At 36.4% G+C, this 72,089-nt stretch overlaps 1 protein-coding gene across 1 annotated transcript; it reads right to left on the bottom strand.

Moving 5' to 3' along the window:
- Positions 1 to 15,028: 15,028 nt before the first annotated feature.
- LOC109701948 (26S proteasome complex subunit SEM1) lies at positions 15,029 to 36,238 on the bottom strand. The gene is made up of 3 exons (XM_074064700.1): positions 36,040 to 36,238; positions 20,690 to 20,783; positions 15,029 to 15,227 (listed from the first exon to the last, which is right to left on the bottom strand). The coding sequence occupies exons 1-3, from the start codon at positions 36,113 to 36,115 to the stop codon at positions 15,185 to 15,187; spliced, it is 213 nt and encodes a 70-aa protein (XP_073920801.1). The 5' UTR covers positions 36,116 to 36,238; the 3' UTR covers positions 15,029 to 15,184.
- Positions 36,239 to 72,089: the final 35,851 nt, after the last annotated feature.

The raw sequence follows: 72,089 nt of genomic DNA, 5'->3' as shown, positions 1-72,089 counted from the left end.
TTTAAATGGTTTTCCTCATAACTTATGATTACATATTTAGTATCTACTTCTTTCTTTTTTGACTCTAGCACCAGTCTATAAGATCCACACAGACTCTATAAGATAATCTAGGTTTTACTTACCAATTAATATATTGGTCAACCATGGCTTAGAATAGTGTTCAGATATTTATTTTAATGAACAAACATCAATCCACCAAAAGAGGTACACATACACCAACAGGAAATTTGTGTCTTCAGAATATGGACAATGAGGAAAGACAAAATTTACTGCTGAATCTGAAATTTTGTACACAGAGGAAGTGTTCAAGGACATGAAAAACACCACAACCAAGAGGAAAATCAGCACTGTTTGGGGAAAGAACAAGACCAGACTTCTTGTCCTATGTTCTCCCTCTGTGAAGACCTGTGCAAGACTCCAGCATCCTCTGCGGCAGGGGCAGGGCCACGACAAAGGCTCTGGATCTTATAGTCAGCCTGGAAACACAGTACCTCATCTCACCCTGCAGATAACATCGTTGATTGTGAGAAACACTTCTTTGCTATTTCGTGCCTAGCACGAAAATAAGCAAACAAACGAATAAGAAAAAGCAGACGATATAGTACATTTCCATCTCTGAAATAAGATATAAAATATGAAAACTTCCCTTCTTTCTCTGAAGAAAACTGTCTTCTGCATTCACAACAAATGGGTTATAGAGAATAATGAATTTATAAAATACTTTTTGAGTAGTTTATGAGGAAAGTTCCACTGAGATTCCTCTTTTCCATTTCTGCATCACTTCTACGTACAGAGAAAAGGATGTGAACTAAAACACTGGGTCGGGAAACCTGGCTGTTGAAGGAAGGGACTTCAGTTCTAACACTTTTATGCCTGTCTTTAAAGCAGTCTTGTATGAATGCTACAACACTAGATAATTCCTTTAGCACATGTTAACATGTAAGACCTATAAATAGTCATTTATGACATTATAATTATCAGCACCCAACTCTTTCCACACCTATACAACTTCCTAACAGCACCCCTGTCTCTCCTTAGGGATAACACAACTGGTGTTTGGTTTAGTGGGAGGCACTAGATCAATCCCTGCCATTCTCCATTCTAGAAGGTAGGAGCCTACTCCTTTGTCCACCACCTCCCTGTTACAGCCAGGGACCAGATAATCCTGAGGCTATAAACCCTGAGCAAGTGATGCAAAGGAACCCCGAGGGCTAAGGAAAAGGTCAAATTCATCACAGTTACCCTTGGGGCCTCAGGACCAGCCAACACCTGAGTTGAAACCTTGGTTAACTAAGGTCCTGATGCCAGAGATGCTTAAGCTCCTGTACTTTCTCAGCTTTCTGTTGACTTAAGGATCATAATATTCTGCCATTAAATTCTTCTTTGGTTTAAAATATTTAGGGTTTGTCTCTGTTATAGGAAACCAAGAATTTGTACCAGAGCTGGTGTATACAGCTATGTAGTTTGTACTCTGAATAAGAAAATACAGCAAAAAACATCAAAACCAAAAAATATTTATACATATAAATGGTTGGAACTGAAATCTAGCCTGAATTTAATTTGTCAAGTTTCTGAGGCTATGCTCTCCTGGGGAAAGGAGTATCATTTTCCAATTCACACACAGCATTGTACAGGCTGACAGTGGTCTTGCCTCTGACTTACACATCCCCATTTCAAGTTGTGAAACAGAAATTGAAAGATTAATCATTGATGCTCAAACTGTGGTACAATAATGCAATGATACAGCAAGCTGTTCTGTTGCCAATTTTTCTGCCTATTGATTGAGTGATCAAACCATCTGTATATTCCTGCAAGGAAAATATGAATGAAGGAAGGATATTTTTGCAATAGTTCATCCTCCTATGATGGGGCCCAGCACAATGTCAAGTACCAATAATTTACCTTCAATTATTAAAAGGGTTGGAAATCAAATTTAAAAGATACTTCTGAACATATAATACTTTGTGCAATGCTATACTTTTTAACAGCTTACCCTTTAGATTCATCAACCCTGATAGATTAAAAAAAGTAATTCAAAAGAAGTTGAGAACTTTCCTTTAATTTCTTACAAGCTACATTTCCTCTGATTTTATAAAGAGACATCATGGAAAGGTAAAGATCTCAAATTAACTCCCCAGTGCTCTATCCCAACCTCTTCCATTTATCCATGATTGTTTTACATTTCCTTCTTGTCTTTTTCTCCTAATTTAAATTACAAATTTATCCAGAGGCAATGCATGCTAGTATATGCCACGCCTTGTATATGAACACATTTATTGCTAAAAAGGAAATTAGAGAGTAACCACTCATTCCATTAGGAATCTAACAGTTGTGTTTCCCTTCCTTTATAAAGTTTCCTTTTACCACATTAAACTTTCCAGTCTTCCTTTCATGTTACTTTAAGACACTGATCAAAATCTTTTGTTCCCTACTTCCCTTCCCCATAAAAGAAAATTAGATTTGTTTTTAGGCTTTAATCCTGCTAAGATAAGGTGAATCAGCTCTGTTTTCATTACTGTCCAGTCAGTTCCATCAATCACTGAAGGAAATCACTAAAAGCAATCAGCGAACAAGGTCAACAGCACTCAGCAGAGGGCCAGCACAATGGTACTTTAGCAGATCAAAATGAACACTGGGAACAGGATGACAGTGCTTCACAGCCTAAGAGGACCAGGATGGCTTCTTAGGATGCCATCTCTAAATGGGGAGAAGGGAATTATCTTTATTGGGTAACAGGTCTCTGATACCAAGCTTGTTAATGTAACAAAAAGCTAAAGTTTCACTCAGGGGTTATCTTTTTTTGGTAGAGTGATTCAGGTTTTGGACTTTGAGACAAAAAGCCTAAACTTTCATAGATCTTATTTTCTAGCAGTTTGTGCTTTCACTTTTGAAAAAAGGTTATAGAATTCTTCATAGACATAGGTTATCAAGTGGGCTTAACTGTTTGTGAGCAACATGAACAAATTCTGATTAACTTAAGAAAAGGGGGATTTATTGAAAGGCAGAGAGTTATGAGAATCTATGATGAAACTGAAGAACCAGGCTGGAAAAGGATAGAACCCAAGATGCACTGGTGGAGAAAGAGTCCCAGAAACTATTCAGTGGTCTGGGCTGAATGGAATAGTTTTTCCCTTTTGAATATCTCTGCTGAAGGTAAAAAATCCCAAGAAAAGAGCTTAGTTGGCCAAGTATTAGCCATGGGCCTTCGCCCTTTAGGTAGGGTTGGACAGAGGACCTTGATATTGAGCCACATCAAAACTATAGAAAATGAAGAAGTTGTAAAGTAGAATAGGGAAGGGAAATGGTAGCATTAATTACCCACAAGGAAATCCTGGTGATATTGTCAACATAAGGGACAATGTGTCTCTGGTAGCCCAGATGAAACCAGTGTCCACTATGGTATTAAAACTAATTGTTTCAACCCAAGGGCCAGGAGTAGTCATCTACTTCACTTGCATTAACAAATGTTTCAAAAAGCACATGTAGATTTTCATCTGCAAGCTCTCAGATGAACTTCAGTAAGTCAACAGTACTTGATTCATGGTAGCTACTCAATAAATATTTGTTCAGTGGATGTCATTTGTTCTCATTCTTTCCTTTTGTCATTTATATTTCCTAATATCTGGCAAATATTCTATACTCAATGTGGATAAAATACAGTCTCTAAAAGAGAAGGTACAATGTAGTGGCAAGAATTTTATATTAGAATCTAAGAAAGCTTCTGCCCAATGTGACCTTGGGGATGGGTCACAACCACTTTGGCTTTATTTCTTCATCTATAAAATGAAGTGGTAGAGGTAGATGCTCTTTAAGAATATGTCCAATCCTATAAAACTAGCATCATGGTCACAAATACACAGATGACAGAGACTCAGCAAACTTAGAAAAAATGTTTATAATTTTCACAGTATGAAGTGTCTCTACCCTGAATCTGGACAGAAAGTAAAACCTAACTTACTCGGTAGCATTTAGGAGAAATTGCTCACATTGTAGAAAATCTAGATCACTGTTATCAAACTTTAAAAGAAGAGCCATGGAATCAATTTTTAAAATAAAATCTTACATTGAATTCCAATGTCTAAAACAAGTAAAGGTCAAACTTCTCTGACTGAAACAAAGAAAGGTGCCTGGAGACCCATCCTGGCATCTTCTCCCATGCGTTTCTCGGCAATATTCTGTGGCATCACTGATTTAATTCCTACTGACTATTCCTAGACTTTTCAGTGCCTTGAAGTGGTTTTATAATGAGATTATCAATTTCATTCAGATGAGAAAAATTAAATAAAAAGCCTTCCTTGGAAAAATAGAGTCAACTGACATAAAGAAAATTTTGTGTCTATCAACTATTAATTTTAACTTGAAAAAAATCTAAGCCAGGTGCTGTTGGCTCATGGCCATAATTCTAGCTACTTGGGAAGCTGAGATTGGGAAGATCATAGTTCAAGCCTAGCCCAGGGGGAAAAAACATTCATGAGTCCCCCATCTCAAAGGAAAAAGCTGGGTGTGGTGATGTGCATCTGTCATCTCAGTTACAATGAGAAGTATAAAGTAGCAGGATTTCAATCCAGGCCAGCCTGGGCAAAAGGCAAGACCCTATCTCAAAAATAACCAGAGCAGAAAGGGCTGAAGGCTTAGGTCAAATGGTAGAGCAACTGCCTAGCAAGCGTGAAACACTGAGCTCAAACCCCAGTCCCACCAAAAAAATAAAACAAAACAAACAACCCCCCAGTACCACAAAACAAAAATAACAACACAAATGAACAAACAAAAACTAGCAATTAATTCATTTCACTTCCTACATTGCTGAGTACTAATGTGTAGACTAAGGCAGTTATGTTAAACAGTGAAAGTTCAGGTTCCCAAATGTTCTACTAGTCTTATTTAACAAATTAAATTATAAAATATGAAGAAACCATTACAACCTATAAATCATAGCTTTTAAATTTTGCTTTTAATGTTAATAAATTCTAATTATCTTTCTTCTATATAAATTGCCATCTATGCAGCTAATGATAATGACCTTCTTAGCCTAAGCACAGAGAAGAAATTGCTCTGCTTATAAAAATCAGTGTCCTGTCTATTTGTCTACATGGAAATATTGTCACCAAAATTATTAAGACACATACTATTAACTTGAACCTTGGGTTTCATACATAAAATGCTAACCATGACTATGAGCTTTGAAAAGTCCTCATTAAAGTCATCTTTATTCATTTACAAACACTAATATAGATAAAAAGCACATTGTTTTACCTTGAATAAGGAACTAATCTTAAAGATATAAACAAGATCCATGTGGTCAACTTGTTTAATAGTTATTGAGCTTTAATGGTGCTGTATTTTGGTTAAAGTAAAAAGCTATGAAAATTTTTTTGAAAGACATTTCACCACAGGCAGCAACAACAACAAAAAAGTATACTTCAGAGTCATTAGAAATCCTACTAGAGTCTTTTGGCAGGACATGAGGTTTGAATTGTCTAGGTAAAACCCATTAGATATGAATGATGTTTTTATGGATATGTGTTTCACAAAAAGGCAAAAGCCATCTGTCTACTATAGGTTTCTACTATTTCCTGGTAATGCTGATTCTGCCAAACTTTCCTAATCTCCTGATCAATGGTTTCAAGATTCACTTTATATTTAAGATACACCACATATAACCCAGGGATTGTCACAGATGATATTGGTGTCCTGCCCTTAGCACCACCTCATTTGTCATTTCCAAATAGAATAGCTCTGCTCCAATTGCTAATCATAATTAGCAATTATGATTCTTCCTGAACACTTTTTCTGGTAATTAGAACCTATACTACTTGTACATGAGCCACCCCAGAAGATGCCAGGGAATGTCTCTCTTGAGTAACCAATAACTGACTGAAGTGGGTAAACACTCTGGCTCACTTACCTCTTGAGAAGAATAACTCCAAGGCATATTATATATAAGCCTCCTGTGAAACTGAGGCAGGAGGCTTAGGAGCTCAAGACCATCCTAGGCTACATAACAAGACCCTGTTCCAAAAAAAAAGAGAGAGAGAAAAGAAAAGAAAAAAAAATCAAAAAAGAAAGCCATATGTCATGGAGCAACCAACTAAATACCTTAGACTGGATGGTGAGGAGAGACCTGACTTGTGAAGATCACAGCAAACATTCCAGGAACAAAGACTTGGGTCAAGCAACTGCATGATCAAGTAACTCCATGCACTTTAATCACTTTCTGCTTAGGTGATTTTTTTATTCATGTTTCAAACTATGACAATATTGCAAATCAAGTGGCTTGGTCAATGAGATAGGCAGAAGTCAGATCACTTTGGGCTTTATAAAATAGATCAGATTTTATGCTGCTTAAAGAAGCACAGATGGTGTTGCGGGAAGAATGTCTAACCAGCAAGAACAAGACTCAAACCCAGGTGGTTGGAGGAAAGAATGATTTATTACAATAGCGGGCCATCACCCTGGATCTCCTCAAAAATGGCACTGACTCGCAGCTCAAGGCTGCAGGGTTTTTATGCCTCAGAATGTGGAAGTAAGCAAGCCAGAAGAACAAAAGCAAATGTGGCAGTTAGCTTCTGCCTAGGAGGTTACAACATATCATACTAGCACAAGGTTACACTTACCATACTAGCACAAGGTTACAGTATACCTTGTATACTGTACAAGTGGGGGGGAGCCTGGCGGCGGGGGGGGGGGGGAGGGGGGGGGGAGAGGAGCTTGCCCTCAGATCTTTCCCTGGGTTATCAATGGCAGTTAAAAAAAAAAAAAGGGTGTGTGTGTGTGTTAGATTATCTAAATTTTAATGTATGTTTTTTCTCCAAATTGATTGTACAGCAGAAAAAGCAGAGATCAGTGATGTGATTATTGCATTAGAACCTAGTCAGTGATTATGAGTAGAGTAGGATAATGTAGGGAGAGTAGATTCTGGTACACCAGTTAAAAGATTGCTGGGTACAAAAACCCAAATACGTGACCTAAGGTTTCTCCCATCCAAGTACTGATCAGGTCTCACCCTCTCTCTTCTGAGATCAGATGAGATATAGGCAGTGTTTAGGGTGGTATGGCTGTAGACAAAGTTTCTTTCTTTCTTTTTTTTATTGTTGTGCTGGATGGGGATACATTGCAACATTTACAAAGGTTCTTATAATGTATCAAATATATCATACTTGAATTCACTACCTCCACTGCTCTCTTTCATCCCCCCTCCCCTGATTCCTGGAACAGTTTCAACAGGTATCATTTTTGCATTTATATACATGTTATATCCATTGTATACATTATTTGCACCTTATTCATCCTCCCACCCCTTTCCCCACCGCCTCTTCCTTCCCACTGATGCCAACCCCCACCTCAGGGCAGAACCTGTGCTGCCCTCTTGTTCTCCAGTTTTGTAGAAGAAAAAACATAAAAGATAAAAAGAGAAGCATGAAATTTTTGCCAGTTTGAGATAAAGATAGTTACACAGGGAGATTCCTTATGTTGTTTTCATGCATATATGTATTACCAAATTGGTTCATTTCTACCAGTACTCTTCACTACTCCCTAATCCCCTTCCCATGATGGCCTCGGCCAGTTTAAGATTTCTATATTCATTCTTGTACTGTGACCAAGCATAACAACCACATTCACAGTTTTGTTTTCCTTCCCTTGTCTTCTCCTGTGGACGGCCTCCCATAGTGTGACCAGTTTCCCATAATATTGCTGCATTTGTTTTAGGTCTATAGTCTGCATATAAGGGAGAACATGCAGCTTTTGGTCTTCTGAGTCTAATTTCACTTAAGATGACATTCTCCAGTTCCATCCATTTAACTGTGAATGACAAAATTTCATTCTTCTTTGTGGCTAAGTAAAATTCCATTGTGTATAAATACATTTTCTTAATCCATTTGTCAGTAGTGGGGCATCTTGGCTGTTTCCGTAAATTTAGCTATTATGAATAGTGCTGCAATAAGCATGGGTGTACAGGTACCTTTGTTGTAACCCAACTGACATTCCTTCTGATATATCCCTAGGAGTGGTATTGCTGGATCATATGGCAGATCTGTTTTTATTTAAGGAGCTTCCATATTGCTTTCCATAGTTGTACTAGCTTACATTCCCTCAAGCAGTGTATGTGGGATCCTTTTCCCCCACATTCTCGCCAACATTTGTTGTTGCTGGCCTTCTTGATGGCAGCTATTCTAACAGGAGTAAGGTGCAATTTTAGTGTGGATTTGATTTACATTTCCTTTTTGGCCAGGGATGGTGAGTGTTTTTTCATGTGTTTTTTAGCCATTGGACCTCTTCCTTTTAGAAAGCTCTGTTCAGTTCATTGATTTTTTGGGAGTTTAGTTTTTTGAGCTCCCTGAATATTCTGGTTATCAGTCCCTTAACTGATATGTAGCAAGCAAAGATTTTCTCCCACTCAGTGGGTGGTCTCTTCAGTTTAAGAGACCATTTCTTTTGTTGTGCAGAAGCTTTTTAATTTCATGTAGTCCCATTTGTCAGTCCTTTCTCTTAGGTGCTGAGCTGCTTGAGTGCTACTGAGGAAGTCCTTGCCTATGTCTATTTTTCCACTGTATTCCCTGCTCTTTCCTGTACTAGCTTCAAGGTTTCAGGTCTTATATTAAGGTCATTAATGCACTTTGTGTTGATAATTGTACAGGGTGAAAAATATGGATCTAGTATCAGTTTTCTGCATGCAGATATCCAGTTTTCCCAGCAACATTTGTTGAAGAGGCTGTCTTTTCTTCATAGTTCATCGTATGTTTTTGGCACCTTTGTCAAAAATTAGGTAGGTGTAGCTGCATGGATTCATATATGGGTCTCTATTCTGTTCTACGGGTCTTTATATCTGTTTTTGTGCCAGTACCATGCTGTTTTTATTGCTATTGCTTTGTAATATAGTTTGAAGTTGGGTATTGTGATATCTCCAGCATTGCTATTTTTGCTCAGTATTGCCTTCACTATTTGTGGTCTTTTGTGCTTCCAGATAAACTTTAGTGTTGATTTTTCAATCTCTGTGATGCATGTCTTTGGGATTTTGATGGGAATTGCATTGAACATGTAGATTGCCTTTGGTAGTATAGCCATAAATGTTGATTCTGCCAATCCATGAGAATGGGAGATTTTTTCATCTTCTATTGTCTTCTTTGATTTTTTTCTTCAGTGGTTTGTAGTTTTCCTTGTAGAAAAGGAAAACTTTTCTAAGTTTGTTAAGTTTATTAAGTTTATTTAAGTTTATTAAGCTTATTCCTAGGTATTTGATTTCTTTTTTTTAGGCTATTGTAAATGGAATTGTTTTCCTATATTCTTTCCCAGTGTGTTCATTGTTGGTGTATAGAAAGGCTACTGATTTTTATAAGTTGATTTGTATCCTGTTATTTTGCTGAAGTTGTTTATAGTGTGTAATTTTTGGTGTAGTTTTTCACATTTTTTTAAGGTATAGGATCATGTCATCTACAAATTGGGAGAGTTTGACTACTTTTTCACCTATTTGTATTCTTTTTATTTCTTTTTCGTGCCTAATTGCTCTGCCTAGGAATTCCAAGACTAAGTTGAATAGAAGTGGGCAGAGTGGGCACCCTTGTCTCATTCCTGACCTTTGGGGAAATGGTTTCAGTTTTGCCCCATTAAGTATGTTGGCTGTAAGTTTTGATGCAAAAATCCTCAATAAAATAATGGCAAACTGAATCCAACAACATATCGATAAGATCATACACCTTGACCAAGTTGGGTTTCATCCCTGGGGTGCAGGGATGGGTCAACATATGCAAATCATTAAATGTAGTACAGCACATTAACAGAAACAAAGACAAAAACCACTTGATCATCTCACTAGTTACAGAAAAAGCTTTCAATAAGATTCAACACTATTTCATGATAAGAAGCTCTGATAAAACTAGGAATAGAAAGAATGTATCTCAACATAATAAAGGCTATATATGACAGTTTCTTAAAAAAGGTAACGGATAGGCTTATTTTACAGGAAGCGTAGTCTTAAAGCAGGCTCAATGATGTCATCAAAGAATCCTGTCCGCCTAAACTTCATAATCATCATTACTCTCAACCTGAAAGAGTTGTTAGATGATTCTCACTAGCAACTAAGACTCTTGCTAAAAAAAAAAAAAAAAAAAAAAAAGACGCATGCTCTTATATTCCAATATGCTGACTTCATGTGGCTATTTTAAAGGCAAGACTCTTCTTTGCCAGATGGCCTCAGTTCCTTTAGTTTTATTGGCCCAAAGTTATTTAAATCTGTCCATCCCTTATTTGTCTAACCATTTGCAAAGGAGATAGAGTTCCCAGATTGGCTAAAGATTAAACAGAGCCCACCCTAACCTGGGAGTGGTGTCAGTGTTGCTTGCATGGAGGCAAATGACCTAAGTGAAGGAAGGATGAATGGATACCTGAGGTGAGAAAATCAAGATTAAGAAAGGGGAAGGGATGCTGAGTAGGCAAGCAGTAGTATCAGCCTGTGGAGGTAAGAACTGACAGGGCTTGTCAATGAATTGGATACTTAAAAGAACAGAGGATTAAAAAATAGTTGTATATTTTGAGTTTCAACAGTTGGGCAGAAAATGTGAAAGGGTAGGCTGGAGGACCGATTAGGTTTGAGGATTATCAAGGCTTCTGTTTTCATCAAGTTAACTTTAAGATACTCATTATGTTATAGGGGCTAGGCAGGGAGTTAGGAAACCTGAAAGCTGAGAACCATGACTTGGGAGGTTGATTAAGGAATCACATCCTTGATGGCTGATGTGAAGGAAATGACTTGTGATGTATAGCAGGGTCTTGCTGACCCATAGGTCCTGGAGCGCACAAAAAATAACAGTCCCAATTTGACTATCCAAAGCCAACAGTATCCCTCCCACCCCTGAAATATGTGAGGAGTTGACACATAGCCCAGACTCTGAAAGTTAATGAATGACACATTACCCCGTTTTCCAGAACTGACCATCTCATGTCAACAGACCCCAATAAAAGTTTGATGTCTTTGGAACCCCCAGAACAGCACACCTTCTTGAGCATTCCCACTCTCTGATCTGTACAGTGGATTTTTACTTTGCATTAATGAATCTGCCCAGCTTGTCTCCTCCATATCCATCCTTAATTTTTTTTCTCTGATGAAACCAGGATTTTTCTGGCCCCTGGTTTGGTTATCCAAATCTGGTATTTGGCAAGCCAACCCAGGAAACCCCTACTCAGGGGCCAGTAACCTTATTTTTCCCTGCTTCTGATAAGCTGACATGATTCCTTATTGGTGTGAGGGGAACCATCTTTTTACTCTTATTCTGGACTATTATCTTGCAAAACTGAACACAACTGTGAAGATTTACTTCTCTTCTCAATTGTTTTTAAAAACAAGCAAATAATTACTTATCAACTTGCCTTTTATATCCTAAACTGTAACTACAGTATTAACATGTACAGTTTGGGCTTTGTGTATTCTCTCTCTTCTGTCTTGCTTGTACTACTAATAGTTTGTTGTTAAAGTTTGGATGTTTTATCACCTTAGCCAACCTTAATTGGAATGTGACATTCTGTAACTCATAAGACTCACATAAGACCAAAGGGAAAAAAATGTGCTAAGACACCCTTCAAACAATTCATGCAGCAACTGTGTGTATGACCTGCAGCCATGTGTGCACAGGTAATGTTTCATTCTGTCATACTGTTGGGGTTAAAAAACAAGGTAAAAAGGATGCAGTAAGTAGGAGAGGAAGAGGTGTAAAGGTTATAAAGAGCATTTTTTAATATGAAAGGATTTTGTGTGTAAATAAATTTTGTCATAAAGGATTGTTCCAAAATGGAAACAGACAAGGGCAAAAAGCAGAAGGCAAAAAGCATGTCCCAGAAGGCTTGTGTCAAGGTTTATGAGATACAATCAATGGAAAATGGTAGGGCATGAAGAGGTGTAAGAGTTACAAGAGGACATTTTCTGGATAAAAAGATTTTTACATGGTAAAATAAGGATTTGTCTTAAAGGATTGTTCCAAAATGGGAATGAACAGATAAAGACAAAAGCAGGATAAAGTGTGTCACAGAAGGATTATGGTAGGGTTTATGAGATAAAATAAATAAAAAAAAAAAACAATGCTGTCTTGATAAATTGATGATTCTCAAAAACTTCCCCTTAAGCCCTAATAAAGCTAGGACCTAACGTGTGTTGTCAATCTCCGATCTGAAATGAACCTGTTCTCCTTTATTCTTTTATCTCTGTAACTCCTCTGTACCTTTACCATTCTTAATAAACTTTGCTATTACTTTCACTACATTTCTCATCTTGCTTGAAATCTCTCATGAGAATGTAGGGACCAAGAACCCTAACTGAAACTCCCAGTAACAATTAGACCTTGCAGAGGCAATTATTAGCTGGGTATGAGTTTGTTTCACAGACAGACCAAAACTGTGAACAGAGATTTGAAATCATACATAATTTTTTTAAGCAACTGAGATTACTAGAGAATGTATGGCTACAACTGCAGGGCAGTCTTGATACAAGCCAAGATTTAGAAGTGGAGTAAAACAGGAGACATAAGGTCTCTAGAAAACCAAAGGCCAATCCTGTTATGTCATGTGTGAGTGACTAATTGTCAGCTGTTTGTCAAAAGGGTATAACTGCCCCTTTCAACTTGAGAAAGAATATAGATGTCTTTTAGAAGTACGGTGTGGATCAAGACATGTCATAAAAAGGAATGCATTTTTAGTATATTATTTACTTTTTCAAAAGGGAGGCGGCTCGTTGTGGTAGTACTCTACAGTAAACATTCATTGGGAATTGGATGAGGAACATGGTATCACACCGCAATTCTATGCCAAGACCTAATGAAAAACGATCATTTTTACACCTACAACTCCATTTCAAATGGAACTGAAATAGAATGCGAAGCAATTATGAAACACTACAAGGGAAAAAGGGAGTCACCCTATGTCAGTATCAATAAAAACTACACTGGAGCAAATTTACAACATTTTTTCATCTATCCTCTCAAGTAAGATTTAAGGAGCACTTGTGTCAAAGAGACTATATTAGGTGCTGTTGAAAGATAAATTCAAAGTTTACAGAATAGTTCTTTATCCCTGGGGAATTCTTTACCATTTCCTAGCTGAGTGATTATGGGAAAATTACTCCGCCTCTTGGCACTTCAATTTCTTTGAGAAATGCAGATGACAACATTATCTCAGGGTTGTTGTGAAAATTAAAGATATATAAATAGCTTTGAAACAACACCTGGTATACTGTAGGCACCATAAAAGCATTAGTTATTAAGGGGGAGATAAGAAAACTTCCATCTAAGCAGTAGCATGCCTAAGAAAAAAATTCAAAGCACTTATTGATCACTACTATATTGATCATTACCTGTATATTTAACCTTTGTTTAACCCTGTAGGTTATTCTTTACAGAACAGAAAAACTGTAACCAGGAAATTTTGAAACTTGCTTAAGAGAACACACAGCTAGTAAGTGGCTTAATTATTTATCAAATCTTGATGTAACACCAGAGTTCACATACCTGCCAAAATATGCAGGAAACCTAACAATCAAGAAACTGGATACTAGTTCTGTTATCTGCCACCTGCTAGTTAGGAAATCCTGGCCCTTTTACTGCCTAACTGTGAAATGTTTTACCCTAACTTACTGAGACATTTCTAATTGATAACATGGTTCCTGTTCCCCGTGTCATAGGATAATTGTGAAGACCAAAAGTTAAAGAAGAACATAAAATGTAAAATCCTGTAATTTTTTCAGATACCTGACTAGTTTCACTTCCTACCTCTGAGGTCATCCTGATACTAAATACCAATTTCCAGGTACCAAATCTTTAAAGAAAACCACCAAAACTAAATTTTGATATATAATTGAAGACAAAAACACTTTGGATTCATATAGATGACCATTCAGACCTCTGCCCAATTCCTATAAGGTTTCAAACCTGTACTCACCAATTTAATTCAAGTCACATGAAATGACCATCACTACGGGCATGACCTGACATTGTCATGGTGACCACTGTTATGATGTTTAATGGTAACTCTGGAACCAGTAACCAGAATTTTGCAAAAATATACATCAAAATATTTCTTAGCATGTTACAACAGAACATGGCTGCCCAGGCTTCACTATTTTTACAAAAACACCACTTATATGTAAAGGGCTTTTATACACAAAAGTTCTTTTGTGTTCCTTATTCCATTTGATCATCTAGTATTTCTATCAGGATGGCAAAGCATGTTGCTCTTAGGAAAAAAACATTTATGCTCATAATAATTTTGAGGCATATCTCAGATCACTAACTCCTGTTTCAATGTCTATGTACTGTATTATATGAATTTTACATCAGAAACTGCTCAGTAGTGATTTTATTTTTTAATAAGTAACACATTAAGTTGAAAAATATTCCTAAAACCCCCCTGCATATTAATTCCATTCGAAGTCCTACCAGAAAGAATCCTTTATAAACCAAATCAACCCTCCCCATACAACTGTAGGTATAGCAACAGTAAACACCTTGTAGAAACTTACTGTACTAAACCAATCTTCTATATAGTATCTGAGAGTGTCACACATTGATAAAATACTTTGTGTTCACTTCCCCAATTTTAACAGAAGAAACTATACTTAGACCTGTGATCAAACATCCAATGGACTTTAAGTACTAAGAACACTCAATCAATCATTAATAACATTATTAATGGCTCAAGAATGAAGTAAATTAGAGAAATTTAAAATATTTTAAAAATGTAGGTTTTGAAGGGTCACCTTATAAATGTCAGAAAATGATGCCTAATTTAGCAAAACACAAATAACATTAAGATTTAATGTGATACAAAAGAAGTACCTCATAAAATCTGACTAATATTTAATTGATGTAGCTTAAGAAAAGCACAAAATTGGAAAGCAGATGAATTCTGGCCCCAGATTATTTAATGTGAGCCTCAGATAACACTAAAAATAGTTTTGTAATATGGGATTTTACTATCTCAATATAAGTTTCTTGAAAACATGAATATAAAATCAATGAGTAGTCAAAAGATCAAGACATCTGAAAAAAGATTAGATCAAAACATTTATTTTTTGTTACAAAAACAAAAATAAATCCAAGCAGATAATGAAATAAACATATGTTTTAAAGTATCCCATCCTGGTCTCTTTGTCTTAGTATTTCATATACAGTTCAAGTTTAGGCTACTTCAATGCTTCTTCTGGATGCTATGAAGTCTCCATCTTATAACCATGTTTCTCTAGTTCAGCTCTATAATAAAACACAAAGAACGATATCATTAAGCATTCTTTATGCTAAAAGAAACAGATGCTTTAAAGAAATAATACAATGAATCAATATTAAATAAACTAAGCCTGAGGGACCAGTTTAAAATATCAAATAAGTTTATTGTAGCTCCTAAAAATACCTGCAACAAGGAAACTGGATATGAATCAATATAACACTAACAAAATTTTGCTTTTCCCTTTAAGTTAATTTTATTTTCCTACAAATCTCTTTTTTATTTTTGTTTTGGTAGTTCTAAGGACTCAACTCAGGGCCTCACACATGCTAAGCAGGTACTGTAGCACAGAGCCACCCCTCTTAAACATAAATTTGGAGAATAATTAACCTTTTGGCTAAATACACATGAATGTCAAATTTTCAGATTTTATAATGACCAGAGTATTACTGTCGAATACACAGAAAGAATGGATCGCTTTCCACTGACATATATCTATTATTATAACAAAGAAAAATTGTTAATAAAATTTAAAGGTATGTGAGAATTTTCTGTTTTAACTACATGTAGTCAAATTAAATATAATATCATAAAATATTAAAACTTTACTTTCCTAATTTTAAATGTGGATGAAAATATCAAAGATTTACACTAGTATAAATAACTACACATTGAAAAACCACTTTTTATCAATTTAAATAATTTATCCAACTTGACATTTCATATTCTGAGAATGCCAACTGCAACTGGTGATCTGCTTTACATAAAACATTTGCACAAAGTAAATTAACTATGTAATCAATTTCAGCTATTTAAATAACCATTCCAAACATTACCAGTAAGTTATCTATCACAACTCAGATTTTATCAGAATTCATGACAATTAGAGGGCCAAATTATGATAAAACGCTGTATAAGTCTGCGTCATTATACCCAATAACATGTTCTCAAATATAATTTGTTTTAGATACCCTTACACTATCCAACATAACTTCAATGTAAAAAACACGATAGGAATGATATATAATATTATTCATATTCCCAAATTCCTTAGCTTTCTTAAATTTTTTAGCTACTTGTATTACAAATACCGAGCTAACTTTCATGAATTCCAGAGATTATTCAGATGATTCATCCTGCCTTGTAGTTGAGTATAGAACCCACATTATTTGTGGGCTGGTAGTATAAACACTGGATTATAGGCCAAAGAGCCCAGTGCAAATCTCTGGCCCTTCTTTTGCTAAGTTTAACTAAACTGCTTCATTTGCCTTTCGCCCTCAGGAAAATGAAAATTGTATCTGTCCTTCATATACAACAACTTAGTCCTCTTTGTTTTGGGGACTAAATGAAATAAAGTGACATGAACATAATGTAACATTAACATAAAGAACTAAGATTGAAGAGAAAAGCAAAAAGCTTCTTATTTTTGTTGATAGAAAGCAGCTCAAATGTTTCCTACAAAAACTGTTGTTACCAATCTCAGGGAGTGTGGTAATTATCTTTGAATTTTATCTCATGCTAAAATTTTATACTTTTCCTATTTAAAATGGACAGAATTTTAAAGCGTTCTTAAACATCAGTTTTCTGCTCCCTTTTATAAAATCTCTATAGATTAACTTTCTCTTATTGAACAGTCACAAAAAAATCCCCAAGAAGTTCAACCTAAGATCTAAATAATAAGTTTTGTATGTATTTACCTTCCTCATGGGAGGTGGTCACCAATTAATTACATTTACAAATTGTTTATGAACACAAAGGAGATGATGAAATGCAATCAAGTAAATTCTTAGGGAAGATGAAAAGTTCTTTATTAGAACTTAAAAGTATAAGAAACTAAAAGAAAAATAAATTAAGGCTACTAAGTACAAAAAAAACCACTATGGAAAAATCCAACAAAGAGAAGAAAGAGGGAAGAAACCCAGCATAACCAGATTATTATAGGACATACACAGTGAATGTAGACTATTTGAAATAAAAGCAGCAGCATTCATTTTGCAATTAAGAAAAAAAGACTAATACCAACTGGCAGTTTCTCAGCTTTGTTACAGGGTCTTTGTCTGACATAGTAAATCAGGAACTACACTGGCTTCTTGGATTTTTTTATGTAAGGTGTGATATAGGGTAGGAGAAAACCTCATAATGTTACCTATTTTTACTGATATACAGAGAAATAAATGATGTCAGGAGCAGAAAAAAATGGAATGACTCTTAGTTACCTGGAGACACAGACAGTTTCATTCTATATGTATTTGTAAATTACACTGAAAAAGTAATATGGAATGGCCAGGATAATACATTGAGGGCTTTTGTCTAACACACACCACATATTCACTCATTTAATCTTTACAACAATCCTATGAGTAAAGTACTAATTATTATCTGCATTTTATGTGAGAAAAGTTAGTCACAGGAAGGTTAAATGATGGCTTGCTCCAAGTCCTTATAGCTATGTAAGAGGCAGATCCAAGGTTGGAACCTAGGCAGTTTGACTCACCAGACTCTTGAGCTGCATCTCCAGAGTTATGATACCATAGTAAAGGCCTTCCTGAATTTTATACAGACCATAAAGACATCATTTCAAGAGACTTGTGAACCTTTACAAATGTCTTTAGACAAGGACTGACTGAGGCTGTATTGTTCAATATGGTCATCATGTGACTATTGAAATGAAATAAAATAAAAAATTCAGTTCCTTTTCTGCACTAGCCATTTGATGTACTCAATAGCCATGTGACTACTGACTTCTATACTGGATTGTGTAGTTTAAAGAACATTTCCATTAATGCAGCAGGTTCTGCTTGACAACGCTAGTGATTTATCAATAACCTAAATGGAAAAACCTCATGACTCAAACAGAGAATTAAGAAGGAAACACTTTATCATTAATGGCATTATCACAACTTAGATACTTATGGAAATCCAGAAACCAATGGACACACCACAATTTATACAGTTATGATAACCCAGAAACTGAAAGGCAGAAACACAACAGATAAAATAAAAACACTTGGAGGTGTATTATAAAAACAGTAAGTCACAAAGAATGTATGGAATATTCTCTAATCAGTAAAAAAAAGCAAAAGATAGTAGTGATGAGAAATCCAATTATTAGTACACTTACTAGTATAAGTCCCCTGATAAAAATCGTAATATTTAATAATATCTTAAATAATTAAGAGAAAAGTACTATTACATGATTAATGAAAGAAACAAATGATACAAAAACTCCAGAGAAATCTGACATTTTTGAATGGCAAAGAAAGAAAAACTCATTTAGTTTCAATTTTAAAAATTCCAAGATAGCAGAAAAAAAGAAAAACTGACTCTGCATTAAAAACATAGAATAAGGCTCAATAGCACTAGAAGGCCTGAATCAAAATTCTAACAGCATAATGACTCTGATGAGGAAGAAAGGAGGATGCATATTTTAAAGGAAGGTGGCAAGGCATTCTTCTCCGAGGTAGCTCAGAATAAAGCAAAGGCTGATTAAGGAAAATGAGAAAGGATAGGTCCAATGCTTAGTACAGCTGGTGTGCTACAAACAGATTGCAGAGAAAAGGCAGGATTACTGTTCAACAGTTACCATTCTCCTATCTTGTTCAAAATACTGTAAAAGGAAAAACACCATTAAGACAAAATTGAACACTAAGATAGGTGAGGCAACTCCAAACTGCATTAAAGTAATTTAAAGACCCTGAATAATTTTATCTCAGGACATTAGAATAACCAAAAAATACAATGAAGAATCTGAGTTAGCAATCTATAAGTATTACCAACTTAGTAAATTATAAGATTACAACAGACCTATATTTTGATTTGAGTAAAGCATGGGGTAAAGACAGGTTGAATTATAAAAATCTAAGGAAAGTAGTGTTTGTTCAACAAACGGTGCTGGGACAACTGGATATCAAATTGCAAAAGAATGCAAAAAAAAAAAAAAGTCAGACCCCATTTCACACTGCTTACAAAAATTAACTCAAAATGTATTGAAGATCTAAACGTAAGAGCTAAAAAAAACCATAGGGATGAATTTTCATTATCTTCAATATGGGAATTAATTCTTAAATATATTACCAAAAGCACAAGTAATAAAAGAAAAAGAAAAAAACAAAGATAAATCAGATTTCATCAGAATTAAAAATTTTGTGCAAAGGACAGTCTAAAGTAAAAAGGATGAAAACATATTTGCAAATTACATTTGATACAGTTTTGGGATGAAGAATATGTAAAGAAATCTTATGATTCAACAATAAAAAAGACAACACAATATTTGTTTATTTGTAAATAAATTTTTGGGGTTTTGAGATAGGTCTCTTAAACCCAGGTTGGTCTGTAACTAACAATCTTCTTGCCTCTACCTCCTGAGTGTGGGAAGGAGGTATATACCACCTCTCCTAGTGACAACCCGATTTCGAAATGAGAAAAGGACTCGAATAGATTTATTTTCCTTGAGGAAGCTTAATGGTCAAGAAGCATATGAAAAGTTTAGTCACAAGGGAAATTAAAATCAAGACCACGAGATAGTGCTTCACAGCTTTTGCTCTCAGGATGGCTGTAATTTCTTTAAAAACGAAAAATAAGTTCTGGTGAGTATGTATACATTGCTGGTAGGAAAGTAAAATTTTTTAAGACACTGTAGAAAACAGTTTGGCAGTTCTTCAAAAAATTAAACATGGGGCTGGTGGAGTGACTCAAGTGGTAGAGCGCCTGCCTAGTGAGTGTGAAGCTCTGGGTTCCATCAAAAAAAAAAAAAAGTTATCAAACATAGGATAACCCCAAAACCCAGCAATTATATATATATATATATATATATATATATATCCCCCAAACTTGGTAACAGGTACTCAAATATACGTATTGCATGTTCATAGTGGAAGACAACTCATAACAGCCAGAGTGGAAATGTCTAACACGTTATGAGTAAGTACAACATATATCTCTATAATAAAGTGCTATTCAGTCATATAAAAGAATAAAGTACTGAACATGCTGCCATGTGGATGACCCTTGAATACATAGTGCATTAATTCCATTTATATGAGATGTTCAAAGTAGGCAAATTGTGTATATTTGTACATGAATATAAAAGTGTACACTCCAACAATTCTGATCTCCAAATCTGGGAATCACCAATCTATAGTATCTACTGGGTACCCCCAGTACTCTATGATTCTAACTTCTGGTAAATAATTGAATATTGGTAGAAAATTAACACTGACAGAATTAAGCTCACGAAGACAAAAAAAACAAAAAATAGCAAATAGGCTTCTATTTAACTACCTTTGAAAACAAAGACTGTACAGAACAAAAGTTGCATAAATTACACAAAGTATATTTTAGAACCTAGGAGGTGAAGGTAAGGTGTTATTTTGCATAATTCAAAATCTATTTCAAAGATGAAGTGTCTTTCTAAGAGGACATTTATTTAAGTTACACGTTCCAGGCTTACAATTAACACTGAGCTATACCAACAATCCAGCTTAAAACCTACCTTAACTGGTTGGAGAAGTCATCCTCTACATTGTCATCATCCCAATTATCCTCCCAGACATGTGCATCTTCATCTTCATCTAAACCAGCCCAGTCTAAAAATAGAAACACATGTCTAAATATTTCTTATTCATTATATCCACAAACATAAAAACTTCAGAAAATTTACCACTCAACACTCTCACAATTCAAAAATAGTTATCTGTGAGAAACTGTAATCCTCCTTAAATCTCAAAGTTTTTTGCTGTCTTGTTCTCTCAGTTCTTGAATTTTCAGATAACCTAAAATAGAAGTCAATAAAAAAAATTCTATGTGCCATTAAAACTTGTAACTTCAGGAGGATATTTACTTCACTGATTTTTCTTTCTTTTTTTTTTTTTTTATAAAAAACTCATTTTTATAAGGTCTATTTCACATTCTTTCAAACATATACCAACAACCTTAAAACAAGTTGAGTAACAGGAAGATAACACTGTAAATTGTTAAACATCAAAAGGAACAGTAACTCATATACAGATATTAAAAAGGAGAATAAATTATAAGCCACAACTAGTTTTTGAGTAATGACATCAATATAAAAGCTAAGATTCTTTTTTTGGGGGGAGGGACAGAGAACAGGACAGTACTGAGGTTTGAATTCCAGGTCTTTAGCTTGCTCAAATGAGTTCTATAACTTGAGCCAGGATTAAAGAAGGAAAAATGTAAATATGCATAAGGAGGACTGTGGCAGTTTTGAGTTTTCTAAATTTTCTTCTTTCTTCCTTTTCTTGTGGATGTAGAAGGAAGGTTTAGGTTAAGATTCTAGCTTTTGTTAGAATAATCAGAAAATACATTATGTAAGCGAACATCTTCAGGCATTTAGTACTGGAATAAGGAATTTCTACTGAGAAAATAATACTAAGAACACGGAACTTCCAGACCACTAGGTATACAAGTAGAAAGAAACTACCAATAAAATGGCCTTTCTAAAACCAAACCTCTAGTTATTACTTCTATTTCAGAAATCAAGGGGCCATACAGTGAAATATAAATTGTCTTCAAATATCCCTTCCCTTTGCCTAAATTAGGAATGTAAACCTGGTCTGTACTTCTTAAGAGCCTACCTGAATGATACAGTTTGGTAATACAGTGCTGACTTCCACATCTGTCTCCAATGTAGAACTCTCCCTTGAATTGTACATATATATCTTGCTAGGCTCTCTACCACTTGAGCCACTCTGTGACGGCCCTTTTTGCTTTGGTTATTTTTGTGATAGGTTCTTGCTTTATGCCAGGGCCAAGACCCTTCTAAGTTTCCCCTTATAGTTGGGATGGTAGATGTGCCCTACCACTCCTAGCTATTGATTGAGATGAGGTCTGGTAAACTTTTTGCTTGGGTTGGCCTCACACTGTAATCCTCTGGATCTCTACCTCCTGAGTAGCTAGAATCATAGACTGAGCCACCATGCCCATCTTTTCTTGAGACAGGGTCTTGCTATGTAGCTCTGTCTTGCATCTGCCTCCTGAGTCCCTCAATTATCATAATGTCTTTTCCATCTCAACTCCCAGGTATCTCCAAAGATCCCCACCTCCTCTTGTTCTTATTACCACTATATTAATTCTGGAAAAATTATTCCTTTCACTTTATGGAGGTCTTTTTTCCTGTCCTCTTAATACATATATGAGGAACATAAAGTAAAGGTGTATGGGGTACTGAGTAAGATCAAATTTTAAATTAAAAAGGAGCCTCATTTCAGATAGAAGATATGTTTCTCTTATAACCCAATCTCCAAAACTCAACAAGATAAATATTTCAAGTAATATTAAACTTATCTTTTGTAAAGTCCAGATTCTTTTATGTCAAACTTATAATAGAACAAGTGAACTGAATATCCTTTTATAGCAAATGAATATTCACAATGCTCTTATTCCTCTCCACATTCCCTCCAACCTTACTCTAATCTATAGTTCTGTAGCCATTTAATAATCTTACGGGACAACTTACAATTTATTATTTTCAGCTTTTAATAACACTAAAGCCTTCCTGCATTAAGAAAAAAAAAAAGTACATGAAACTACTTCATTGAACTGCATTACAGCAAGGTTTGGCTTTATAAACTTCAAGTTTTTATAAAATGCCCAAGACATGATTGCTTAAAGATCACTCTACATTATGCCCCCTCTTTATTTGAAAATCATCACCAAGACCACAATCAAAAAAACAGATAAACCCTCTCTGAACATTGAAGATATACTTAAAAAATTAAGGACAGGATTGTAAAACAGGTGCTGTTGGGAGAGGGAGTAGGCATTAGTGGGAATGGGAGGGTAAACAGAGGGGGTAAAGAGGGAGAATATGGTTGATGTACTTTATATATACTTACATAAAATAGAAATCCGTTGACATCATTTTTACGAGGGGGAGAAGGAGATGAAGTAATGGTGGGGTGAACTTGAAATCAAGGTACTTTGTAAGCATATATAGACATGGCACAATGAAACCCCTGGTACAACTAATATATGCTAATAAAAATGTTAAGTAAAAAACTGAACCAGGCACAAGTGGCTCCCGCCTGTAATCCTAGCTATTCAGGAGGCAGAGATCAGGAGGATCACAATTTAAAGCCAGCCACAAATTATTCAAGAGACCCTATCTTGAAAAACATTACAAAAAAGAGCTGGTGGAGTAGCTCAAGGTATAGGCTCTAAATTCAAGCCCAGTACCAAAAAAACAAACAAACTGCCCCCCGAAATATAAAAAAAGATGAAGTGAAAACTACCTTACAAGAAAGTATTTTACTAATTTTTTGCTACCATTGTTCCTCAATTTCAAGACCCAGTCTTTAAATACACTATTTGGATTGAGCCTAGAAACAGGAATTGTCCAAGTATCGGTTTTGCAGGTATTTTAAGATGTCATTATGAAGATATGGAGGCTTCATGTTCTAAAAATAATTTGATAAAGACTAGACACATGATCTTGAGAAGAGGGGAAATATACGTTGGTCAAGTCATAATGGAAGTGTTTTAACGTTCTGAGACACCAAACCTCCACTCAGTCTAAATCATTTTCAACCAAACATCTTCCTCACAGTTAACTAGGTAGTTTTCATCATTTCCTAAAAAGGAAATGAATATGTGCCAAAAGATGCAAGTTAGAAACATAAAATAAGAATATTTGACACTTTTCTGCTAAACCTTATGTCTTTGAAAACCACTGCAGAACTTTGTCTTTTAGAGTAATTGTCTTTTCAGAAAGGCAAAAATTATAGCGCCCCAGAAACTTTTAATCTAATTATTTTTAGATTCAAAATGTTGATGTCAATATTGTTGTTACCTGATGTCATTCAAATGTCTCCATGCTGGCTTTACTTCTTTAAACTTTGTTAAAGTAATAAAACGTACATTTGGCCCATGATCATTTGGCATAAAGATAAAGCATCTCTCCCTGCTTTAACAACCATCTCCTGCTAATTTGTTCGACTCCTGCATCTACATATTAAAAGAAATGGACAAGATAAAGCTAAAGTTCTAAAGAAAAGAAAATGGCTTATGGGGAAAAGAGGGAATACAGGAGTAAAGGTTTTAAGAAGAACGCAAAAAGATTCATGGAAAAAGTCTTGTACTTCTTTGGTATGAATAGAGAACTTCATAATAATGATATTGTTTATACGAAGATAAAGTTGGATCAAATTTTTTATTAATTACCTTATAAATATGAATATATTTTAAAATTTTAATACCTACCTTATTCTAGGAGTAAGATGTACTAAAATGTGTATCATACCAACTTTTCAATTATTATAAATAAGGAATCTGAAAAATCACTTCTTTTGAGTTATAATTTATTAAGCATTAGAAATTAACAAGAGTATCATTAAGAAAATTAATACTCACACTGACAAATCAGACTCTGCCATCTGGGGGAAACTAAAGATTATGCTTATTAAAAAGAATTATGCAAAAAACTTAAGTTACAGTTTAATACCGCAAAATAATATTTCCAAAACTTATAAATTATTGTACATACGTTAAAATATATGTTAAGTTGCAACACATGCAACTCTATTGAGTATATAATATAAAAATATCTGACATTTTTTGGGTTTAGCTGACATCTCTTGCATCTCTGAATTGTTTTGATTTTCAATTATAATATAATACTGATAATCAAGCAATTTTATTTAGTCACTCATTTTTAAGTTCAGAAATAGCTTATTTTAAAAGGGCAAAATAAAACCAAACAAGGATACCTGATTTACGTCTAATGCCATTCTGCAATATGTAGATAGTCTTATAAAGCATATATTTTATCTTCAACAGTAAATGCATTGCTAGAATTGTGAATTAATCATTTAAATAAGCACAGCTGCATTTACTTCAATGTTTGGGCCTCCAGATGTACACTCATTAAAAAAAAAAAAAACATACTTTTAAAAGTCAGAATTAGAAATCAGCAACAGATGCCTAATACATAAGTATCTAGCAACTCTAAACTATTTAAGATTTTGCCCCAAAGTTAGCTTTCTTTACATTTGCCCATTGAGAATTATAGTTGTGGTTAGCTTTAAATTTAAAAAACTGGAGCTACTGAAGATCTCACATACTTCATCTAAGTATCACCTTGACGTGTAAGTATCAAACAGGTTTTCTCTCATCTTAGAAAATGTTTTTAATACTCTTCCATCTTCCGGCAAACATTCCCAAATTTCTTAAAGAAATGAAGTATATCACTTTGGAGAAAAGTAAGGAAGAAATTCTATTTAACTTAAATAGGGCTAAAACTTTTCAGGAGCATTAAATTCTCACTCTATAATAGTAAAGATATTCTGAATATAAACAAACTAAACTTCTTCAAATAAAAAATGTGCATATATATACAGAACATTATGACAAGAAATATAAATAAACTCTGTACTTATCATCAAAGGTATGAAAGAAAAAAACACAGTTGCAAAGAGCACTATTATACTCATGATCATGAAAATGAAGCCACACCAACTCTAGTCAACTTACATGTGTTCTTGCTTAGACCATATAAAACAGATGATTTTTTTCCTAAAATTTCATTTCTGCAGATCATCTGCATGCAAGTGCAAACACACCTATCCCAGACCCTACACATCTAATGCCTATTCAGTAGCCAAGAAATCAATACCTAGTACAGCACCAACAGTATTACTATATATTTCTCTAACAAGGACAGTTTTGGTCCTTGTTAGAGCTAACAAGCAAAAGTAAGTCACAAATGGGCCAGGCATGGTAGCACATGCCTGTAATCCCAGTATTCAGAAGGCAGGATGTTCAGGAGTTCAAGGCCATCCTAGCCTACACAGTGAGCTCCAGATCAGTATGGGACACATATCCAGATTTTGTGGTTCAAAGCCAGCCTGGGCAAATAGTTCATGAGAACCTATCTCAAAAAACCCATCACAAAAAAAGGGCTGGTGAAGTGGCTCATGGTATAGGTCCCGAGTTTAAGTCCCAGTACCACACACACACACACATACACACAAAGTCATAAATGATATTGGTGAGTTTTCAGTTATTTGTGGCAAGAATTCTGAAACTGAGGTTCAAAATACCCTCGTAACCATTTATAATTAATCTTACATTTAAAAAAGGAAGGAAATTCAAACCCATTCTTTTCATCAATTGAAAACATTTGAAAAAAGTTTTCACTTTATTGGTTCTCTTTACTGATTAGTACTTTTATTTTTTTCTAATTCAAAAATTATCAACCATTATTACTTTCATCTTTTCCATGCCCTCATACCCTGAGCTCATCTCAGTTGCCTCATTTTGACCCAGCTTCTTCACATGACTAAGGCAATGGTATCCAATTTGAACTCTTCATCCATAATCCCAGACATGCAAGTGTAAAATCACAACCTCTTGGATTTCTTATTCTGAACATCCAATATGAAACTAGTTACTCAAAGTCATGATATTCTTGCATCACTCTCTGAACTTCATTCCTCATTATTAATAACCTATTTTAGCTCTCACCTTAGTTATTTCAGTAATTGCTAGTTAGCTTATATGACTTTGGTCTCTACCTTTTCAAAAGAATTCTGATGGATTAATGTATCCTAAACAGTCTACTGCCTAAAGGAAACTCATATATCACTGTCATCTGAAAACAAGGAAACAAACAGAAAATAAAAACTCCACTTCTCATGTACTTAAGAAAAGCTTGCTATGATTATGCACCTAACTCCCTCCAACTACTATTTCCCAGATAAATAAAAAGCACATATTCATTTTCCACCTGTAAGCATCTACTTTTCCCTTCTAGCGGAAACTCCTTTCCTACATTTCTATGTTTTGAAAGCCTCTATTCCAAATGGTGCTCTCTCACATTTTAAATAACTAGAAATAACTGCCCCTTCTTTTGAACTGCTGTTGGTCTTTACAATCAGTTGTTCAATTCCCTACCTCCTCTTCTTACACACCACACACAGAGACCAGGAAACCAATGGAAATCTTACCCAAAAGCCTAACAGATAAAACAGTCAAAAGTTGCTCTGGTTCAACTGCAGGGGCAGGAATAGGGAGGCCATGAATAATGATGTTCCACCTTAAAATAAACGTTTCCAAAATTCTCAAGAATTCCACTTGTGGTGTGAAAGTCACTATCCTTGACTCTTCTGTTATGTACTAAATTCAAAGGCAAATTTCTGTGACTTGGGTAAGTTATTTTTTGCCGAACCCCAGGTATAAAACCTACACCTCATACGGCTGCTATGAGGATTAAATGAGACTAGTATGTAAAGAAAGCACTTTAAGACTGGTACATGGCAACTAATATTCACGCCTCAGTACCATACTTTAGGAAATAGCAAACATATAGCAAATGAATAAATCATTTATTACATGCTAATCGCGACAGAGACATTTGAGGGGTCAGAGAGGTGAGTAGAGAAATACTTTCCAGAATAAAGACGATATAATTTCCTACCAAACACTGAATATACAATGAATCACACAACTAGAAAAAGATATTTGGTGAATTTTAAGTACTTCACAGATTAGACAGTTTCTGAAATTTTTATTTTCCTCTTAATGTTTCCACAATTTATCAGATCTTTCAAAAATCAGTCTTTAATACAGTAGCAATATTAAACATTATTTAAATGACAATTGCTTATTGCTTGCTCGTTCCACAGAAACACAGAAATAACTAATTAAGTAGTTTCCCAAAGAATTTTTTTTTTTTTTACTCTTTAGCATCCTGGTTCATTACTCCCCTCCTAAGCACCAGAATCTGTATTTGGGGTTTCTTCATTTTGATTTGTATGTATCCCTAAATAATATACGCTATATACATACATCTCTTATATGGCTCTGCTTTTTGAAAAACATTTAATAACACCTTATTTTTTATTTTGAAGCTTTTAATGCTAATAAATAATCAAATAACCTGGAAATGTAACAAGTTAAATTTGGATATAAGCCAAATTATTAATTGAAAAATTTATCAGAAATAGGTCAAATTCTAAATAAGTACCAAATACCCAAAATCTAAACTCTTAAGTACATTAGGTGGGGAGAGAAAAAAGAGGCCTAGTGTTTATTGAATATAAACTTCCTGCCATACTCTTTATTGGACACTTTCTAAAAATACATTTTGAAGCCCTTAGCCTCACTGTGACAGTATTTGGAGATGGGGATTTTGGGAAGTAATTAGAATTTAATGAGGCTACAAAGGTGGGAGTCCTCATAATAGAATTAGTAAACTTGTAAGAGATACAAAAGAAGTTATTCTCTCTCTCCATGAGAAGGCATCCTTCCGGAAGGAAGAGAGACTTCACCAGGAACTGACTCTGCCAACACCACCTCGATGTTCAACTTTCCAGCCTTCAGACTGGGTGAGAAAAATAAATTTTTGTTGTGTAAGCCATCCAGTCTACAGCATTTGTTACAGCAGCCCAAGCAGACAAATACAATCAGGTAAACCTTTTATAACTCTAATACAAACATCATTATCCATAAATTTCAGATGAAAGAAAGTAGGAGTGAAAAGATTAACAACAAAATGAAAAACATAATGGTCAATCTCACTCAAATCAATCTGTATTAATAATGGAATTATATTTTTCATCCATCAGGTTTACAATGACTAAAATGTTTAATATCTACTGCAAGCCGGTTTATGAAAGGTTAACTGTAGATGCAAATATAAATCAGTATAGCCCTCTCAAAGGCAATTTGAAAATGTAACTATCCAAATTTAAAATGTGCCTGGTTCCAGACAATGCATCAATGCCCAACCTAATCAAAGAGTGCATTCATGTGGATAGGCACTACGGTGTGGTTGGTTTGAAAGAGCCAGCACAGTATAAAGTCATCCTCACCAAAGTGAAAAGGGGAGAGGTAGCCTAGCATAGAATATTGAGCTGAAGTGAAGTGAGAAAGGCCCCTGTCATGGGAGGGGGTGGAAAAGATTGGGCAGAGAAGATGAGCATCTTTAATCTATTATATGGTAGCCAGAGTTCTCACTACTAGAGAAGCACAAGATTGAAAAGGAAGATACTAGAATGAATTTTTGGTACTGAACTGCAATCAAAGATAGCTGCGTAAACGCAATGATTTCATACATATACACATACATTTACATATATAGTCTGTAGTTCTTTCTACTTAGAGGAGTTTCTGGGAGCAGGAATATCCTGAAAATTTTGAACATAACTGGAATCATGATCTTGCCTTCTAAATACTATTCTCTACTAAAAGGTAATCACCTTGAAGAAATGTCTGATTCCAGGGCTGAAGCAGGGAAATTACAAGATTAGCTTGGCACATGAGTGCATATATTAAAAAGATTGAAAGATCCCAAATCAATGACCTAATGATACATCTCAAACTCCTAGAAAAACAAGAACAAGCAAATCCCAAAACAAATAGAAGGAGAGAAATAATAAAAATAAGAGCTGAAATCAACGAAATAGAAACCAAAAAAACCATACAAAGAATTAATGAAACAAAAAGTTGGTTCTTTGAAAAAATAAACAAGATCGATAGACCCCTGGCAAACCTGACTAAAATGAGGAGAGAAAAAACCCAAATTAGTAGAATCAGGAATGCAAAAGGGGAGAGAACAACAAACACCATGGAAGTCCAGGAAATCATCAGAGACTACTTTGAGAACCTATATTCAAATAAATTTGAAAATCTAAAAGAAATGGACAGATTTCTAGATACATATGATCATCCAAAACTGAACCAAGAGGATATTAATCACCTGAATAGACCTATAACACAAAATGAAATTGAAGCAGCAATCAAGAGTCTCCCCAAAAAGAAAAGTCCAGGACCTAATGGATTCTCTGCTGAATTCTATCAGACCTTTAAAGAAGAACTGATACCAACCCTCCTTAAACTGTTCCATGAAATAGAAAGGGAAGGAAAACTGCCAAACACATTTTATGAAGCCAGTATTACACTTATCCCAAAACCAGGCAAAGACACCTCCAAAAAGGAGAACTATAGGCCAATCTCCTTAATGAACATTGATGCAAAAATCCTCAACAAAATAATGGCAAATCGAATTCAGCAACACATCAAAAAGATTATTCACCACGACCAGGTAGGCTTCATCCCAGGGATGCAGGGGTGGTTCAACATACGAAAATCAATAAACGTAATAAACCACATTAACAGAAGCAAAGACAAAAACCACTTGATCATCTCAATAGATGCAGAAAAAGCTTTTGATAAGATCCAACATCATTTCATGATAAAAGCTCTAAGAAAACTAGGAATAGAAGGAAAGTTCCTCAACATTATAAAAGCTATATATGACAAACCTACAGCCAGCATTATACTTAACGGAGAGAAATTAAAACCATTCCCTCTAAAATCAGGAACCAGACAAGGATGCCCACTATCTCCACTCCTATTCAACATAGTACTGGAATTCCTAGCCAGAGCAATTAGGCAAGAAGAAGGAATAAAAGGAATACAAATAGGTAAAGAAACTGTCAAAATATCCCTATTTGCAGACGACATGATCCTATACCTTAAAGACCCAAAAAACTCTACTCAGAAGCTCCTAGACATCATCAATAGCTATAGCAAGGTAGCAGGATATAAAATCAACATAGAAAAATCATTAGCATTTCTATACACTAACAATGAGCAAACGGAAAAAGAATGTATGAAAACAATTCCATTTACAATAGCCTCAAAAAAAAATCAAATACCTAGGTGTAAACCTAACAAAAGATGTGAAAGACCTCTACAAGGAAAACTATACACTTCTGAAGAAAGAGATTGAGGAAGACTATAGAAAGTGGAGAGATCTCCCATGCTCATGGATTGGTAGAATCAACATAGTAAAAATGTCTATACTCCCAAAAGTAATCTACATGTTTAATGCAATTCCCATCAAAATTCCAATGACATTCATCAAAGAGATTGAAAAATCTACTGTTAAATTTATATGGAAACACAAGAGGCCACGAATAGCCAAGGCAATACTCAGTCAAAAGAACAATGCAGGAGGTATCACAATACCTGACTTCAAACTATATTACAAAGCAATAATAATAAAAACAGCATGGTACTGGCACAAAAACAGACATGAAGACCAGTGGAACAGAATAGAGGATCCAGATATGAAGCCACACAACTATAAGCAACTTATCTTTGACAAAGGAGCTAAAAATATACGATGGAGAAATAGCAGCCTCTTCAACAAAAACTGCCAGGAAAACTGGTTAGCAGTCTGCAAAAAACTGAAACTAGATCCATGTATATCACCCTATACCAAGATTAACTCAAAATGGATCAAGGATCTTAATATCAGACCCCAAACTCTTAAGTTGATACAAGAAAGAGTAGGAAATACACTGGAGTTAGTAGGTATAGGTAAGAACTTTCTCAATGAAACCCCAGCAGCACAGCAACTAAGAGATAGCATAGATAAATGGGACCTCATAAAACTAAAAAGCTTCTGTTCATCAAAAGAAATGGTCTCTAAACTGAAGAGAACACCCACAGAGTGGGAGAAAATATTTGCCAATTATACATCAGACAAAGGACTGATAACCAGAATATACAGGGAACTTAAAAAACTAAATTCTCCCAAAACTAATGAACCAATAAAGAAATGGGCATGTGAACTAAACAGAACTTTCTCAAAAGAAGAAATTCAAATGGCCAGAAAACACATGAAAAAATGCTCACCATCTCTAGCAATAAAGGAAATGCAAATTAAAACCACACTAAGATTCCACCTCACCCCTGTTAGAATAGCCATCATCAGCAACACCACCAACAACAGGTGTTGGCGAGGATGCGGGGGAAAAAGGAACCCTCTTACACTGTTGGTGGGAATGTAGACTAGTACAACCACTCTGGAAAAAAATTTGGAGGCTACTTAAAAAGCTGGACATCGATCTACCATTTGATCCAGCAATACCACTCTTGGGGATATACCCAAAAGACTGTTACTCCAGAGGCACCTGCACATCCATGTTTATTGCGGCACTATTCACAATAGCCAAGTTATGGAAACAGCCAAGATGCCCCAGCACTGACGAATGGATTAAGAAAATGTGGTATCTATACACAATGGAATTTTATGCAGCCATGAAGAAGAACGAAATGTTATCATTCGCTGGTAAATGGATGGAATTGGAGAACATCATTCTGAGTGAGGTTAGCCTGGCTCAAAAGACCAAAAATCGTATGTTCTCCCTCATATGTGGACATTAGATCAAGGGCAAACACAACAAGGGGATTGGACTATGAGCACATGATAAAAGCGAGAGCACACAAGGGAGGGGTGAGGATAGGTAAGACACCTAAAAAACTAGCTAGCATTTGTTGCCCTTAATGCAGAGAAACTAAAGCAGATACCTTAAAGCAACTGAGGCCAATAGGAAAAGGGGACCAGGAACTAGAGAAAAGGTTAGATTAAAAAGAATTAACCTAGAAGGTAACACCCATGCACAGGAAATCAATGTGAGTCAATGCCCTGTATAGCTATCCTTATCTCAACCAGCAAAACCCCTTGTTCCTTCCTATTATTGCTTATACTCTCTCTTCAACAAAATTAGAGATAAGGGCAAAATAGTTTCTGCTGGGTATTGAGGGGGGGAGCGGGAGGGGGTGGAGTGGGTGGTAAGGGAGGGGGTGGGGGCAGGGGGGAGAAATAAACCAAGCCTTGTATGCACATATGAATAATAAAAGAAAAATGAAAAAAAAAAAAAAAAAAAAAGATTAGCTTGGCACATCTTGTGTCAGAATGCTAGTGGATGCCCAGCGAATGATGGGGACATATCAAAAGAAAATAGAAGACAGCTTGAAGGAGCTGTCCACATTCAAATATGGGACAATCTGAGGATCAAAGTAAATGATAGTAACAAATTATAACTCACTGAATCAGAATCTATGAACAAAGGAAAAAAATAAGGTTTGATGATGATTAGATGTTATACTTACACAGTTTCAAAGTCCCTCCCTCAAAATACCTATGAATTATAAAGGGAAAATGAGTAACCTAATATTGAAAAAGTCTGATAGACACCACCTCCATAAGCTAATTAAAGTGAAAACAGAATAAATAATAGTAGAATAAAGGAGAATCATGTTCTACTCGATAGGATGCAATGAGAACAAAGTGCCATGACAGTGAGATTCTCCTGTCAAGATGCAGAAATTGAATCTAGTCATGTGGAAACAATGAGCAAAACTAAGTTAAGGAACATTATGCAAAACAACTGGCCTATACCCTTCAAAAGTGTTAAAATCATGAGTCAAAGAAAAACTGAGCAAAGGCTCTAAAGAAAACTAAAGAGATAGGACAGCTGAATGTAACTCATGAGTCTGAAATGCAAATACTATTGTTCCTGCATGCAAACTCAATTCCATTTTAGATATTCTAAAAAAGCAAAACAAAACCTTTCCACTCTGACACAGGAAGAAGAAAATAATGTAAAAGGACCACTTGTTTTCTTCCCACTTTTATTCTCAACCACTTCTAATTATCAGAGAAAGGAAATTAATAAAAATATTTTTAAATCCTTTCACTATCTGATATGAAAAAGTATTCAAAGTTTCAAAAAATTATAGAGTATTTCCATTTTAGACCAATTTTATCACCATGACCCAGCTGTATGGTGGATGACAAATGAATTCTCCTCTAGACTAAGTTGCTCTCCAGTTCCAAAATTCTAACCATGCCAAAGCCTCCAAAAATATATTAAGATCAATCATGTCCAGAACTATGAATGCCTTCCTAATATAGCATATTCTGTTTACCAGAAGTTTTCATTAGTAAATATTTAGTTTCACCCAGTGAACTAATTTGTATCCAACAAAATCTCATTAATTCAAATTAAGGAAAACCTATCTAAATGATAAGCTAGAGAAGAAACATAGAGAACCCTAAAGACATTTCAAATATTGTTTCTCATTCTAAATGCAAAATTACCTGGATGAATTACCTTCAGAAACTTAACTATGTTTTTCCTAACTTCAACAAGATTTTCTTCTTCCGATATAACTGCTAACATCTTGAACTGGTGCTCAAAACATAAACTTAGAAAGTGAACAAACTACACATTCTACAAAAGCTGATGAAAATTGCTGAAAAAAAAATCTAGCATATCAAGTAAACAGTGGTAACCTTCTAAATAATCAATTCTCAACTAACTCATGTGTTAGGCTAAATCTAAGGGATAAAGTTTGGATAGGGAGTTAGAAAGACCATTTAGAACTTGACTTGGCCACTTAATGGCAATTTTATTTTTTGGTGGGAAATGGAGTTTAAATTCAGGGCTCCACACTTGCAAAGCAGGCACTCTACCTCTTGAGTCACAGCTTCAGTCCATTTTGCTCTGTATTTTGGAGACTGCGGGGGTGGGTGTCTTGTGAAGTATGTCCATGGGCTGGCCTCCATCTTTGATTCTCCTGATCTCAGCCTCTCAACTAGCTAAGATTAACTATTTTTTTTTTTAGCCCAGCTAACTATTTTTTTACTTTTTAAAATTTGAGTCTGTTTCCTCAGGATGGTGATATTAGGCTATATAAATATAAAGTATGTAAAAGTATGTCTTGTATATAATAAATAAGGAATAAATGCTACCTGAATATACAGTTTGAGTAAGAACTTGATACTGCCCTCAATAAGCCAGTTTTTACTATAATCTCTGTTGGAGGATTACGAACGACCTTGAAAGTGAATCAATAAATCTACTACCAAAACAAAAGGTAACTATTCCCACAATATGTTATGAATTCCATAATTGAAAAAGAAGTGCTTTAAGGTGGGTTACAAGGTTGTGTCATATGCATACTAACTCACTAAACAAAACAGAGTACACTATAAATAAACAGAAAAATGCTCCAGCTGTGCAGTCTTATACACAAGGGGATCATGATGGGGTATACAACTTAGAACAATTTTAGTGAAGTGGTAACAGCTGACGCCAACAGCTGTGTCAGTCCTTAACCACAAGTCTCTTCCTATCACCTTCAGAAAGGATACCCTCCAAACCCCTTTTCTTACAAGGTAGCAAATATTTAAGAATCCTACCCAAAACAATTAGCCATAAAGCAACCAATTCTTGAAATCCTAAGCCATCTAACAAACAGAGGCAGGACAGCTCAAGTTAAAAGCTTCGGTGTCAATTAGGGCAGGTGCCCCAATTCCAGTATCATAGTTTCCAGCCAGTGGTGGGGCACCAAGGCCTTTTCTTAATCGTCCCACGTTTGTTTCTTTATCTGACAAGTGCCAATACCAGTGCCTGTTTCCTATAATTGTGAAAATGTAATATGTTAATATAAGCAAAGCACTTCCCTTCTTGAGAACAGCCACTCAAATATTAGCTATAGGCCATCACCTACAATGAGAAAACTAAACCTCCTCTTTAATTTTGAAGTTAACAGAAATGGTGAAATTTTAGGAGTCTTATAAAGCCTAAAATTACATTAGTTCTAAGTGACCAAATATGGTGAGGAGCAGGAAGAAGTCAATAATGTGTATTAAACACTGAAAACAGTATCTGCGCGTCCTGCTTCACAAGCTTCATTTGCAACGTCCTACAAGAAGCAGCACTGGCAAAACTAGGGACGTAATTTAATCCGAAGGCAGGGGGAAGCACGGCCGTACAGCCACGACCGAGGAGGTGGTGGCCACGCTGGGGAGGGAAGGGCCGCGCTTAGGGTTCGGCTTCACTGGGGTCTTCCAGTGAGGAAGCGCGGCCGCCGGCCCCGCCGCGGAGTGCCAGGTGTCACCCCAGGTCCGGCCAGGAGGTGCAGGCGCCCCTCGCCAGGCCCGAGCCCCGCGCTGCCGCCGCCACCACCACCGGGAGGCTGAGTCACCGTCCGCGCGGCCCAGGAGTCCGGGACCTGGCCTGTTACCTTCCGCAGGAAACTCCTCAAACTCATCGTCCTCTTCGAGGAGACCTAAGTCTACCGGCTGCTTTTTCTCTGACATCGCGACCCTCCAAGCCACTGCGCGGACCTGTAGGAAAGTTGGAACCCGCACGCTTCTTCAACCACGGGTGCCACCGCCGCTGGGGACGCCGACGCTACCATAGAGACCAGGGGGAAGAGCGGCTGAGCAGCGCGAGGGATGATGGGATACGGAAGGTCCTCCCAGCGCTTCCTGCGGGCTTAATGGTCCTTCTGAGTCAGAATTGCCAAAATTGAGTAGTGCCGGCTTCCCAGATTTGAAAAAGACTCGTAGTGTGTAAAAATATTAATCATCTTTACCTAGTTTGCAACCGAGGGAGGAAATCTAGAACGATGAAGTGACTGTTAACACTGGCTTTCTAAGGGCCAAGGCCTTAATTTACACTACTCATTTAAGCATGGCATTAAATGTCTCTATGTCACAGAAAACTCAGGTTCAGAAAGACACAGCCATTCGGGTTAGTGCTGGACAACCCAAATGCAGAGGTTTGCCTGACTCCGAACGTCTCCATGTGCTGTTGTTTCTTGGTCTTGGAAGTGTTTGTAGAAAATGACCTATTAAATGGAGTTTATAGGTGTGTGTAGTAACTAGCTCGCAACTGCAAGTATTACGAAACAATACTATGTAAAATGTTGTAACATATCTTACGGTATTATTTTTATTTCTATTTAATTTTATTGAGACATGATCTGTTATGTAGCCCAGACTGGCTTCCAACCCACAGTCCTCCTGCCTCTGCTTCCTGAGTACTGGGATTACAAGCATTGCTAAAAAAAAATTTTTTTTTAATTGTCAAGGAATCAGGAAAGATAAATTTTAGTTCTTGGGCCTATTTTGTGTGTGGGGGGTACTGGGGTTTGAACTCAGGGTCTACACTTTGAGTCACTCCATCAGCCCCCTTTTTTTGTGAAGGGCTTATTTCGAGATAGGGTCTTGCAAACTGTTTACTCAGGCTGGCTTCGAACCTTGATCCTCCTGATCTTTGCCTCCTGAGTAGCTATGATTAGACTTGGGCCTATTATTTAGTTTATCTGACATAAGATGAAGTTTGTATCCATCTTTATAAAAAAAATCAATAGCAATAAACTGACTTTTTTTTCTAAAACTATATTGGATTCAAAAATAGTGACACTCCCCCCCTTTTTTTCAAATGTGGCATGGCATGCAGAGAGCTGGAACCACTGAAACAACTTCTCGTTTTAATTGTTGAGGCATGTGGAAATCTTTGGACAATAATAGATATTAAAGCGTGAGAGGCATCATTGCTTAGTTAAGCACCTAAGAATACGTACTTGCACAGCAGTTTACAAATCCAGGCTCAATTCCAAGATCTTAGACAAATTACATAATTTCTCTGTAGGTTATTTGAATTATTTGCAGCATCGTAGTTCAGTTTAAATAAGATTATGTATAGAATATGCATAGCTCAATGCCTGCCTGGCTGGCACCTAGTAAATAATCAATACATGCTAGCTGTTAAACAAAGGATTTGTGTCTTTAAAGTCCTAGCTCCTCTCCATCAACCCTAAAAGCCTATGTAAGTGTGAGTTTTTTTCCCAATTGGCAGAAAAACTCAGGGCCTTTTACTCTTAGGCAGGTGCGTTACCATTTGATCCTTGCCTCCAGCCCTTTCTGCTTTAGCTATTCTACAGATAGGGTCTTGCTTTTTGTCTTGAGCTGGCCTTGGACCTCAATCCTCCTAATCTCTACCTCTCAAGTAGCTGGAATTATAGACATGAGCCACCTAGCTCCTGATGATACTTTATGAGGAAGTTAGTCCCTCCCCATGGTAAATAATTTATAACGATAATAATTTATGTTTCTGTTAGCTTTGTATCAGGCACTGGGTCAAGTCCATTCTGTGTATTTACTCATTTAGTTCTCCACACAACAGCCCTATTAAATGAGTACAATTTAAGCCTGTTTTTACACTTGAGGGAACTGAGACAGGAAGAGGCTGGTCACATGGTCAATATTGAAGTGCTAAGAAGCTACTCTATTGTAAGGACTTTCCTAAAGGATAGGAAACAAACCATCCCGATATGCAAAGAGGTAGGCCATTGACACAGAACCCCCAGAATCTTTTTGTTTGTTTGTTTCTTTAAGCATACATACGAAGGACAATGGCCAAAACCCCCATCTATGTAGGCAGAAATGCAGAGGGAAAAGAAGTAAAATGAATAGAAAAATCAAACTCTAGGATTAATTTAGTTGTGTATAGCTACAAAAATCTCCACAACTCTTAAGGGACACATTTGTAGTCAAAACTCTGCCTTTACCTATAGATATATCATTACATACATAGTGCATATGTCACATCTTAATTGAATAGTTTTAGCTTCAGTTAGGAAATCAAGAGCAGCACATTTTATAATAGATGATTCCATTTGTCTCAAGTAAATTTTCTTTTTCCCCTAAAAGTTCTAGTAGTGATCTCCCATGATATTAGTTACATTGCAGATACCTAAATTTTTTGTTTGTTTGTTTTTGCAGTACTAGGATTTGAACTCAGAGCCTCATACTTGCAAGGCAGGTTCTGTACCATTTAAGCCACTCCACCAGCCCAAGATACCTAGATTTTTAACTCTGCAATGGAGGGTCCATTTAGTAATGAGACAAAATGGACTACATTGGGTTGATTTTTGTGAGTGCGTGTCATGTCTATATCTAGGGAGACCCACTAAGGGAGAGGTTGCTAAATGGCCAATGCCTAGAGGAAGAACTGATTTCAAGGACATGTTCAAGTTGATGTCAAGAGGGCAGAGTTAATTTACCATGAGGAAACTGAGCTGGCCCCTCAATTTCAAGGACACCCTTCAGAGCATGAAAAGCTTACACTCCTGAGTCACCTTTCCTGAGCCCAAATTCAAGCTGTTCTGTTGGCTGGCTGCATGTCCCTAGGATTTTTCTCTTTGGTGTCTTAAGCTTTCCAATCTTTGAAGTGGGAATAATAAAAGTGCCTTCCTCAGAAGACTGCCTTGACGATTGAATTAGCTATTGCATATAGAACACTCAGCAGGGTGCCTGGCATATGCCCAATAAGCAAGAAACAGTCTGAAGCAGAAAGAGGGTGACTACTGATTCCCATTCTCCAGGCATAAAACTCCAAGTTACATGAGAAGTTGCGTCTTTCCAACAGCAGTACTGCTTGTCACCACAAGTACTGATCATTTGCAGAGTTGAATACTGTAGCTGTCATTCTGTGTGACACAGCCACTTGCTGAGACTTCTAACTTCTCAGTTAGAGACTTCTAACTGAATCTCTAAAGACTGGTCCTAGATGAGACCATATCCATAAAACTGCTCTGCGAAGCACCCTTGGGAACCAAACAGCAATTGGGCAGTTATCACAATCATCATCAAAATTCCACATATATTTATAATAAATACAAATGTAACTATTAAGAAAAAAAAAGGAAATTGAAAACTGAACAAACCAAGCTACATGTAATTTGCAGCCATGGATATGAATAAGGGAAGTGTATAAAGTATTGGATGTTAGAAAGTAGAGACTGTATATCTGTTATAGGAAGCCTCTTATCTCATACAAACATAGCAGCCTGTTCAAACTTTCATTCTTTCTGAACCTTTAAATTTTACGTACCTTGGCCTGAAGGCCTTAAGAAAAGTCGACTGTCAATATGCAGATAGACTAGGATGCTTGGCACTAAGTCTAAACCTCCTGTGATACATGTTGGGGGCTTTGTTGCTACAGAGCAGGAGGACTTAACATGAGGCCTGCCCTCTTCTAATTTTAAGTTCCCAATATGGTACTGGTAACTACAGGGGCTGTGATGTATGGCAGGTCTAGATAACTTACTTATCTTGAGTAACTGAAACTTTATAACCACTGAACACCTCTCCAACCCCTGCAACATGGTTACTCTCTGCTTTTGACTATTTTAGATACCTCATTCTTGGGGTTTCATCTTAAGTGTCCCCCGAAGACCCATATGTTAATGGCTTGGTCACCAGCCTGTGGCACTGTTGGGAGGTGATGGAAGCTTGAAAGATGGGGCCTACTTGGAGGAAGTTAGGTCATGAGGGGGTGAGCATACTCTGGATGGGGATATTGGCCCCCAGCCCCTTCCTCTCTCTCTTTTGCTATCCAGCCATGAGGTGAGCAACTGTGCTCTACCATGTGCTCTCCACCACGTTCTGCCTCACCACAGACACCGAATTTCCTAAACCTTGAGCCAAAATAAGCTTTTCATCATTCTAAGGTGATATTTTCAACTATTATAGTAACAAAAGTCTGAATAACATACCTGATTGAAGTGGCATCATATAGCATTTGTGCTAGAATTTCAGGCTTGCTTCACTTTGAATAATGTCCTCTATATCCATTCATGTTGTCACACATGATGGAATTTCATTTTTTAAGGGCTGAATAGTATTCTTGTTTTTTTTTTCTAATTTTCTTTTTTATTTATTTATTTTTGGGGCAGTACTAGGGTTTGAATAAAGGGCCTCACACTTGCTAAGCAAGTGTTCCAGCACTTGAGCCACACCTCCATCTCTTTTTTGCTCTAGTTATTTTTTTAGATAGGGTCTCATGTTTTTGTTCAGGGCTAGCCTGAGACTGCAATCCTCCTGCCTATGCTGCTTGCTTAGATGGGGTTGATGTGTACCACCATGTCTGGCTTATTGGTTAAGATAGAGGTCTTACTAACTTTTTACCCAAGATGGCCTAAAACTGTGATCCTCCTGGTCTCCACCTCCCAAGTAGTTGGAATTACAGGTATGCACCACCATGCCCAGATTTAATTTTCTTAATCCATTCATCAGTTGTTGGACATTTAGGTTGTTTCTATGTCTTGGCTATTATGATTAATGCTGCAATTAGCAAGGGACTACAACTATCTCCTCAAGAGCCTCATTTCAATTCTTTTGGATATATAGTGAGAAGTCGAACAATTGGATTGTATGTATTTCTATCTTTAATTTTTTGAGGAGCTTCAATTCTGTTTTCCACAAAGGCTGACCCATTTTCCACTCCTACCAGTAGTGTGAAGTGTCCCATTTCCCACATCCTCTTCAACATTTATTATCTTTTTGTTGTTGTTGTTAATAATAGCCCTTCTTCTACCTGGTGCGAGATACTATCTCATTGTGGGATTTCTTCTTTTTTTGGTAGTATTGGGTTTTGAACTCAGGGCTTATGCTTGGGAGGCAGGCTCTCTACGGCTTAGCCATTCCTCCAGTCCATCATTGTGGTCTTGATTCACATTTCCCTGCTGATTAGTAATGTTGAGAATCTTTTCATATACTGTTAGCTATTTATTCACTTTCTTTGGAAAAATGTCTATTCAAGTAATTTGCCCAGCTTTTAATTGCAGTTTTCAATGTTTTGCTGTTGAATTGTAGGCCTTTTTATGTATATTGGATGTTAACCCTTCATCACATACATGGTTTGCAAAATCTTTTCCTATTCTATAGGCTGCCTTTTCATTCTGTTGTTTGCTTTGCTGTGCAGAGATTTTTTTTTTTTTTGGATGGGGCTGGGAATTGAACCCCGGGTCTCACACATGCTAGGCAAGTGTTCTACCATTGAGCTCCATCCCCAGCCATTTTTAAGTTTTTAGTCCAACTTGTCTATTTTTTGTTTTTGTTGCTTGTGAAATTTCGGTCCTACCCCAGAACTCATTGCCTAGGTCAATGTCACGAGGCTTTCCTGTTTCCTTCTAGGAACTTTTAGTCTCGTGTCTTACATTTAAGCTTTCAGTTGATTGGGAATTGTTGTTTAGTATGTAATATATTTAATGGTTTGGCTTATGGGGAAGGGAGTGAGGAAGTTAAGATAAAATATAAGAATATTTTCTTTTAAAAGCATAGTATTTTAAAATATGTCAGTTTTGGAAAAAAGGGATTTTTTTCATTCTCTCTGCTTCCAGTTGTAGACTCTGCTTTCAGTTTACATTGCAGATGCCCATGAAGACATGGCTCCTTCTATCTTAGAGTTTGTATCTTAGTGGGTTCTCTTCGTTTTCATCAGTCCATCTGGACGATCTTCTAAAATTTTCCAGAGCATGCATTTAGTGTGCATTCAAATCTGATGATCTTGTTAGAATTCAGATTCTGATTCAGTCCATTTCTGTAGGGTCTGAGAGTTTACATTTTTAAGAAGCTCCCAGGCAATGTCGATGTGGTTGGTCTAGAGACCACACATTAAAAAGCAAGGGTTTAAACCAAGCGCCGGTGGCTCACACCTGTAGTCCTAGCTACTTGGGAGGCTGAGATCAGGAGGACAGCAATTTGAAACCAGCCTGGGCAAATAATTTGTGAGACCCCCCCCATCTCCAAAAAATAATGAGAGCAAAATGGACTGGAGGTGTGGCTCAATTGGTAAAGCACCTGCTTTGCAAGTACCAGCCCTGAGTTCAAACCCTAGTCCCACAAAAGAAAAAAAAAAAAAAAAAAGGACTTAGATGAAATCAAGTAAAATGATCCAGTTAACAATAGAAGTCTATAACTTGCTGTGGTTCCTTTAGCAACCATACTAAATATAAATGTTTGTTTCTCACTGTTGGAACTTTCCTGTAAATGTCTTACTCCTTAAACTGTAGGAGGTTTAACAATTCTTTAAAGTGTGTGTGTGTGTGTGTATCTTGAACAACTCATTCTCACATCTTCACTAACATTGAGTACACTATATCCAATGATTGATTCATATCTTGGAAAGAATTACAATTCTAATGGAAGAAGCTTTTTTTTTCTTTTATCATGACAAAAATCCTTGAACAAACAAATCATGAAAAATCCTAATTGTAAAATAACCCTGCAAAACATCTAGATCTTGTTGTGGAGCAATTAGTAACGAATAAAAAAACCCCATTATATGAAATCGAATGCTAATAATGAGAAGTACTTAATCCACTATAAGTAAAAACCCAGCCAAAAAAGACTTATCTTGCACCAAAATACATGTTCAAAAAACCGATATTTGCATGCCCAAGACTTGTTTGAAAGGGCGATTATGGTCTACAAGTAAATCATAAGAATTTTTAAAATTTTGTAAATGCTGTATTTATATGACAGACAAGAACCACTCTGAAGGAATCATTATGGTTTGGGAAATGATATGCAATTTCAAAATCATCTAAATCATTTCAATTGCCTGTATTTACATTTATATAATGGGTATTTATAATGGTGATTATTTTAGAACTTACCTTGTTTTCCAGGATCTCACATTGGTTTCTATGGGAACGAGAATGGCTCTGAAGAGGAACGTTTTAAGAACTCTTTTCACATTCTGTGACTGCTAACTGAACTGTAAATTCTGTTTGTCTGTTTAACGGTTCTTAACACTTAAATTTTAACACCGAAATAAAAGTTGAGCATTCTAGCTTCATAAGTCATTTTAAATAATAAAAATTACTTTTATGAAACATCTGGCATATTGAAACATTTAAACACAAAATAACTAGCTTTAGAAGCTAATAATCTGTTCTCTTTATTAAATTCATTAGTGACAAATCCACATTGGCCATGTGCTTGCTCTTGGAAAACTGTGTAAAGAAAAACTTCATCTGCTATATTGTTTCAATACATTTTCTCTGTTATTGATACCTATGGATATATATTTTCTTACTTTTGTAAAAATCCCTCAGAAAAGCAATGTAAAATATTCTGCATTTAACGTTTCCCTTCACCAGCACCTCACCCATCCTGTGCTATTATTTACCCAGGTACCAGGTTATACCTGGCCTGTGAGTCGGGACTCTATCCACATTTTCACACCAGCTGGAACTTATTTTTACTATTTTTTAAAACAAGGTCATAAATCTTCAAATTTCAATTTTTCTTTTTCTTGGAATAGATTTTTAGATCATAAAAAGCTTAACTTGTAACTTATGTGTTACATTTGTTCAGTTTACTATGTTTAATATTTCCCCACATTTCATGTTTCCCCATAAACTTTATTTACTTCCCTGGAAAAATGAAAATTCAGTATATTTTTATTCATTTCCCTCTCAAAGTAATGAAAACCCGCTAAAAATAAGAGAAGCCTATTTCAGAAGAGTGTTAAAACTTGAAATTTTTCTTCTTTCAAACTATGCCAGCTGAAAGCTCATGCCATCCCGTAACTAGCTTATGTAATAACTACTCCAGTCATTGCTGATATATAATCTGTGTCTTAAATTCTTAAGTCCAAAAAGCACAGGTTGATGGCAGGGTGCCAGGTGGAGTGAAATGAGCACTGGCTATTTTTTTTCCCCTTCCTTTGGGCTAGTGGGTTTCTGCTTGCCTGCAGCCTGGTCCTGTCCTTGAATTATTAGAGACTCATGACAGTTTGAGAAGTAGAGTTGCTGGCATGACTGTGACCAAGAGATTATTCTGTAATTTAGGCCAGGTGGAAGTTCTCTGAAATTGTGGGGGGTTTTTTCTTTCTTAAAAATATTTTTTTCATACTGAATTATCACACTATACCTCATAAATGTGTACAATTAAAATAATTATTCTAAGTATTTAAGAAGCATTTTTCATCTTGATTTTATTTTATGACATATATTAGGAATTGTCTCACTTTGGAAAAGGTGAGGATAAATAAATGAGAAATATGTAACCAAATGTTTTGGGGAAAATGATTTATTGTTTGGTTCTTCTATTTTTTAAAGTTGATTTTGAATTGAAGTAGAAAACAAACTGAAAAGCAGGAACAAATCTAAATTTACTCTTTAGAAGAAAAATATTTATCATCTTGAAAAGTGTCTAAATCTGAAGGTAAGGAATATAATTGTTTATTACTGAATTACTCAAAATGGAGTTCAAGGACCAGTGCCCACCCAAGATTACGACAGAAAATGAGTATAACTGCTTAGAAACTCTTAAGACAGTTTGAATTTCATCCAACCCTGTGAGTTTGTAGTTTCTAAAAATCAGCCTATGGTGTTTGAGAATTTTAAAATTTTACCCTTTACTACAAATAGAGATGCATTGATTTAACATAAATTATTGTAAGCCATTTGAACTTTATAGTATTGAGAATAATTTATCTTGTTTGATTCTGTCTGAAAGCTGGGAAGCGAGCTATTTTTTGTCGCTGAAAGATCTCTTTATAGGCCCAGAGTAACATTTATTTTCACAAGATTATAGTGAAGAAGGCTGAAACAGATGTTGTTCTCTCCTTTTTCAAGGACAAAAACAAAGATTCAAAGAGCTTAAGTGAGATATCTGATATTACACAATTACCATCAAAATTTTAAAGTGGAGTGAACAGCAATGCACAGGAACTATTTCATATTCTGATGAATAAAATAAAAACACCCTAGGCTGATTATGGCAGCAAATTGGATATGTTCACAATTTTATATGGCAGATGGTAGTGCTTTGTCTTTCTTAAGGTTGTAGAAGGAACAGCATTGTGTTACAGTCCATCAATGGGTGACTAGTGAAATTATACACACTTCAAATCAAGGTGAAGAGATGAGAGGAATTTAATAAACAAAAACAAAATTAAACAATGAGAAGGAAGAAAGATTAAGGTAGGAACGCGTGTATAGTTGGGCTAAAAAAACCTGATTGAGCAGAAACATAAGTCCACCCCTCTCTGAAAGGTGTAAAATGCCAAGAGAAAGGGTTTTGCTACCTTGGACTATAAGTAGGAGAAATAAAATGAAAATAAGAAAGGGATCTTTTCCACAAAACATCAGGAATTCTTGTTAATTGTCAGGAGTATTAGGTTTGTTGAGTGGGCGCCTAAAGGAATCTCTGCAGACATTTAAAACCTCATTGAACAAAGCCATGGACATTGTATTGTGGAGAACAAGACTTAATGGCTAGGGGGGTGGCATGGATCAACCATGAGGACTTTTCCAGCTCTAATTTCTACTATTCCATAGCTCTGTGAAGAATAGTTGCTAAATTGCTTGATCAACCCAGACAAATAGATTTTAACACAAGAATAAAAACCCAGACAAAACAATAAAGTCAGCCAAAATTGAAACACGCCCCTCAAAAAAGAAAAAAAAAAACTGAAATCTTGCATCATACCCCCAAAATGACAAATTTAGGCTCTGGCAATCTGCCCAGAGGAATAAATGTCAGAGACAAGATCCTTTACCATGTTAAGTCCAACCAACAGGTTCAACATGTTTGCAAAACCTGCCAGCTGATTTTAATACTACAGCAGGGTAAAAAATGAAAGAGAAAAGAATTGTATTATAGAGCCTGGTTTATCAGTGAAGTGATTTATTTATTCACTCTGCCAGGACATACGGATGGCCTATTATCTGTTAGTTTCTATGCTAGGGTAGGTTGCATGACTGAACACAACAGACAAAAGATCTGCCTTTTGGAGTTTACATTCTGGTGTGAGAAACAGTGAAGAACTATATCTTAGGTTAGAAGTGATAAGAGTTAAGGCAAGGTAAAGAAGAGGGTTGCAATCAGGACATTTAATAGTGCAATTAGAAAAGAACTCACAGAGAAGAAGAGACACTGGAGCAGCACTTGAAGGAAGGGAAATGACATAGACAGGGAAAACTGGGAGAACATTCCAGGAAGAGAGGACCTGTAAACCTGGTGCATTTGAGGGACAAGAAGGAGGCCAGTATGGTTATTAGGAGGGAACCAGTATGGGGAGGAATATTAAGAAATGAAGTCAGAGAGACTTCATAGGCTATTGTGAGGACCCCATCTTTTCCAGTAAGTAAACTACCTACAACCTCTCTCTTTGAAAACCCAAGGAACTTAATGAAGAAATTAATTCAAATGAGGTTAGGTGTCAGCCTTCCTGGGAAACCACTCACCCATACATCACTGGTGTTTCTTTGTACCCATTCAGAGTATTCAAGTGGTGCATTTTAACAATGTCAGCATGGTCCAGTATTATGGGCTCTTAGTATATCAACATGTCCTGTAGTTAGTGCTATTGAGAATATAGGAAGGATGATAAATATTAGAACTGGATATTTGCTTCCATTTTTTTCTTAGACCAGCAATAAAAACTATCCAAAGAAAATTACATGTGTGATATTTGTATGATATTTGTACATGTATGGAATGTCTTCTGCTGTAAATATCAGCAATTCTAATATTGGTTTATCCTTGTATAACAATGTATAGCCAAGGAGCTAGGATACATAGTCAAGGAGGAAGGTCATTCGAGACTCATGTGTGGCACAACATTGCCTGTTAAGATGTCAGGAAATGATGCTTCATGACCTCTCCTTGTCTGGTCAAATCCTTGGGCAGAGACTGGATATTCAGGGACCTTAGAAGAGAAGAGAGTACAGCGTTGAGTTAGAGCCATTTTATGCCACAGGATAGCCACTAGCCACAGGAAGACATTGGGCAATTGAAATGTGGCTATTCCAAATTGAGAGGTACTCTAAAATATACTGGATTTTGAATGACTGTCAACACGGTATGAAAGAGTATGAAATATCTCAAAAAATTTTATATCAATCACAAGTTGAAATAATATTTTTTGATATATTGGGTTAAATGAAAATATTATTAGAATTATTTCCTGCTTCCTTTTCCTTTCCTTTCTTTTTTTTTTTTTTAACGTGGCTACTAGAAGATTGAAAAGTATTCACGTGACTGACCTTCAGTTGCGCTGGAGCATTTGTATTTACTTCTCAGATCAGCTCTACTGTTGCATAGTTCTCATTAAAGAGGCCAGCCTCTTTCAAGCGTGTTACCTGCGTTAAAACATTTAATCCTCACAATAACCCCATTGAGGAACCGTTTTTCCAGATGAATAATTTAAGGCACTAAAAGGTCAAGAAATTTGCCAAAGGCTGCAAATTCAGTCAGTGGAAGAGTAATTAGACTTTTAAAACTGTAAGTAACCCAGTGGCTCTCAAACCTGACTGTGCATCAGAATCGCCTGCAGGGCTAAAGCACAGGTTGCTGAGCTCAGCCCCAGGGGTTCTGACTCAGTGATGTAACCTGAGCTAGGGCAGCGCCAACAGCCTTGCAGGTGGTGTTGATGCCGCTGACTGGCTTAATCAGTGCACCATACTCCTTCCCTCCAATATCAATAAATCCTTCTCCAAACATAGTCACTTTACCTTAAAGTTTAGATAGTTCTAATACCTACCTTAACATTTTAAAGTTTTAGTATGCTCACAATTTTGCAACAGTAATCACTAATTCCAGAACATTTCTATTGCTCTAAGGAAACTCAATACCTGCTATTCCTAACTCTTCACTCCTCAACCAGGCCTAGGCAACTACTAATCTACTCTTGGTCTCTATGAATTTGGGTTATTTGGACAATTCATATCATTGGAGTCATATAACATGTGGCATTTTGTGTCTGAATTCTTTCCATAGCATAATGTTTTTGGGGTTTATCTATCTTATGGCATGTATCAATACTTCATTCCACTCTATGTCAAATAATGTACAATTGTACGGGCATATCACATTTCATCTCTTAGCAGTTGATGTACATTTTGGATAGTGTCAATATTTTGTCTATTATAAATTTTCATGGACATGTGTTTTCATTTGTTAGGATATAACTATGAAGGGGTCCAGTATAAATGGAATTGCTGGCTTTTATGGTAATATGTCTAACTTTTTGAAGAACTGCCAAATTGCAAAGTGTTGTACCTTTACATTAATATCAGCAATATGTGAGGGTTCCATTTCTCCACACTCTTTCTAACAGTTGTCATTATCCTTTTATATATATATGCATCCAAGTAGAGATATTTCATTGTGATTCTGTTTACTTTTAAATTGAGTTATTTGCTTTATCATTGAGTAGTAAGAGTTATTTATATTTTCTGCATGCAAATCCCTTGTCAGACACAAAATTTGCAAATAATTTCTCTCCTGATCCATTTTAAGTTAGTTTTGTATATAGTGTGAGATAATGGTACAACTCCATTCTTTTTCATGGGGTCATCCAATTGTCCTAGTACCATTTGTTGGTCATAGAATGCTTTTAAAATTTAGGGAAGAATGCCTATAGGCTGTATTCATCAATATTTTATTAATATTAACTATAATACCATTTTCCCCTCTCTACATGATTGCCTGTTCTGCTGTTAGTTTTTTAAGCACTGTAATTTAGAACAACATATATGTCCTCTGAATTAAAAACCCAAGTTAGTAATGACTGACCACAGGTCAGTCAGTTGTTAAATTGTGCCCTGTCATTTGCTTTCAAGATTCTTATCATTATGTCATCCCATATTAATTCTCCCATTAACATATGTAAGATGAGAAACAAAGGGATATTTTTCCTATATGATGCTTCTTTGTGATTTTACAATCTCATTTTGTAATGCCTGTGGACCCCATTAAATTGGTGTAATGCAGACAAACTCAAAATGTGGTATTTCTGTATATTATTGTAATAATTTGATACATAGGACAGAGCAAAATAAGACAAATAATAGAAAATAAGCATAAAGGAGAAGTATGTCCTATTTAACTGTGACTGATAGCAGTTAGTAATCATATACATGAATACTTCCTTTTCATAGGAAGAAGGGTAAATGGAATTAAAACACAATGGAGACACTGTCTAAATGTTCTGAGAGGGCTGCAATAAGAGGTGAAAATATAGCATTTCAAAGGTGTGGTATGGCATCCAGAAAAATAACTATTAATAAGTAAGAATTTTTGGTATGGTCTCAGACCAAGGGCACCTGTGACTTATAACAGAAATACTTAGACTTTTGGGTAGATATAACCTGGAGGTGCCACAGTTATAAGAAATTTCAGCAAATTGTCTCAACTTAGATTCTTTTCTTTATTTCCTGACTTGATAGTCATTAGGCCTATAACTAATCTGAACTCATTTCTAAAGTCACTACCTGGAGAAAAGAGACTATTAATTTTCTTAGTGGAGACATCTTGCACTAAAACTTAGTAAACTTCCATGACTTTATGGAACATAATATAAGCCCAAACTCTGTCTGATGGGCTGTGATTAGAGGACTGAATGGGGAAGGAAATCTTGGACTAATGCTGAATCCAAACAACATGGCTGAGTGAAGTGATAATGAAATCAGAAAACAAACCATGAGCCTTGAGACTGTGCTTCAAAGCCACATTTATATTCAATGAGATTCTAATTAGTTACTGTCATAAGTCCAATGATAGAAGTAAGATTTGAAGTTGGGCCCCAGTGGCTCATGCCTGAAATCCTAGCTACTGAGGAGGCAGAGATCAGGAGGATCATGGTTCGAAGCCACCCCGGGCAAATAGTTCGTGAGACCCTATCTCAGAAAAAAACCTCTTCACACACACACAGAAAAAGGGCTGGTGGAGTGGTTTAAGGTGGAGACTCTGAGTTCAAACCCCAGCATCATACACACACACACACACACACACACATACACACACACACACACACAAAGATTTGAAGTCATAGCCTGTTTTTCAGGATATTAATTGAATAACTCTGTAAAACCCAGACAATTCTAGACAGGGATGAAGTTATCACAACAATGTATTCATGGGGAGTGATTCGTATGTTACTAAAATGTCCAATGAGTTTAGTAACACAGATCTGAAAGTTCTGAAAGATAAATATTAACCACAAATAGGAACCCAATCAATCTTTTTCTTTGCTATTTATTCTGAACTTCACATTTATGAATAAGAACTGAACCAAAGGGTGTCATCCATCCACTTCAGACTAAACCTGAAAGAATTTTATATACTTTCTAAGCTTCTACAACTTTCCTCAGTCAACTATAGTCTTGCCTGGTGTTGAACTTCTAAAACAGAACTAGCATGGGAGTCTCTTTAATTGGCAAGAATGTATGAGGGACTAAAGTTATGATCTGCTCACAGCCATTGTGGAGGTGAGTAGAGAGCAGAAGTTCTAGGGACCGAAGAAATAGGGGCAGAATTAAAGAGAAAAGGAATGTGGATGATGGCATTTGGTCTATGGTTTTCAAGTCACACATTATTTGAAATCAAATCATAGAATCAGATGAAATTATGTCTCACAAAATTCTTGTCAGTAGCTACCACCAGTCTTAAGTCTTCATCACCATGAGTTCCAGGGGCCTACAATGAGAGAAGAAAAAAGAAATGACTTGGAAATGACCTTTGGTCAAAGACTGGACCCAGCAGGTCCCACAGAATAGCCTTCCTGTTTCCTGTTGCTCACATAGGTTGAAGTTCTCTTTAATCAGGCACCAATAGCACAGAGTATAAGAACAACAACAAGGCAGAGTGATGACCCTATCATAGACACAATCAGGTCTCCTTTCAGAACCTGCAGTTGCCCTTACTATCTGTGACTCCTCTGATTACACATGGGGTTGTTTCTACACATATACTTGTGTCTGAACTGAATACCTGATTGCCTAACTTTATCTCACGCATCATAAACAATGGTGTGTTAATGCCCAAGGTTCAGGATTGGTGTGTAGAGGTAGAGCCCATACAAATAGGAAAGTCAGCACCCAGGATCATATGAAAAGCAAGGGTTTTAGAATATTAGAGAAGCAAGTTCTAGTTAGCTTAATTCTGGATTCTGGGGCTAATTCTAAGCAAAGTAAAACTCCCTATGTCCTGGGTAAACAAGTCTGTACATGTGGTGGCCTTGGTGTCTCCTCTCTAGGTAATCACTTCTCTCAGCTTGAATCAGCACGGCCAGGCTGCCAAGGATGTGTGTTCCCTCACAAGGATGTGTTCCCTCACATGGATGTGTTCCCTCACATGGATGTGTTCCCTCACATGGATGTGTTGATTCATGAAGCAGAGACTTGCACATCTGGGTCACACTGTATCCTGGATTTTAAGAAATGAGCAGGAGCCAGGGTGTGTATGATCTGTGCAATTCTGCCCTTGACTTGCTTGACTTGTGTCAGCATGTCCTGGTATTTAAGCAAAGTTTGAGTGTGTATGCATTTGCATGAAGAAAATTAAAAAACGGAATAAAATCATTAGAGGTCTCTTTACTGACAGGAAAGTCAAATCTGGTGTGCATTTGAAATTGATCTCTTTAAAAAGCTCTGATGTTAGAATGTTACTCCTAAAGCAGTTCTTTTTATGTGCTATTATATTTCATTTCATTAAATTTTATAAGCCTCCCACAAGGTAGGAATTTTATCTATTTTATAAATGTAAAATAACTTGATCAAATGTACAAACTCATATGTAGAGCATGTTTGTAATAGTAGAACCACTCTATGGAACTTGGGGAAAGAGGGAAAGGAAAAGAGAATGATAGAACATCAGTAGTATTGTAAAACATAATATCTGTAAAGATAGAGGCTATAAGGATATGTATTGAAAGCTGTTGAAAATGGGGAGTGGGAGTAAAGGGGTAAGGGAGAGTAATGGAAGGGGTTGAATGGACCAAAGTAAAGTAGACTCACAGTGGGGATACATAGAGAAAACTCTTTGAACATCAACTTAAATATCAATAATGAAAGATAGGACTGTAAAAAAGGTACAGGGTATGTGTGTGGGGGTACTAATGGGAGGGGGAGGGGAATGAAGGAGATTAAGGTGAGGGTATATGGTTGATGGACTTCATATACTTACATGAAATAGAACAAAGAAACCTCTTGCAATTGCTTTAAGTGGAGTGAGGAGAGGGTGGGGAGGAGAGACGATGAGGGTGATCTAACAAATGTATAATATAAGCCTAATTGGAATTATTACTATGAATCCCCCCCATGTATAAAGGATATATCCTAATAAAAATTTTTATAATAAACTGTAAAGATAATTGATCAAAAACAAAGCTAAAGAAAAGTAATCCTGAGTTTTTTACTCTCAATTTGTGAAGGCAAGATGGCATAAGACTACCTTATGACACTTTTGCCTGGTAAACACATTTCCTGTGGATTAAAAAATTTGCTATTCTGCTCTGTCTTTTAGATTTTTCAAGAAACATGAGAGCAGGGGGAGGACACTATACCTTTTAAGGAATTTTTTCAAAGCAAATTCCTACTTCCCCTTTATTTTAGTTATTCTAATTAACTTACTTTTTAGTACAATTTTAGATTAAAGTCCACATGCGATGTAGATTTCCTTTGTTTTTACTTAATGTCCTTTTTTTGATCCAGGATTTTACTTAATGTCCTTTTTTTGATCCAGGATTCCATTCAGAAAAGCACAGTGCATTTAGTCACCGTGATCATGCCTCTCTTGGCAACTCTGGCCACGATAATTTTTTAGAACTTCTTGTTTTTTTAATACCTTGAAAATTTTGAGGAGTACCTGAATTTTGAATGGCTAAATACATATAGTATTTTGTAGATGTCCTTTTACTGAGTTTTTTCTGACATTTTTCTCATAATTAGACTGTGTTTATGGGTTTTGGGAGGAGCAGCAGAGGTAAAGTGCCATCTTCATCCCATTATATCATGGGTACTCTCAACATGTCTTACCACTGTTGATATTGAATTTGATAACCTGATGAAGGTAGTTCTTGTCAGGTTAAATGTTATTTTGAAATTTCATTTAATGATACAGCATGATATCTTCATACATATATATATATGTATGTCTATTATATATATACATATATATATATATATATACATTTGCAATACTGGTGTTTGAACTCAGCACCTCACATTTACTAGCAGGTGCTCTACCACTTGAACCACTCTGCCAGCCATCTTCATTAAAAATATTAATTTTAATTTTAAACATCATTTATCCAACCAGCCCTAACATTTTAATTGGCTATTATAGGAAGATCAGTGGAACAGAATAGAAGACCTGAATAAGAATCCATGTAGCTACAATCACTTAACTTTTGACAAAGGTGCCAAAAACATACAATGAAGAAATGACATCCTCTTTAGCAAATGTTGCTGGGAAAACTGGATATCTGCCTGCAGAAAACTGAAATTAGATCCATGTTAGTCACCCTGTACAAGTATCAACTCAAAGTGGATTAAGGACCTTAATATAAGACCTGAAACCTTGACGCTAGTACAGGAAAGATCAGGGAATACCCTGTAAACAATAGACATAGGCAATGACTTCCTCAGTAGAACTCCATTGGCTCAGCAACTAAGAGAAAGGATGGACAAATGGGACTAAATGAAATAAAAAAGCTTCTGCACAATAAAAGAAATGGTTTCTAAACTGAAGACACCACATGCAGAATGGGAGAAAATCTTTGCCAGCTATATTTCAGACAAGGGTCTGATAACCAGAGTATACAGGGAGCTCAAACAACTAAATTCCCAATCAATGACCCAATGGAGAAATGGGCAAATGAACTGAACAGAGCTTTTTCAGAGGAAGAAGTTCAAATGGCTAAAAAACACATGAAAAAATGCTCACCATTAAGGAAATGCAAATCAAAACCACATCAAGAGTCCACTTCACCCCGTTTAGAATGGCTATCATCAAGAACACAAACAGCAACAAATGCTGGTGAGGATGTGGGGGGAAAAGGAACACTTACACACTGCTGGTGGGAATGTAAGCTGGTATAACCACTATGGAAAACAGTATGGAGACTCCTTAAAAAACTAAAAATGATCTGTCCTACAACCCAGCAATACCATTCCTAGGGATATACCAGAAGGAATGTGAGTCAGCTTGCAACAAAGATATCTGCACATCCATGGAATTTTACTCAGCCACAAAGAAGAATGAAATTGTGTTGTTTGCAGGTAAATGGATGGAACTGGAGAACATCATCTTCAGTGAAGTTAGCCAGACTCAGAAGACCAAAAGCCACATGTTTTCTCTCATATGTGGAATACAGACCTAAAACAAATGCAGCAATATTATGAAACACTGGTCACACTAAGGGGAGGTCATGCATGAGAGGGGTAGGGTAAAAGAAGGAAACTAAGAACTTGAATATGGGTGGTATACTTTCTATACAAGAATGAATATAGGAATCTTAAACTGGCCGAAACCACAGTAAGAAAGAGACTAAGGTAGAATGTAGATAATTAGAGAAGATAAACCAACTGGGGTCATAACACATATATACATGGAAATACCACAAGGAAACTCCCTATATAGCTGCCTTTATCTCGAACAAACAAAAATGTCATGTTTTTCTTTTTTCTCTTCTGCAAAATCAGAGAACAGGTGGACAGAACAGGTCTTGCCTGGTGGGAGGGTTGGCCCTTGTAGGAGGGGGAGGTATTGGGCAAAGGGGGTAGAAGGGTGAATACAGTGCAAAAAATGTGTACACATGCATGTAATTACAATAATGGTACCTGTTGTAACTATTCCATGAATGGGGGGAGGTAAAGGGGAGTGGTGGAGGGAGTAAATTCAAGTATGATATAGTTGATACATTGTAAGAACCTTTGTATGCCACAGTGTACCTTCACCCAGCACAACAATAAAGGGAAAAAAAAAAACCGAACTGGCTATCAGCTGCACAGTATGTGATGCATAAGAGATGACATTGCACATTTAGGAGAGACATAGGAGGAGGAATTACATGACAGGAAAACTGGTTTAGTAAGTTTTATAGTTTATCATATGTACAATTCCTAGGGAGCAGTGCAATACTGTCAGTACTTCATAGCACATTTTATCTTGCAAAACATTTGGCCATCACTCTTTGCTTACATTTTTTCCAGTATCTCAAGAGGAAGCAAAGTAGAATTTTCTTTCATGGGATACAGGACAGACTTTGGAGTCAAAGCATCTTGATTTGATTTAGACCATAGCCAATTCCTACTACTTGGCCTTTGGAAAAATCTTCTCTGGAATGGGCAAAATAATACAAATGCTGTAAGAAAAGAGGGTACAGAATATCTCAACCAAGCATCCAAAAAGTCTTGGTTCCATTTCTTTTCCTTTGTTCTCATTCTCACTCTCCCTTTACCAATACCCTAAACTTACATATAAAATCTTCAGGATTTGGGAATTATAAGTACATGTGCTAGTATTAACTGACTATTAATACTAGTTAATCATAATAAATATTGAAAAAATGTTTGATAAGAAAAAAATCTGGCTCCAAGCCAATGGAAAGCCTGTGGGACCAGACAAATACAATTGTTGCCTCTACCCATATAATAAGAGCACCATAGTCATGAGGGAACCATAATTTCCAGTGGTACTTTGTCATAATTCTAGATCTCCCAGGACCTACTTCCAGTTTTTGTTACCTTATGAATAGTGAAAAATAAAAGTTAAGACTCCGATCACCATACTATGTTTGACTATTGGTCATTAATGTCATTGTGTTGTTAAGTTTAACCACAATATTGTGCCTTGGTGATCAAGAATAATGTGAGCTTATATTACATGGAGAGAAGTTATATCATGTGTGCATTTAACTTAAGAGATGGCAACTGTATATATTTTGGACAAAAATACATTTATCCCTTGGTATCCATGGGGGATTGGTTCAGGGCTCTACAAAGATACCAAAATCTGCAGACGCTATGTTTCTGACATCAAATGCCATAACGTTTACATATTACCTCTGCACATTTTTCTCTGGATCACTTATAATACTTAATGCAATCTAAATGTTATACAAATAATTATTATACTATATGGTTTAGGGAATAATGATAAGAAAAAAGACTCTAAGTGTTCAGTACAGATGCAATTTTTTTCAAAAATTTTAAATCCATGATTGACTCAATCCATGGATGTGGAACCCATAGATACAGAGAGCTGATTATATATTGAAAGAAAAGGATAGAGGGGCAGCAATTCTATCAGTCATTCTCCTCACTAACTGTAGGTCTTAGAGTAAGTGTGAGATGGAATAAGGTTCCCATAATGAGGTTCCTAGATGTAATTCAACTACTTTCTCTGGGTTTTTTATTCAAGAAATTGAAACATGATGCAAAGACCAAGGGAAAGCTTTGGCTAGAACTGTAAACAGTCTAGAACTGTTTATTGCTAATGTGAGACCCCTGAAAGAATTTCAATGGCCAATTTTGACTATATCTACTTTATACCTTAGAAATTAACCCCAACATGGGTTCTATTATTAACTTATATTCAAATATAATTATTCTTGCTATGATTTTTTTTTCAGAGAAGTTCCTTTTGGGGGTTGTTTGATGAGAAAATACTTAATTGAATTGGTGCAGACTCTATAGCCCATCTGGTTTCTGGTACCTTGGCAAACTGGTTTTCCCTGCTTAGGCCTGCTTAAATCCCTCTCCACCCTAGAGTTGATTCAAAGAGCTTTTTTTTTCCACTGTGAATGCTGAGGGAGAAGCATCATTTTGCCTCTGTGACTCCACCCAGACCCAATGTGGACATAATGAGAAGGGCTCCTAACTTTTTTCTCCTCCTGTATTAATGTGAGGAAGGTTGAGGTGAGCAAATCTCCACTCTACTGGAAGTCAGAGAAACAGGAAGGATAGTTCTCTGGATGTTCAGGGTTACCTGTGGGATGAGTAGAGTAGAACTATCCTTCTCTATCCTGAAGGAAGAACTAGATGTATTCCCCCTTTTCTTGACCGCAGAAAGGGATGAGCCAGAGATGGCAATGGAGAAAACTCAGTGCAATTAATTCATCTCTTGTTTTCTTCATCTTTTCTCATCCTGGGCTAGTATATTAATTGGGTATCCAGTTGTGTTAGGGCTAGTGGGGAAAGTAGTCGTGTGTACAAAACTAGAAAAGGGTGTTATGAAGTAGGTTGAGCCAGGAGGCACGAAGTGGAGAGTGTGAATTCTGTGACTCATAAAGTGCATCCATAAACATGCTCATTCTTAATACCTGTCTGCTTTATGGGTAATATATAAAAAATAGGAAGCAGGTATTTTGCTAAGGCCTTATGGTGTGGTGGAGAGATTCAAATACACTAAGTCGTAATCTTACCCCTCCTAACAAGGCAATCAGCATTTCAAGACCTCCAGATTTGGAGTCAAGTCCTAGCAGTGCATTGCAAGCCTGTCACTTCCCGCTGTGTGGTATTGGGCGTGTTAATAAACTACTCTTAGCCTTGGCATAGTTATCTATGAGTAGGATTTGGGAGATGAAATGAATGCTTCCAGCGCATTGGTGAAGTTAATGCAGTCTGAATTTTAATTAACTTTGGAAAAGGTAAGAGTCAACTTGCCTTGAGAATAGCTGGCAGGAAACTGTAGAGTGTTTCTAGCTCTGTACTTTTGGTAAAGGAATTGGGCGCATAGTGTCCTAAAATGCCATTATCTTGACATTTTGTTTAAGGCTAGTTGCTAATTTGACTCAGTCATTTTAGGCAAGAATGTTTTCAAAAGACCTAAGTGATATTATTAACAAATGGGTTACATCTTCTCTTCACAGAGTTAAGCCTCTAATTATATGTTGAGCTGATTTATTAGTACTACAGGCTTAAACATTTCCTAACTATTAAGACTGACTAGAGACGCAGGATAACTGTCCACATGTAAGGGATCTGAACAGCAAAAACACCGCAGAGGAAGAGGTGATACATAGTGGATGAGTCACAAGGAACAACTCAGAGAAAGGTATTAATTAGGGTAATAGGAAATTATAACAAGTAAAATATGGGTTAAGTATCAGTGAATTTCCCTTAAGGACATACTTCCTATGATGGTAGGGAAGAGTCTTCTAAAGGAGGTGATTAAAGCTTCTAAGCTTCAACCTTTAAAACTAGACTGAACAGAGTCCTTAAGAACATACCAGAGAAGAATCTTACCCTAGTTGGAGGTGGAGCAGCGGTAGGTGATCCAACAGCCTTTTGGATTGTTAAGGGCCTTGAGTTGATGATCTTCCTAGAATTGAACACATTGCATACCATCTAGTAAGTGTATTGTCCTCTCCTTTGAGAACGGTAGCTGTTATTCCTATCGTACACTTTCCTTTGGGACAAAACTTCCAACATCACTAATATTAATATAAAAACCATTGAAACCTGCTATCAGTTTTAAGATTCAATGTGTATTTTGATCATTCTTTCAGCAAAGGAAATTCTAATTCTCAAGATATATAAAACAAATATTAATTTTAATTTCATTAAAAGGACTATAAAAAATTTTAAATGCAAAGCCCACTTAACTTTTTTGAACTGGGTTCTTTAATTTCTTGCTGAGCAGAGCATTATCAGTCTGGCATCATGAAATGAGCAGGAATGAACTATGTCTGTCAGAAATCCCACCAATGCAAATGATGGAATGAGAAATTATTGTTAACTATCACTTTTCTAACTCCAATATGGAGAGAACTCGTAGAGGCTTATGGTCTTATCTTTGCACCCAACCAATGGTAACTACAAGTGTACTGCTATTGGATCTCAGATCCTCCCAGGCCAAACCTGGTTTAAAACTACTTCTACTAAACAGTGGGATAGGTGGTCACCCATGTAGAGTGACTTCAGGAATGCTGGAAGATCCTCCTTACCTATCTGCTTGGTGATATCTGAAACAAGTGTCATTCTTTAATTAGCATCAAAGTATGACTTCTTCCCTCCCTTCATCACCTACATGTTCATCCTGTCCTGCCCTAACCTTCCCTTCTCTACTTCTTTCAGCCTCTCTCTTAGGCTCCCCAAGTTAGTAGCACCGCTATTTACTTTGCCTATACCACAAACCCAAGTACACCGGGTGTTTTTCTTGCTCATGTACCTATTTCATTTAATAGCTAAGTCCCTAATTCACTTAAATCCACTTCTAAATGTCAGCTCCTGTTTAAACATACTAACTAGTTCTCTACTTCCCTCAATGTGAGTTTCAGACTTCCTATGTTTTTTATTTGTTTTTGTGGTATTGGGAATTGAACCCAGTGCGTTAAGCATGATAGGCATTCTACCACTTGAGCTACATCCTCATTTTGTTTTTGAGATAGAATCTAAGCTTGCCTGGGCTTTCCTTGTCTCCTGCCTCTGCCTTCCAAGTAGCTGGGATTATAGGAGTTCACCACCACACATGGCTTATTTCAGACTTCCTATACACAGCATTCTTCTCTAACCTTTCCTCTTTCCTCTCTGTGCCACATGGAGTGCTCTGGTCATTCTGAAACGTGGGCAGCTCTCCAGACACTCTGATTCTTTCTTTCCTGTCTTTGCTCCTTCTGCCCTGAATGTTTTCCATTAATTCCTTTTCCACTTATCTGTTTTTCACCAGAATAACTCATTCCTCACAAAGACAGACAACTTGCTCTCCGAGTATCTTCCCATAGTCCTGTAAATCAGGACTAAATCCCATGTTGATATGGACTGAGTTCTTTTCATTGTGTTATCCCCAACATTTAGTGCAAGCTGACTTTCAGTAAAAACTTTCTCAAATGAATAAATGAACGATGAACTTCCCTCCATGAGAACTTATACTTTGATCAATGTCATAAAAGGGAGATAAGTTAGGGAAAATTACAAAAGGAAATTTTATGGAACAGAAGTAGTTAAGACTAGGGAGAGAAGGGAGCATCTGGGATGAGAGAAATTGAACGAACAAAGGTAACAAGATGAGAATGAATAAAGGCTTTTCATGAGCTATTGAAGAGTGTGGCTTGATTAGAATGGAGGATGTGTGCTGAGTAAATGAATGGTCAAATTCTGGTCTTGAAAGTAGAAGACTTTAAACATGATTATAGTTAGAAACAGTGATCCATTCATGATTTTAGAACAGATGAATGACATGATAAAAATGTAGGGGAGTTTGGGATTTTTTGTATACACACACACTTATACATTTGTTGTTGTTGTTTTGAAGTAGGATCTTTTTTATATAGTTTAGACTAGCCTCCAACTCACAAAACTTCTTATCTCCATCTCCCAAGTGCTGGGATTACAGGCTCCCAGCTCAAAAGTAATGTTTAAGGAAATGTATATAGGAAACATTGGACAAGGATGATATTATAGTCTCCAAAAGCTACTGAGAGGTTGATGGCTGTAATATATAAATAAGTGGATGTGGTAGGAAAAATTGCCATTTCAAATATGTACTCTTTTCTCTCTCACCCCATACCTTCCAACCCTTGGCTCTGGACTTGGCAATGTGGTTTACTTTGGTTAATAAAATGTGAGTGAAGATGACATAAACAAAAACTCAAAAAGCACTGTGCATTCGTGGGACGGGGCTTGTTTTTGCCATCACCAAGAGAAGAACCTGTGTGGGCTAATTTGTAGTGAGAGAGAGCAGAGAAACTGTTGAGCCCCAGCTAAATTCAGTCTTGATCAACTAACCCAGTCATCCCACAAACAGAGCAAATACTAACAACTGTTACGAGATTGCATTTGGATTCTTTTGTTACTCTACAATAGTAACTGTTACAGGGGATAAGGATGCGACAGAGTATAGAAAGAAGGGAATAATCATACTTTGGAGTACAAATTAATAGTTCTTTGGTGATAACAGATACTGGGGTTAAGTGAGAGATAGTTTAAAAAATTACACCAAGTTTTACACTGTGAAGTGAGAGGAATAATTATATTTCTATGAGTCTAAATTTTTGATTTGTTGAATTTTAATACATGGTGAATATCTGAGAAGGTTGTGTAGTAAGAAGTTAAAGATAAGGAAAAGGATTTTGAGTTAGAGGACAGAGAGGATATTTTTAGTCACGACTTGCTATGAACTAAATCATATACCCCAAATTCCTTAAACTGCAATGTGACTGTGTTTGGAGATAGAACTTTTAGAAGATATTAAAGTTAAATGAGGCCATAAGGGTGGGATCTTAATCTAATAGAATTCGTGACTTTATAAGAAAAGGAAAGGATACCAGAGATGTTTCTCCCTGCATGCACAGAGGAAGGAAAAGCCATGTAAAGGTGACAGTCTGCAGACCAGGAAGCCCTAAATTCTGACCCTCATGGCATTCTGATTTCAGATTTCCAGACTCAAGAACTGTGAGAAAATACAAAAACTGTTGTTTAAGCCTTCCAATCTAAGGTATTTTGTTATGACATCCTGAACTACCTGATACAACTCTAGATGAAGACTGAAGAAGAGTGAAGAGGGAGAGTACATGGTGAAGGCTGGGGCCTGAAAATGTCCCAAATGATGTGTGTGGGGAGGAGTAGTGGGGGATCCAGAGGAAAATGAGGTCATAAATGTGAACAGACCAAAGCATATCGTGTGCAGTAGGAGTATCAGGGTAGAGTGCTGACTTAGAGTCAACACAATCTAGAATAGAGTCCTTCCTCCCTACTAGGAACCTTGAGCAATTTTGTAGCCCCTCCAACTTTGCTACTTTATTTTTAAATGGTTGTAATAAAGATCCTTAGCTTATATGTTTATTTGAAATATGTAAAGATTAATGCATCCAAAATGCTTAATAATGTGCATGGCATACAGTTAACTCTTTCTAAATGGCAGGTATTATCTTAGGATGTATAGTGTATATTCAACAGTATCAAGTATTATAGATGCATCATGCAAAAGATGATGGAGTAATTAGATTATTTAGGAGAGAAGTCTTTAGGGACTTTTGAGCACAGTGGGCTTAAGTCTTTTGAGTACAGTGGGCTTAAGTCTGTACATGTGTGGGGAGGTTTGTGGAAGGAGGAAGGAAACTGGAACACCAGTTTGCAGAGGATAAGGAAATGTGGGCAAAAAACAGAAACAAAAGTGATATAAGTGGACCAATTAAGAGCTTAGAAATGAGAGTGCATTGAAATAAAAATCCAGTGGAATTAAAGCTTAAGGGACATTTGAGGTAACTAAACTGTTAACTTTCTCGGCTGTTTTGTCAAGAAAGGGGAGACATAGATATATGTGTTGGCCAAAGGCAAAGATGAATCAGTAGATCATTATTGCCAAATTGCTCATAAAGCTTTGGATTCCAGTTTTGTGTAACTCTAGGAAAAATTGCTCCCATTATCATAAACAGTCCCTCGTGCTTTATTCTGTCTTGACAGACAATTCGTTGATCTGCTGTCTGCCTCCAGGATCTGTCCCTGCTATTTGGTGCATTTTGAAACCTAGGGAGAATCATATGATCAGTAATAGAGAGATGATTTCATTTTCTTGGCTGGCCATGGAAAAGTCTAGATGGAAGGTGAGGAGTGATTCCAGGTGGGGGTCTCAGAAGAAGCCAAGATTATTGGTCTCTCTAATTCCTGTTTGAAATTCATCAGTTGGACTGGGGTTGAAAACCATTTTTCTTTATAATTCCATTGGAAATATCTGAATAAGAACATCTGAAGTAAAGAAGTAACATTATTATTCCTAAAACACAGTCCCTTAGATACATTCTTTCCCTTTTGGGGGTAAATTTATTTTTCTATTCATTGTGTGTGCTACTTGCTTTTCACATTTGCATTCTCAAAGCTCCTTATTTGGTGAAATCCTTCTTTTAGAAAGTGTACCCGTCAGTTAATTATCTACTTCCAAAGCAGGGGATGATGTCACTGAAAACCACTTATTCTTGTGGATTTACATAAATGTGGAATGCAAATAAAACAACATTTTCTGAATAGTTCCCTGTACATTTTTACTTTGGGAGAAAATAAAAATTGACTGCAGCTTTTTTTTTTTTCTGTAGACTACAGGTAATTTCGAGTGACTAAACTGGCTGTCTTTATTCAATTATTTGGCATGCTTCTGGCGAGAAGCACATTAATGGTAGAAACCAGAAGGGACATTATAATTAAAAGAGTAAAGAAAAAACTTACTGTGTTTTGCTCATAAGAAGCACCTTTTGTTGTTGGAAAAATTGCAATGTAACATTTTAATTTTAAACTCAAATCAGTCATCCTTGTCTAGACATAATCCTTGGACCAAGGTGGAAAGTGGTTCCCTTTGCCCTTCCACCAAACTTCCTGCTATAAACTTGTGCCCCCCTATGTGGATTCACATTGCTGTGGCCAAACAACTGCTGACTATTTTACATGCAGAGGGAGAGGGAGGGGGACAAAGGAGAGAAGAGAGGGAGAAAGAAAGAGAAAAGAAAGAAGGAAAGAATGAAAATTTTTCTACAGGGTCTCTGGAGGTCAACAAATATATGACTGAGGTATATGAACTTGTTAAAGCCTGTCTTATCATTTGGCCCTAGCTATGTGCTTTCTTCTTTCTCAAATATTGGCATAAAACTTCCATATCACATCTATGAAATTTTCTTTTTTATCATTGTTGAGCTAAAATTTCTGGGAGACAGACTTGGTCTAAACAGATTTTTTGGCAGACATATTTTCTTAGTTTATTTTATATGCAAGAACTGGTAGACAGCTAGGAATTCCTTTAAACCAGTGAACTAATGCTGAGTTTCCCCTAATCAACCCCTTGTGTGTCAAAAGGAGGATAAACTGTTTAAGGAATTTGAGAGCCTGACATGGAAACTGTAAGAAGTTCTTGGGGCAATAAAGGGTGTTGCCCAAATGGGGGTTCTGACATTACAGAGCAGACAGCAACCGTGTGCTTTGGATCAGAGTCACTGGGACAGAGCTTGGGAAAAGAGCAATAGAACGAGTGTGGGAGCTCCTGCCAGTGCCTAAGCATTCTATCCTCCCTCTCCTCTTCCACTTTCAATACCCCAAGGAATAGTGATTCAGAGAGGAAGTTCTTGGAAAAGATTTCCATCAGCCAAGTTATATAGGAATGTTTCAGTGCAGGCTGCCTAGTAGGTGGTGGGAGAACAGTAGAATGAGTGACAGAAGGTAAGTTGTAAAACCAAAGGCATTCTTCCTTAAGGAGCATTCCTTCCCCAATATCAAGTATACTGTGATGGGTAGAGATAGAGCCTAGACTTTTGCTGTTTCAGTTTGGAAACGTTGTCAGCCAAGGTAGTGATTCTCTGGGGTGCAAGCACTAAGACAAACTGAACAATCTGTACTAGATGAGGCACTATTAATGTACCAGATAGAACAAAAAATTTAAAAGACACAATAAAAGTCCTCAAGGAAATAAGGGAAATAATTAGGAACACAAGGGGACAAATCATAATAAGAATGGATCAGTGAAAAAAATGAGGCAGCAAAGTATATGAGCTGAAATAAAGAACTAATATATCTGAAGATGAAGTTAAGGAAAATAAAGTCAAGACTTGTATAACGGTAGTCTTCAAAAGAGGGACTAACTGAATAGAGGAAAGGAAATATTTGAACCATATTAAACAAAAGTTTTTAGAATTAAAGAATTATATGAGACCTTAGATCAAAAAAGTCTCATGGTCTGGTAAATTGAATGGATGAAAAAAGAAAATCACACCTAAGCCTAGCAGACTAACATTTAAGCCCATCAACAAGAAAAGAAAAATTCTACAAGCTTTCATAATGGCAGGGGTCTAGGAGGACAGGGTAGGGATTATAATTACAAATGAACAAGAATGAGATTGCCATCATAAAATAAAATGAGGTAGTATATGTAAATTATTAGGTCACCTCTTGTACATAGCAAGCATTCTGTGTTAAGTATTGTTAAATTTCTCAGCAGCAGCTCTAGATGAAGAACACACTAGAGTCTCATGTTATTGATGAATACAAAGTCTTAAAGAAAAATATCTTTGAACTTGGTGTTTTATGGTATTCTTGGTGATATAAGACTGAGAACGTTTATAACATGGGATTTCCCCCCCACCTCTTTTTTTTGAGGCATAATTTTACTACGTAGCCCAGTCTGGCTTTGAACTCACAATCCTCCAGTTTCAAACTTCCTGAGTGCTGGGATTAAAGGTATCCACCCCACATCCAGCAAGATTCTCTTCAAATATGCCTTTGGACAAATATTTCTAGCAGCAAGATAAACAGTTCTTAGAGAATGACATAAGATATATAGGAAGTAAAGTTTGATTTCATATTACAGAGCAAGGATAGGGAGAAGCATGATATATCTAATTAATACAACTCCCAAACTAAAGTTGTATGTGATCCCAAATGTCCAGGAGAGGGTGACCAGAAAAAAGTGAGTGCATGCTAAGTTACCTGTGTTTTTTTTTTTTCCAGAAGGAAGAAGATAGTAGTTGTAGATATTAGCTCATAAGATTATAGACAAAAGTATCAGTTTTAAAAAGTATCATTGAAAAATAACGCTATGAAATATATAACTTCAAACTACCTAAGTAACCTTCCATATCATCAAAAATTCAAAACATGTCACAAAAACTACATTTACTGGCCATATGAAATAAATCTGGATGTTAAAAATGCAAAATGTATTCTATGGATGGAAAATTCTATTTTTTCTCTCTCTGTCTCTCTCTCTCCCCCTTCCTCCCCGCTGTGTGTGTTTATGTATACTTACATAAAACTAACCTTAAGATTAAAGAGTCAATCATAAGGAAATTCATAGAACACCTTAAAATAACTACATATCAAAATTTCTGATATAACTTATAATGTGGGGCTTGATATTAAGATTCAGTATTTATGTGCTACCTTGACAACTGAAACAGGAAACCTCAAAAGGGCTACCCATCTCTGTTTTCTCCAGATGTGATGCTACCACTAAGTGAGAAGTTCCTCAGGGAACTGGCTCTTCAGTCAGCTGGACCAGCTGATCGTGGATCTCATCTGGTCTTCAGCCAAGTGAGTTTCACTTCCCTGGCAGCCCACAGAACTATTCAAGAAAGCAAATCACTTGGCCCTGCAGGAACCCTGGAGTCACCTTACCTCTTACTACTGCAAGTCTGTCTCATCTCCCACAGCTCTGCATAATTGCTCTGTTCCCTGGTGCAACCCTTTTTGGTCCTACATGACCCTTCCCCCACACTGTAATTACATGACTAATGTATTGCTTTCATCTCTTCTGTCCAATGTCAGCTTCCTATGTTTGGCCAACTCATGCTACTTAGGGCAGAGGACTTCCTCTCTCATCAATCGGGAGATAGTAGGCAAACAAAATGTAGCAAATATGGAATATAGAGACAAAAAAAATTATGAGAAAACAAGAAAGTCTGAAAATAGGTGAACTGAGAATTCAACTGAGGAAGCTAGAAAAGCGATAAGAAAGAAAACCCAAAGAAAAAGGGGATGACATACATCTATAATTCCAGCACGCAGGAGGCTGAGGCATGAGGACCCTGAGTTCAAAGCTAGTCTGAGCTACATAGGGAGACCCTGTCTAAAACAATTAAAAAAAATGAAGGTAATAATAAAGTAAAACCTTTTTAAAAAGCTAGCTAAAATGTATACATTTTGAGAAAAAAAGTGTATTATTGGCACAAGAAGAAATAGAAAAGTTTAATAGACTAATACAATTAAATTTTTATGGTAACCAGAGCGTTTTTAGTTTTACAATTGAGTTTTGCCAAATTATTAAAGAACTGTTAAACTTTACGTGAGTTATTCCAGAAAACAGAAAAAGAGGGAAAGCTTTTAAAGTAATTTTCTAAAACCATAAAACCTTAGTTTCAAACCCAGATGAAAATAGTTAAAAAAAAAAAAGTTAGGTACACTTCACTTATAAGCACAGATTTGAAAAATCTAAATGAAATGATTAGTTAGTGGCTACAGATGCTCCTCAGCATGCATGGGATTATGTCTTGACAGAGCCATTGTAACGCACTTTACCTATCATAGGTTAGCCACTCAGACTATGGTACAGCATCCACTGTTCACCCTGATGATCGTGTGGATGCCTGGTAGCTGCCTCACTGCGGTTGTGCAGAATCACAAAAGAATATCAAATTGTATATCATCAGCCTGAGAAAAATAAAATTCAAAGTTCAAAATATAGTTTCTACTGAAGACATATCACTTTTGCACCATCATAAATGTGAAAAAATGTAAGTTGAATAAGTTGGGGAATATACTAGTTTTGTATCATTATAACAAATACCTAAGATAATCAATTTATAAAAAGAAAAGTTTTATTTTGATTCACTGTTTCAGAGGTTTCAGCCCATGATAGGGTGGCTCTGTTGCTAGGGGTCTGTGACAGAAGCACTTCGTGATTGGGCTGCATAGTGTAACCAAACTACTCTCCTCAGAGCCAAGACACGACATCCCCTAGACAATCTAGAGACCTCAAACTAGGCCCACTCTTAAAATTTCCACCACTTCCCAGTAGTGCCAACTTGGTGAGCAAACCTTATCACAGGACTTTGTGAGACACTACACATCCAAACTATAGTGAGGGCCATCTACCTGTATTTTAAGAACGATTTTATCTCAGGAATTCAAAGGTGAATTAACATTAGAAAATCTACACATTAAGGGATTAAAGGAATAGCCTCAGACTTTTAGCTGTGGGAAAAATTTGATAAAAATTATTTTTTTAAGAAAAAAAACTGTTATAGGAGACTTTTCCTCCCAGAGAAAGCCTATCAATTAAAGATAGTCAATATAGTATAATAAAGAGACTTTGAAGACTGACCACTATAATCATGATTACTTGATATGATGACAGAAGTGCTGGCCAAACAATAATATTTAAAAGACAAAGTAAAGTTAGGCACAGGGTGGTGGTGGTACACTTGTAGTTCCAACTCCTCAGGAGGTTGAGGGAATTGCTTGAACCCACAAGTTCAAAACCACTCTGAGTAATATAGTGAGATCTTGTCAAAAGAGGGAGAGAGAGAGAGAGAAGAGAAACAAATACACAGAAACCAATAAGTGCCATTTTTTCATGGCTATAAAAACCACTTTTTGGGATGGTGATAGGGATTGAACTCACAGTCTTGTGCACACCAGGCAATCACTCTAGTACTTGAGGCATGCCCCCCAGCCCTAAAATTTTTAACCAGCAATATTTTTGCTAATAACATTAATAGAATGAAGGTATCTACAGAAATAGTCAAAAATAGTTCCTAGGAACTAACTTATGTATACAATATAAAAAACTTTGTGAAAGATATCCAAACTCTATTAAAAGTGTAGATGGATTAGAGGTATGGCTCAAGAAGTAGAGCACCTGCTTTGCAAGTGCAAACTCTGGTAACACCAAAAAAAAAAAAAAAAAAAAAAAAGAAAGAAAAAGAAAGAAAAGAGAAAAAGAAAGTTAAAATAAAATCTGAGTAAGTAGAGAGATAAAATGTTTATTGCATGGCACAGTAAATTTTTCAATATTTACCTCAAATATTAATTAAATTCTAGCAGAATTTTTTTAAGGAATTAAGTCACCTGAATATGATTTATATGGAAGAGTAGATGTCCCCAAATTGCTAGGATAATCTTTGAAAAATGAAGAGCAAAGTAGGATGATTAACTTAGACTTGCTACTGACTTATAGTAATGCAAAAACAAATAGATCACTGAGACTAGAGAGACAGAGAACTTATAAACAGATCCTTGTGCATATGAAGCCTGGCATCTCATTGCAGAAGCATAACAAATCAGTGAAGAAAAACAAATTTTTAATCCATAATACTGGCTCAGCTGACTTTCCACACAGAGAAAAGCAAAATAACTCTCCATTTTACAACGTATATAACAGTGAACTCCAAATAAGTTAAAGACCAAAAAGTGTGGCTAAGCCTGTAATCTTCCCTGCAGTGTGGAGATTGGGAGGATAGTGGGTTGAGGCCAGCCAGGGCAAAAAGTTCACAAGACCCCATGTCAATGGCTGGTCAAGGTGATGGGTCACCTGTTGTCTTAGCTACTTGGGGAAGCACAAATAGGAGGATTGTGGTCCAGGCCAGCCCGGGCATAAAGTGAGACACCATCTCAAAAATAATCAACACAAAAAGGGATGGCAGAGTGGCCCAAGTGGAACAACATATGCCTGGCAAGCATGAGACCCTGAATTCAAACCCCAGAACTGTCAGGGTGGAAAAAAAAAAGGGACCAAAAAGTGCAAGGTAAAACTCTAAGTCTAACAATATCAAATGTATAGGAATATTTTGTAATTTCATCCTGAGAATTATTTCTTCAGTTGAAACAGGAACAACACTGTCCCAAACAGATGGTTGTGACTATAAAATTTAAGAATTTCCCATGCACAGGAAATCAATGTGAGTCACTGTCCTGTATAGCTATCCTTATCTCAACCAGCAAAAACCCTTGTTCCTTCCTATTATTGCTTATACTCTCTCTACAACAAAATTAGAATAAGGGCAAAATAGTTTCTGCTGGGTATTGAGGGGGTGGAGGGGAGAGGGAGGTGGGGGAGTGGGTGGTAAGGGAGGGGGTGGGGGCAGGGGGGAGAAATGAACCAAGCCTTGTATGCACATATGAATAATAAAAGAAAAAAAAATTTAAGAATTTCCTTTCAGTGAAGGGCACCAAGGTGAAGCCAACACAGAGGTTATTGGATGAAAATATGTGCTAGCGCTAACCCTAGAGTAAACAGAGATGCCCAATCAATTTTTTAAAAATAAAGAACAAAAACTTCCCATGACTGCAGAAGTGATGCATAAATGGAAATTTCAAAGAGCTAATGGGTTTATGAAGAAATGCTCAACCTCAGTACTTATCCTCAGTAAGACAATAATGAAATATCATAGTTTACTGATCAGAGAGATCACATTAGAAATAGGACCATGTCAGGTGTTGGTGAGATTTGGGTGGAAACAGGAAACTTAGAGTGTTGCTGGTAGAAATGGAAGTAGGAATGGCCATTCTGAAGAGGAACATGTTACTTCTTACATTAGAAAATATATATGGGATAAGGTATATAAATTTTATAGAGGTATGTTTTTTCTCTATTGATGACCTAGCAGTCCCACTCCTGAATTTATACCCCGGAAAATATTTTCACAGATCGGAAAATAATCACAAAAGAGGATGTTCACATGAGCTGGTGTGTGGTAAGAGTGAGTTGGGGACAGGCAAGTGAGGACCAACGACTGGGAGAATGTATAAATAAAATATAGTATATGTGTATCAGTTAGAATTCCTTGCAGTAGTTAGAAGCAATATACTACTTGTATGTATAACACCATGAATAGATCTTAAAAACATTGTGCTGAGTGATCAAAGCAATACACATATTAACACAGTTTTCAAAAGTATGTGCATACCCAAAGACATAATTAAACAAATTAAGTGTTTTAATTAAGCTATTAGAATGGGCATTGGGTTAAAATTGAAAATAAAGTAAGACAGATGACTTGCATAGAGCCAAAGGCTCAAGGGTATACTGAACATAATTGTACTTCTAAAGTCCAAAGGAAAAAAAATGTCTAGTTATCTAATTGTTTATACAAATTTCTCCATAAGTCCCAAAGATAGGATGCACACACACACACACACACACACACACACACACACACACATACACACTCCGAAAGAGCCACGAAGCCAGGCAAGCTTGTTTTAAAGCCTTTAGCCTTTACTGGAAGAGTTTATTTTTATGTCTAACCACTAGTGAAATCAATGAAGGCAGTGAGCAGGTTTGTGCCTTTTATTTTTTCCTTCTCAGCAGTTAGCACCCACCCATCATGTTACTCCTTTATAGCCTTAAAGGACCAATAACCTCAAGGGCTGAAAAGTAACTTGCAAAAATAAGATATAACTCAAATTAATTTAGCTGAAAATGTATCCACTCCACTTACTAAACCTTCTCTGCACAGATTAATTGGAGAATGGGGTGATTAAGCAGCAATTTTGATTAGTAGTTTGCCAACATGAAATTAAACCCCAAGCTCCTCCCTTGTTCAATGGTAAAATTGCAAGAAGAAATGTCAATATGTTTAATCTAAAGTAGAGAGAGAGAGAAAGCTCAGCTTTTTATTTATTAATTTCCCAAGAGATTAAAAATATATAACCTGTTATTATATTATTATGTGGCTGGAGTATTGCTGTTCTTCAAAATAATCCTGTTGAAATATTCAAATGTCAATACTTATAGAGCTTATTAGGGTTCAAGCAATTGCTAATTATCCTACATTCACCCTATAAAGTGGTCACCATTATTTACTTTTTTCCAGGGGAGGAAACCTCTTTTTAGAGATGAAAAGCATTTAACTGAAGATTGCATAGTTGTTGAATGTTCAAAATGACAAAAGGGGGTGAAGTTTGAGAGCTCTTTCCTCTTTCTCACGAGAGATCCTTTGTGTTCATTTGTAGGTAGGCAAAGAAGCCTATTCTGAACTTCAAGGGTTAACCAGGTAGAAATATGAAATGCCTTTTCCTGCTATATCAGGCAGACATTTTCTAATGTTCCTATGAAAATGTAATGTGGTCCTGGCCAATTGAATTGATAATTAGAAATAAAAAGGAATAAAATTGAATAAGGAAATGCTCAGGATACAGAATTTGTACATCAGCACAGCAAATGTGACCTACGGGTCATGAAGGGTAACATGACAATGGAAAAGTCAAAGGCAGGATGCTCAGGG

Source organism: Castor canadensis, chromosome 2, assembly GCF_047511655.1.
Source record: "Castor canadensis chromosome 2, mCasCan1.hap1v2, whole genome shotgun sequence".
NCBI classification, from domain to species: domain Eukaryota; kingdom Metazoa; phylum Chordata; class Mammalia; order Rodentia; family Castoridae; genus Castor; species Castor canadensis.
The sequence above is the reverse complement of the archived record's forward strand: the minus strand, read 5'-3'. Positions and strand labels throughout refer to the sequence as shown.

What these genes read in the sequence shown, in the direction of transcription:
- LOC109701948 (XM_074064700.1), bottom strand. Translation starts at nt 36,115, where the DNA reads ATGTCAGAGAAAAAGCAGCCGGTAGACTTAGGTCTCCTCGAAGAGGAC. An exon ending in TGAGGAGTTTCCTGCGGAAG is followed by an intron (nt 20,784 to 36,039) that starts GTAACAGGCCAG and finishes TTCTATTTTTAG; the next exon opens with ACTGGGCTGGTTTAGATGAA. An exon ending in GACTTCTCCAACCAGTTAAG is followed by an intron (nt 15,228 to 20,689) that starts GTAGGTTTTAAG and finishes GTTTTATTATAG; the next exon opens with AGCTGAACTAGAGAAACATG.